Source organism: Ictalurus furcatus, chromosome 23 (genome assembly GCF_023375685.1).
Source record: "Ictalurus furcatus strain D&B chromosome 23, Billie_1.0, whole genome shotgun sequence".
In the NCBI taxonomy this organism is placed as follows: domain Eukaryota; kingdom Metazoa; phylum Chordata; class Actinopteri; order Siluriformes; family Ictaluridae; genus Ictalurus; species Ictalurus furcatus.
The window spans coordinates 17893465-17965553 of record NC_071277.1 but is presented as its reverse complement, the minus strand read 5'-3'; the positions used below and the strand labels follow the sequence as shown (position 1 = coordinate 17965553).

General features: G+C 39.9%; 4 protein-coding genes across 8 annotated transcripts in view; 1 reads left to right on the top strand and 3 right to left on the bottom strand.

Moving 5' to 3' along the window:
• LOC128599463 (DNA-binding protein SATB1) overlaps positions 1–3706 on the bottom strand; it is a 56345-nt gene extending 52639 nt beyond the window's left edge. For 2 of the 4 annotated variants that reach the window (XM_053611032.1, XM_053611028.1), the window contains exon 1: positions 3169–3706. The gene's annotated coding sequence lies outside the window, so the exon portion shown is untranslated. The remainder of the gene's footprint in view (positions 1–3168) is intronic. The other 2 variants (XM_053611031.1, XM_053611033.1) reach the window with 1 other exon arrangement.
• A 30203-nt stretch (positions 3707–33909) lies between these two features.
• Positions 33910–44322, bottom strand: efhb (EF-hand domain family, member B). Its single transcript, XM_053612109.1, has 13 exons — positions 44180–44322; positions 43972–44034; positions 42788–42931; positions 42436–42616; positions 41199–41309; positions 40953–41082; positions 40307–40390; positions 40159–40226; positions 39701–39855; positions 38445–38652; positions 37332–37565; positions 36133–36314; positions 33910–34892 (listed from the first exon to the last, which is right to left on the bottom strand). Exons 1-13 carry the CDS (start codon positions 44243–44245, stop codon positions 34746–34748), a joined length of 1773 nt encoding a protein of 590 aa, XP_053468084.1. The 5' UTR covers positions 44246–44322; the 3' UTR covers positions 33910–34745.
• A 1210-nt stretch (positions 44323–45532) lies between these two features.
• On the top strand, positions 45533–55807 carry rab5ab (RAB5A, member RAS oncogene family, b). 2 transcript variants are annotated; one of them, XM_053612236.1, is made up of 6 exons: positions 45533–45692; positions 49478–49696; positions 52440–52591; positions 52779–52901; positions 53942–54035; positions 54760–55807. In XM_053612236.1, exons 2-6 carry the CDS (start codon positions 49528–49530, stop codon positions 54873–54875), a joined length of 654 nt encoding a protein of 217 aa, XP_053468211.1. In that variant the 5' UTR covers positions 45533–45692; positions 49478–49527; the 3' UTR covers positions 54876–55807. The 2 variants fall into 2 exon arrangements, with proteins under 2 accessions (XP_053468211.1, XP_053468213.1); XM_053612238.1 differs by having other exon boundaries at positions 45554–45704.
• Positions 55808–65447: 9640 nt separating this feature from the next.
• Positions 65448–72089, bottom strand: part of znf385d (zinc finger protein 385D) — a 63502-nt gene continuing 56860 nt past the window's right edge. Inside the window, exons 5-8 of the mRNA XM_053612235.1 lie at positions 70935–71186; positions 70068–70249; positions 68844–68957; positions 65448–66386 (exon numbers count right to left, since the gene is read on the bottom strand). Coding sequence (XP_053468210.1) covers positions 66165–66386; positions 68844–68957; positions 70068–70249; positions 70935–71186 — 770 coding nt within the window. The 3' untranslated portion in view covers positions 65448–66164. The remainder of the gene's footprint in view (positions 66387–68843; positions 68958–70067; positions 70250–70934; positions 71187–72089) is intronic.

The following is a 72089-nucleotide window of genomic DNA, read 5'->3' as shown; positions in this document are numbered from 1 at the left end:
CAAGGAGTCGAAGGTTCTCGCCGAGCCGAGCCGAGCCGAGCCGAGCGCGTGCTCTAAATTCTATTAGGGACGCCGCTGTGTGCCGTGATAACGTCGCTGTTCTGATTTCACACGCGCTCCGTCGAGTCGGACCATGGCGAAATCGACATGACGCTGTTTTTTTATTTATTTATTTATGTGATTTTATTTATTTATTTTTACCGTCCCGGACCGGGCCATTCTGCGTATGAAAAGGGATGCGGGTTTGAATACAGGCCTTCGCTTTGAAAATATTTTTTAAAAAACCCAAGCTGGAGACAAGTTCTGGCAAGGCAGAAAGTTGGGAACCGCACGCCTGAAAAGAACCGCACATGACAACACGCCTGTGACTGTAATTGGCAGTTTTTGTCGGTTTAAATTTTTTTTTGTTTTTACATTTTTGACTGTGAGCCCAGGAATGCGCAAACAATCCCTATTAAGACACCATTCATTATTATCTCCCCCCCCCCCTTTTTTTTTTTCCTTCTTCTTCTTCCCAACCTGTCATCATAAAGTCTGAACCGTTATTAACTCTCATCTATATTAGGAAATGTATGAGTGCAGTTTTGAGGAGAGGGAAAAAAAAAGAAAAAAAGAAGTGAAATCTGTAAACAGCCACAACAGTCGAAAAAAAGAAAGAGACAGGCACCTTACTGGCGACAGTCTAATAAACACATGCGCTGGCAGCTAAACAGGTATTTACCGAGCTCAGACCGCAAGTATAATTTCACTCTTTGCTGAGCTGTTATTTCACTGCAGCGTTCATTATGTTGGGCGATGAATGGTTTTACCGCACATATCTTTGGAGCCTTCGCGAGCTCCGAACACACAGACCGACCGGGACGGTCGCAGGGGTGCGCTTTTTTTTTTCTTCCCCCCGCTCCTGACTCTGAAAGCGTGCACTGCTCGACGCTCGTCGTTTATATAAAGAAAAAAAATGACAAAGCAGGTGTGACGGGAACAGAAATGATTCACCGGCGATGGGCTGCTTTGATTATGCTCCGAGGTGCTTTTGCAAGCCGCTGAAGCGACGTGCGGGTTAATTGGTCTCAGAGGGTCGGAGGGTAAATGTTGTTCCTCTCTATCGCTCTCTCTCTCTCTCTCTCACACACGCTCTTCTTCTCTCTCTCTCTCTCTCTGTGCTACTTTTTACAAGTCAAGTTGATCCGACTCGAGCGCTGAGGCTTCGGTTTGGCTCTTGTTCTTGGTCTTGCCCTCCGACAAACTGGAAACCAATTAAGACGGAATGTGATACGGACTCAACGCGAGCTCGTTTCTGAAGTGCCTCTATACCCACTCGACTTCCTGCAAACCGTAGCGAGGCTTTGACGTGCACTACTTTCACTTCACTTCATACTGACCTATATGTGCCCTAAGCATGCACGCACCTCCTGAAGGCCAAGGGTTGAAGATACTACACCACTACAGCCATGCACTCGAATGAAATACTTCCCAAGACAAACAATCGCCGAGTCACATCATTAACCCGCTTAAAAAAAACAAAAAAAACGTTTACATTATGTTTCGGACCGTGAGCGCTAGGAACAGTTCCTTTGGACTTCAGGGTGAAGAGTGAATGAATCTTCAACACACCACACACTCTATTCGAGCCTAAATATCCTCCTTTGTGAGAACCCAAGTTAAATTCAGGCTCTTTTTTTTTTCATAAGTGAATCGACGAGATGGCTATCTCTCTCGGCTGTCACTGTAACGATTACGTCGCGAGTGTGAAAACAGGGTTAAGTCGTACCGATAAAAAAGCCTTAACCTTGTGACCGAGCCGAGCCAGCCAGTTTCACATGAACAAATGGAATAGAGAAGGGCTTGTAAGAGCAGTTGAGGGGAATTAACGTTCAGAATAAGAGTCTTTGATCTTAAACCTGCGTTTACAAGAACTGCCAGTGAGAGTGACAGGAAAAGCTCTGTGGCTCTGTTCTGCGAAATAGTGACCAGATAAGCCACAATCATTACAAAAGAGCTCTGCAAAGGAGAGCAAAATACTCTTCAGAGCAACTGCCTCTGAAACAAAAAATAAGATGTGAAAGGGTAAACCGAAATGACTCGGTGGAGTCGTGAGATGATTACGCATTTACAGTGCATAGAAATCGATCTAAGAATAAGCCACGTTTAGACGTCTATTCTAAAAAAAAAAAAAATACGAGTGTGGGAGCACATCGGTGACACGATTATTAAAGCTCTGCGGTCGAAAAAGTTCAGCGAGGTCAACGGACGCGCTGTTAAGACGTGCGAGGACTGTGAGAAGCTCAGCAAGGAATGAGCTCGAGTCCTTCCAGTCTTGCCCAGTCCAACATCATGAGATTCTCTTTTCACACATTTCGCAATCCACAATCAGGTGAAAATGTGCTTTCTTTCTTATGTGTGTGTGTGTGTGTGTTTTTTTTTTTTACTTTATTTTATTGAATTTCATTCTTTCTTTTTAAACCGGAGTGTATTTTGGAACAAAATCACATGCTTTTGATGGCTGAGGAGCATTAGATCTAATTTAGAGTGAATAAAGATCTTGTTAACAAGCAGGACTGTGCATCTGGATGCTGACAGTCCCAAAAGTGATTCAGGTTTGTGAGACAAAAATAGCCTGCTGTCTCTGTGCTAGGCTCACACAAGATCTTCACCTTAAGGAAAGAAATGTTGACACTACAGTACATACACAGAATCTCAGACGCAGGAAAAATCCCACCTGTGTCACCAGTGTATACACACAAGTTACATTAATGATCAATTATTATTATTATTATTAGTGATGGATGTTAATTATGTTGGATAGGATAAAGTGTGAACTATTAAATGCCCTAAACTTTTAGCACCAGGTTTACATAACTGTAGAGCAATTTGTTTGCATTATTCATAACTGGGATTTATTATTAGTATTAGTATTATGGTTATTATTATTAATAATAATAATAATAATAATAATACTATCGCTCTGCGTAATCTTCTGCGCATTATTAATATTATTATTATTATTATTATTATTATTATTATTATTATTATTATTTTAGAGATCAGTGATGAAACTGGAGAGCAAACTGGTTTTGATAGAGTCCTCAATAATGTAATAAAGCATGTTATCTGAGCAGGTGGTGTTGCCATGTTGAGAAAAACGAGAGGAAAAGGGAAAGGAACCGGTACCTTAGTCAGCGATCCCCGTTGAGCCGCGCGTTTCCCATCCAAAGTTGAGGAAAAAGCTCAAGCACTTGGTGAGACCTGAAGAGATCCGGAGTCGCAGACGTGCTAGGACTGTCAAACACACTCACACGCTTTCTGTCTCTCTCTCTCTCACACACACACACACTCACACACACACTCGCACTCTAAAGACTAAAGCACGGAAGCGTTGTTGAAGTCGGGAGCGCACGGCGCGACGCAGAGAGAACGCACGGCGCGGAGAGAGCGCACGCACGGGCCGGGATGGAGCTTGTGAGGAGGAGGAGGAGGACGGGCCGTATGAGAGAGACAGAGTGAGAGAAAGAGGAGGAGGAGGAGGAGGTGGTGCTGCTGGTGGATGAGGGAGGCAGGTAAACGGATCCGCCCCTCTTTGCCTCTCTGATGATTCGCCAGTCGAGTTTGGGGCTCGCACCCTCTCCCGGGCCGCTTGTGATTCTCTCCTCTCCTCTCCTCTCCTCTCCTCCTCCGTGTTCTCTCCAGGGAAAAACAGCATTCACACCCCTTCCTCCCCTCCCTCCCTTCTCTCTCTCTCTCTCTCTCTCTCTCTCTCTTTTTTCATCTTTTACACACGCCACGTTTAAATGTCAGGAAAAATAAAGCCGCGAGAATTTTTTTTTTTTTTTTTTTTAAAGCCTGCGATCAACAACTTTAACAGTTGCAACTGTCCCATATGAACATGAGAAAGAAAAAAAAGAGGTTTTTCCCCCCTCTTTCATTTTCACACAGCATCACACGAATCACACGATGTGATATACGAGTTGCAACTTTACTTTCCAAAGCAGGTAAATGTGACATATGAATATAACACATGGACACATGGTCTCAGGGGGGTATGAGTTAGTAAGACCTGCAATATGATATATTATATATAGGCTAGAATTCATATATATATATATATATATATATATATATATATATATATATATATATATATATATGTGTGTGTGTGTGTGTGTGTGTGTGTGTATAATTTTTTTATTTTTTAAGAATGCGCATTTTATTATTAAAAGTTTTATTAGCACTTCTTATTTTTATTTATTTATTTATTTTAAATGAATTGCATTTCCTAAAATGGGATTTGAATCACTTGCAGAATGCACATTCCTCACTGCCAATCTTTCCATCAATATGATGTGAATCAGCGTTGATTTAAAGGCTTCTTCTTAAAGACGCAAATTTAAATAAATAAATAAATAAATAAGTAAGTAAGTAAGTAAATAAATAAATAAATAAACAAACCCGTGCAGGAATTTCTTGGCTCTGGTGATGGTTAAGCTCACTCATTGTTCATATTTTGTGCAGGAAATATGGATCAAACTTTCACGCTGAGCTCTAATTTATAAAGTGGTTCGAGTCCAGTTTTAGGAGAAATGATGCAGCAGGGTTTGGTTCAAGCTCCAGCACCCCTAACCGACTTGTTTTTGCGCGCGTCGGCGCTGCAGCAGGACTTTAAACCACAAGGTATTATGACTCTTAGGCAAATAAACTATAGAGAAATGCTTTTGAGTCTTTGAGTCTGAGGACCGAGATGCTGGAGCCAGATATTCTGAATGCGCAATGCGCAAAAAGAGAAAACCGTTATAACAACAATAATTAAAAAAAAAAAAAAAAGAACTAAAAAACTAAATATAATTTAACGCACGTGGAAAATATCATCTTTACTGCACGTGACATGATTTCCTTCATGTTTTTGCGTTTTTATACCTTTGCTTTTTTCCCCCCCACCCCCTCAGGATTTTTATATCATCCAGTGCATGAGGTGTTTTTGTTGTTTTTTTTTAAACAAATAATTCTTTATTTTAGATGTTCTTGTTTTCCCCCTTGCATAGCATGTGCATTGCACAGGGAGCACTGGTATTTTCCTTTAAGTCTGTAAAGCGGAATAACACACTAGTTGTGTCTGTATCATCTCTGAGAAATTCTCCCATGCACAAACATTTCCTCGATGTTAAATCTTCTCCTTTTTCCATAATTGTGTGTCACGCTTCACTCTTTTCTTCATACCCTCCTCCCAAATAGTTGAGCTTTGAATATTTTGGTTCAAAACAGATGACTGGAATAGAGTGCTATAGAGATTACACTCCAGATAAGCACAGAAGTATTATATTGTATTATAAGTATTTATACTTTATTATCAACTTTCCTTTTTTTTTTTTTTTATTAAATTGTACTTCAGTGTTATTAATGATGTCAGAGGTTGTATAGTGACGCAAGAGATCCAGACTTAATCTAAATCAGATCAACGATATTGCACTTGTTGCTGTTGATCCGTTAATTAAAAACAACAACAACAACAACAACAATAATAATAATAATAATAATAATAATAATAATAATAATAATAATAATAAATGCTATGCAACATAGTAAAATAGTCAAATGTCCTTAAGTGGTAAGTGCTGTTAGGTGGAGTGTTTTGAGGCACTGTTTAGTACAGTAGTATGCGGTGTAAGATGGAGGGTCTGTGCAGAGGTGTTTTTTTTTTTTTTAACCATTTCCGGTTACTGTAACTAAAAAACGGGTTTTTGGAACCCATGCTTGGGTTCATCCTGCGGAAACAAAGTGTAATGAAGGTGTGAAACATGCCCACTAATTGTGTTCGGCTATCTAGGTCACTAAAAAAAAAAATGTTTTGTTTTTAATAACACGTGAAACCTTTCCTCTGTGGAAATATGGAACGCTGTTTAATATCTAAACGTGATAAAGATCAGGGGGTTTTTTGTTTTGTTTTGTTTTTTTTGTTTTTTTTGTTTTATTTTATTTTTTTAAATTTTTTTTTAACACTCTCTGTGTGAAAAGGTGCTAATGATGCTCATTAATACATATCTGATGGTGTGTCGTTAGTTGTTCTCGTCAGGTCGCAGTCATTTCTCAGAAAAAGTCGTGGTTTTGGGGCTCCACAAAAGCCAGAAACTGTTTCATTTGGTGTGGGTGTGTTTTCGATTTGCATGAATCACTGCGTCGTGTTAATTTCAGTTCATGTGCTCCAGGTGTGAGCAGTAGTAATAAGGAAGAAGAAAGGTGAGATAGTTAAAAAGCTCAGCACGCATGCAGATCCATGTTGACTTTGGCTGGAGAGCTTTTGCTGGGTTTGGATCATTATGATGTTGTGTTGTAGCTGCGATTCCGATCGTGGCCACAAGAGGGCGGCGTACGAGCATTTAGACCAGGGGATCTCAAAATGAGGGGCTGTGAGGTACTGAAGGGGCTGAGGGCTATGGGAGGGACGACGACGACTTGTTTTTATTTTTTCCCCTCCAGTTAAATTTGTTAAACCAGTTGTATAAACCACAAACTACCAGATTCAAAGCTGTATTAATCATTAATAAGTTCTTACACTCTTGCAGAAATAAAACTGTTATCACTACAGTCATGCATTGTTTTTGTTTTTTGTAGTTTTACTATATCTTTTTAAAAATAATGTAAGTTCCACCTTTACCCTAAAAGTTAATTAAAACACTTTGCTGCACCTTACTAGGTACAAAATACATACTAAATGTACAAAACCATATTTGACTGATCAAACAGGGTTTAAAATAATAATAATAATAATAATAATAATAATAATAATAATAATAATAATAATAATAATTAAGCCTATAAGTGTCAATTTGGACCATGTTTCAAGAGCTGCAATAAATAACCAGAATATCCTTCATATATAAATATTAAATATAAATAATCAGCCGCATAGTTCATTTAAACCAAATCTGTAGTGAGGGGTCTGGATTTTTCTTTCTTCTTCTCTAAAGGTGTAAAAAGCTGTGGCTGCAGAAAGACTGCAGAAGAACCTGCAGAAAGTTTCATAACCCCTGATTTGGACCGGAAGTTCAAGGTTTCTGTCTCAGATGTCTTAACATTTTGCTTGTCCTGCTCATGTGCACGTAAAGCTTGATCTTAATTTTGATCCCTAGTCCCATTCTAGAAAACAGTCAGTTTAGAAACCCATGATTTTAGAGCTTCACACCTCCAGTAGCATCGTGGAGCTTCATCAAAAAAAAAAAAAAAAGAGAGAGAAAAAAGAAAGAATTGATCTTGTATAGCAGGACTTACATTTATGTCAGTTTGCTCCAAAACAATTGAATAATGCATGGAATAATGTGGATGAGAAAGGTAATAAACAGTGTATTTTTACAATTATATAGATTTCACAAAGCGATTAAATAGTAAAATTGTTCCTTGTCTTCATGTTGCTCTCTCTCTCTCTCTCTCTCTCTCTCAGTAAATGTGTTAGAATCTAGGTAAAAATTACACCAACTAAAAAAAAAAAAAATTTAATAAAAGATCACTAACAATTAAATTAAAGGTGGCTTCGGCATCAGAACCTTTTTTTTCAGTAATTTTCATATATATATATATATATATATATATATATATATATAAGTTCATCTCAAAGTTCAATAAAAAATATATATATATAAATATATAAATATATGGTGTGAAACCTGGAATTTTGTAACAATTCACGCTACTCAACATGTTAATGTCATGGTTAGGGCTGTGGTTAACTTTCCTACTGCTTTATTTACGTGGAATCAAACAAAATCCTACCTCTTTGTTTATTCTAATTCGCAGAAAGCTCGGAGGGGAAACTCGGGTTTCTGCTTCATCCCCAGCCTCTGTAAACAAGATTTAAAAAAAAAAAAATAATAATCACGATTAGGTCACTCAGTTCTCGCTTAGGCAGCATTTCTGGGGTGGAGGCGTGGCTTTCGAGAAGGTTTGTATTTGTTTAAAGTTTCATAACAGCTACCTTCAGCTAACTTCCGGTACCTTCCATCGAATTTCCTGACTTTAGCACTTTAACACTAATCTGTTTACCTTGTTATACAACAACAATGATTGTAATAATATTCTAATAATGATATAGTAATACTTCCCCTTCTCCTAGCAATAATTTCAATAACAATAACAACAATAATAATAGTTGAATTGCTATATTTTTGCTGTAGTAAACCCTACTGAACAATAACACAGTACAAAGATGAGCAGGCAGTAAGTAAGGAGGCATTAGTTACATCAGTGACGCACCATGTCGTCGTTGTTGTTGTTGTAGTAGTCGAGTAGGCCGTTGTGGGTGTCAAAGTGCTCGTGTGGGTGTCTGAGACAGGAAGTATACTTAATCACGTCGACAGCGTTGCACTTTCCCCGATGCAGCTCACATGTGTAACCTTGAGGGAAACAGCTACGTCCAAATCGATAGCGGCGAAGAACGGAGGCCAAAACCAGATCTATGGCACCGTGGCACAACTTTCATCCCAGACGGGTTTTTTTTTTTTTTTTTTTAGATCTCCTGGCAAACGAGAGCAGATTAAAAAGAGTACAGCGCCCTGAAATTAATGTTTACAACGAACAGCAATGAGACACAGCTCACCTTGTTCTCATCATGCTGGGCCCGTTTTAATTACAGGCCTTATTTACAATATTGGGCAATTTGTCTAAAAAAAAGGAAGCCTCTGGCGACGAGTCGGGCATCGCGTGTATTAATGGAATGTGTTTTACGATTTGGTTATGAATTCATGCGTGAGTTATTGCACATGTGCCTACACACTCCCAGCATACTCATAAAGAGTACAACCAAAGTTTGTCAGTGGCCACAGGTTGTGTGTGAATCATTTGAAGCAAGGTTTCCTTTCTTTCTCTCTCTCTCTCTGTCTCGCTCTCTTATCTTCACTCTCACCTCTCTCCTACTCAACACCCCCTCCCCCACCACCCTTCCAACCCCTACCCCTTCCACAGGTATATTTGTGCTAACAGAGAGGCCTTTGAGTCCGTTCCGTCGTATTAAACGCGCTCGCCGTCCAGCCGAGGCACCATTAATCCTCATTCATCATCTCCCCGAGGAACCGGCACTTTGTTCAAGAGCGAATAAAGTGACCCTGAGAGCGTTTCGCAAAAAGAGACGACCGTCACCGTGCGCGCCGAGGACGCCTGAAAAATGTATTTATCAAGTCTGGGCCGACTGTGAGCTTGACAATTACACACTTTGGAGCCCTCAGGCTTCAGAGCGCAAGCACTTTGGCTAATTAGAGCAGAGCGGAGCGGAGAGAGATGCCACCCAAGTTCTGCCTCGAGAGGATGTTGACGGAGGAATGTGTTTTCAAATACATGAAGAATGAAGAGTAATGAAATTGTTTTTTTGGGTTTGTTTTTTTTTTTTAAAGCAGCTCGACTTTTACCACTCCGTTTAAAAAAAAAAAAAAAAGTATATATTGCTATGACGATTAGGACATTTAAAGTAGTTATACCAGTATAGAAGACGACATCCAATGCAGACTGATCCATTGACACCCAATGCAGAATGATAAATCAATCTGATTAAATGAGATGGTTCTTGATTAAACCCGGAGACAGATTTTATCCACGTAAAAAGTGAAAAGAGGAAAGATTTTCGTACCAGGTTTAATACCGCATCCGACGGCTTAAACCACATCCGACGACGGAAAGCACGCTTTCGCCACTTTATCCGTCTCTCCGAAGCTACCTTTGACGATAAACTCAACCTCGTACGCTCCGTCAGCGTTGGAGGTTGGCGCCTTTAAATAATCGCTTTGACAACTTTTAAAGACGACGCCATCTTATTCCCAAAACGAATCAAACCCCTAGAAGACGGTGTGAAGAATATGAAATGTAAAAACGCAATACAGCTATCGCATTTCGGTCCGTCCGACCGGACGGGCATCGGATAACATCTATGTGGTTAAAATACGATCGTGTACACGTGTAAACAGGGTCCAAAGACGGTCCTCTTAACCAGTCTGGTCGTTTATTAACGTGTCGAATCGTCTGTTTGACGTTAAGAAGGATGTATTAAAATGATGATAGCTGCACAGCAGACAAACCAGAGCTGAAACAAAGAGCTAAATATGACTAAAACTGAATGACGGATTTGCTGTTAAAAATCGGTAGAAAGGAACGTGCCGCTTAAGGCCTCGCTGCTCACGACTCTCTTCCAAATCACTGACACGCATCTTAACACAATGTTCGAATCGCAGCAAGACATCATATTTTCAGAAAGTCCATTACCCGTCACTTAATTACACAGATGTGATTAGACAGATCTGAAGTCAAGCAAGCGCTGCTGTGATTCCTCTACGAGAGGACTCGGTCTCGCCCGGCTGGCCGTCATTAACGGATCCTGCTAAAGAGGCCTCCAGCGCCACGGGGGGAAAAAATAAGACACGCTAAAATATAATAATAGGCATGTTTATAAATCGTGTTTTGCCACATATCGAAAGATCTTGTCGCCTTCGCGGTAAGAGTCTTAGTCGTGGAATTTGTGTGTGTGTGTTTTTTTAATCAATTAGCCGGAAAGCCAAATGTAAATAATGCACACCCCATACTCACCCTAACAAAGTTTCTTTCATTCTGTTTTCCACAGGGATTTTCCAGGGACTCTTTTTTCCCTTCTCTTTTTATAGAGCTTATTGCAGATTTATGACCTGATCCAAACAGATCCTAGCTAAAGGTTAGTCACAGATAATGAAAGCGCCTAAAACCGCACAATAATTCCTAAAATTCCAGTGCTGGGTTTCAACAAACCAGTGAGAAAATTGCCTGCCATTATAACTAGATCTGTAAGTATGGACGCATCACACAGCCACTTCTCTCTCTCTCTCTCTCTCTCTCTCTCTCTCTTTCTCTATCTCTCTCTATCTATCTATCTATCTATCTCTCTTTCTCATGAGAAATTAGAAATACTTTGGTGAGGATAGATGTGTACACAGTATATTTACCCTTTTGTTGAGGAACCAAGTTCAGCTGTTCAGGATAATTACACAGGGAGGTAACCATGGCAACATCTGTAGGCATCAGGGCACACCTGTGTTGGTCGAGTTTGGAGGAAGAAGACAAGGAGGATGGAGAGGAAAGAGCTTCATTAAGTCCATCAAAATACTTGAGCGCAGTGTTTAAGGCCTGACTCGGTAATTAACAATTGTGAAAGAAAAGCGCTTTTCTTTTTTTACTTTTTTTTTTTTTTTGTCAGAACAAATGAGACGTCTCTGTCTGGGTTGACAGCGGAGTCTCCGGAACGTTCGGTGTGTACATTTCTCTGTAAATTTGCATCCTCGAGCATCTTAGAGATCAGGGGTTTTTCATGTTGCTCAGGGCAAGAAAAAAGAAGCACGTGACCTGGCGTGGTCAGATTTCTGTAGTGCCCACTCATGACTGAAGATTGAAGCAGCAATCTTTTTCTTGTTTGTTTGTTTGGGTTTTTTTTTTTAAGTGTAAAAAAGCAAGAATGAGAGAAATGAAAGGAGTTTTTTTTTTTTTTTTAATTCTCATTGTGGTTAATTACGCTTCTCTTCAAATTCATTTAGGTGAACTTTCTCCGTGCAAACGAGTGAACCTCGGGAGCGTACGGAAACCGAAAACCAGATCTGTTCTTTCTGAAAAACGGAAAAACGAGGACGTGCTCACATCTTGCCTCGGTCGGAGTTGTGACGAATCAAATTACCTAGCCAACTAATGGTGCTTATTCACCGAGTCGGTTTACTAGTCGTGGATTGCGTCGGTATTCCAGTTTCACGAAGACGAACGAAATGGCTCTTAGGTTTTTGCAGATATTTTGTGTCGTGTATAAGAATCGCATGCGTTACAATTATTCCTCAGTATTGCCTGGAACCTTTTAAAATCATTTTGTTCTCCTTAAATGAAACAAAATTGGTATTACTCAGGGGGTTGCGGGTTTGAATCCCAACTCCGCCCTGTGTGTGTGTGTGTGTGTGTGTGTATGTGTGTGTATGTGGAGTTTGCATGTTCTCCCCGTGCGTCAGGGGTTTCCTCCGGGTCCTTCAGTTTCCTCCCCCAGTCCAAAGACGTGCGCTGGCATTTCCAAATTGTCCTTAGTGTGCTATTGTGCCCTGCGATGGGTTGGCATCCTGTCCAGGGTGTGCCCTGCCTTGTGTTCTGAGTTTCTGGGATAGGCTCCAGGTTCCTCCTGCGACCCTGTGTAGGATAAGCAGTATGGAAAATGGATAGATGGATAGAAGGATGGATGGATGATTGGATGGTATTACCCAGTAGAGGTCAGGTTGGATGAGACTGGATGCGGACACTCTTAAAAATTAAAAAAAAAAAAAAAAAGGATTCCTCAAGAGCGGTTAACAGTTCCAGCTTTCTAAAAGGGTTCTACTTGAAAGCTGGTCAGAAATGGAAAGCTTTTTTATAGTGCTATATGGACCATAATTTCAAAAGATTTTTCCATCAAACCTCAAATGATAGAGAACTTAACCACACTAGTCTGTTGTAAAAAAAAAAACAAAAAAAAAGAAAGAAAGAAAAAGAAACGCGTCTAATAAGTAGGCGTACATCTGAGTACAGAAAGAATTCCATGGGTTTCAATTATGTTGTCAAGAGACTAAGTTAAAGACTTTATCCCACCTCCCTCACTCCAAACCATTAATCCTCTCATATTCCATGTTGCTTTTGACAAGCACACGACTGAAAGCGACGGGGTATCTCTTATTTCCGATGGAAAGAGAGAACCCCTGTTCTGTTTCGCTTTCCCCATGAGACCCTGACAGAAGTTTGCAATCGGTACCACTTCGGAACACCTTCGTGATGATCGGTATTAGTGCCGTGAGCACCTTTAAAGCCCTTTCCCTGCGTTTGACGGGTGGGTACTGCGCTACGAGGCCCAGCAGTCTCAAGGACTCGCCAGATCATCCGTCATCTCGCTGTCGTTAGCTGGTAATGATTTGATTATTTTGCAGATGCACCAGGGTATAAATCTCTTTCAGAAGCATTTCCTTCACATATTAATCAAAAGCGATAGAGCAGAGCAGCCAGAGATTCGGAGAGAAACGAGCCTTTCTCGTTCAGAAAATGGTTCTTAACAATGTTTGGAATGGAAAAGTGGCAACTTTTTTATCACAAGACACGATACGAAATCCTGAGTTTGTGTGGAGAAAAAAAAAAAAAAAAGTTTTGTCTCTCATATCCACACTATGAGCAATCCTAGTGTGTATTGGTTAATACTGTTCAGCAAGGACGGCGCATGAACAGGCAACCTCAGGAACAGGTCTAATTTATGTAAGTGTATAACATAAAACATGAATATTTATGTCACCCAAGACCTTGCGAGAATTATAGAAGAGAATAGAATAAAAGTTATAGAATAAATATGCTAAAAGTGGCCATTGGGACCATTTTGGAGCCTACTGATTAGTCATTAGTCAAATATTAAACATACCAGTCTCAGATTCATTAAGTAAGGTTAGCTTCAGAAGCAAAATGGCCTCCAATCTGTGACTTTACACTTATTAAAGTCAATAAAGGAGAGAAATATGACGAGCCTTGGCCCTGGTTTAGGAAAATGAAGCTTTCATTTTGAAACAGTGAAGCTGAATTCACTGAGCCCTTGTGTTTGCTCTTTATATATCCGCACGGTGTGAAACATGAATGCTGCAGATCTGGCCTCAACCTCCTGAAAACATTCCTTTCATGTATCCCAGAATGCACCGTGACACAAAATAGCCCTTCAGTGAATGTGTATCGAACCCGGCCACCACTCCGGGAGCCATCAGGCCGATGCCAGGCGCTCTGGATTGGCCGAGGTTCCCGTGAGGATATAGGGAGGAGGGGGAGTTTTCCGTCTCGACAGGCCAGTAAGCCTCGAGGCTCCTGAGCTCCTGAGAATCGTAGCGAATTGTGGGCACCTTGGCAGCAGCTCGGTGTTCGCCTTAGGTCTGTCACAGCTCAAAGAGACAGTCGGCGCTTGCCCAGATACTCAACGGGCAGAGCCCAGGAATGCCGGGAAAAGCGTTTCTTTCGGGTTCGTCTGGACTGGTGTCGATAAGCAGTGGTGGGCATCTCCTCTGCGTATCGCTGCCGCGCACCCTGTGACGGCTCGAGTGCCATGGGCTAGGACATCGGAGGCGGAGTTCCTGGATACCGACACTGGACACTGCCATACCAACACAGGATGCCATTCTTCCACTGCTATTCCTCACCACGCTCATTGCCCTCGGCTCCCGGCGGCTCTGGTTGCCAAACGATGACTTGAACTGCGCTATCTGTTAAAACACAAGGTCTGAATTTGGTGTGCTTTAGTGTTTTTGCAGCCCTTTAGAACGCTATGCATTCTGTTTATTGTAAACATCATACGAGAAATAATGGCCTTGTTATTTAGTGCAATGCATTCTACTATTTTTTTAAAAAATTTTTTTTTAAACACATTTGAAATCAATTTGTGTTTTTGTACTGAGAGACCACCAATCACATATCCTTAAGCTCACGGTGGCAAATGATGAAGTTCCATAAACATATGAGGACCTAAATATCACGTATGTACACTACGTCAATTGTTTCAAGTTCTATGTTCAATCTTATCCACCTTTTAAGTAAAAGTTAAGTAGGAAATACCCAGAAACCTATGAGGGGAGGGGCACTGGAACCACAGAAAGAAGTGTGGCAAAACTACAGATAAGGTCAAATACTTCCTGTCAGTACATGATTCTTATAAATGAGTGATTTAAGGTAAAGGTTAGGGACAGTTATTTTGTCACATGAAAGCAGGATTCCCAGAATTTAACATTTCCATCATTAGTATTGAGTCATATCTAACACAACAACAATAATCTATTGAAGTAATGAAACGACTTTATATATATACACACATGCTAATATCATTTAACATCATAATAAGATGTCTGCACATAAATGTCCTGGGAAAACCTATGACAAAGTTTAGTTTTGGAACATTTACTGAGTCTTGAGGAAGAATTTACCTAATGTTGTTTTTTAAAAAAAACAAAAAAAACAAGAGAAAACAAAACCTTGGTTAGCTTGACATATTCGAGATTCAAGATTCTTAACACCGCAGACTTAGTGGTAATTGATATATCTTTATATAACGGATATATATATATATATATGTGTGTGTGTGTGTGTGTGTATATATATCAGATTGGACCCTACTGTCCTTTCCACCAAAAAATTCAGATATTTTGTCATTATTCTCAAGAATTACTCTGTTGTTTAGTCCTCCTTATGCCAGCAGAAATGAAGAGTTGTACCAACTTAAGGTTCTTTTTAATAAATAAAATGGCAAATAAATAAATAAATAAATAAATCAACCTATCTTAAGGCTATGGTTGTATTGATATTTGATAAGCATCTCTTTAAAGCTGCCAAGGCTTGCCAAAAAAGAGTCTTGTGTACAATGTAATCGTGCTTCTGTCGGGTTAAAGGACCACTCGGGTAAGTATTAGGACTTAAAGAGAGACTTTTCTCAAGACAACTGCTATGTCAAAACATTTCCATGATCATGTAAATTTGGCTACTGAAAATGAAAGTCTCACTTCTGCTGAGGTTTTTCAGGAAGGCACTGCAGCACTAACATCCTCTAGCAGTGTTGTGTCTTAATCGTAGTGGAAAAAAAAAAAACAGGCGTGACTGACTTCAGGTAAGCTGTAGGAGGATAGAAACGCGGCCCGCCACATCAGAGGGTAAAAACAGCAGACATGTTTCAATACAGTGAGGCCGGTGAGTAATATTTACACTGCAGGACTCATTGTAGTGGTATGAAAATTTGACATGACACCCAGAGGATTCCCCTAATTACAGTAAATTAATTGTCGCTGTACGTTCTCACGTTTTCAGCCTACTGTGGGAATCGAGCGCGACGTCAAGGTCTAGTCAAAGAATCAGTTTCAGGAACTGTGATTCAGTGTTTTGCTGCTATGTTTTGGACACTGGATTGTTGTCCAGCAACTATCTCTGCGTTTCGCTATGGAAACTGTGAGGAGTCTCGATATAGTCGGGTATCCGTGACGTCGGCTGTGTTTACGTGCGGGCAAATATTCCGAACTCGGACGGAATACTGACATACACCGTGTCACGTATAACCTAGCACATGCAAATTCCTAATACTGAAAAAGTCAATCCCATCTTATGCTTTTTTTCCGATCTTTCATAAACAACACAAGCGTGTAAACACCATGTTGCTTTTTTTAGCCCACAGAAACACATTTGCAAGGCGTCATAAAAGAATCAGTCGAGTGTTCCTGAAAATGACAGCTACAGCTACATCATTTTGATGACATCACGTATCACTGGAATTTGTACATCACAGAAAAATATATTTAGCACGTACGTTCACTGTAAAGAGTGTAAAGAGGTGAATAACGTTAAATGTACGACGTCTTGAACCTTGAATTCACTCAGTTTGGTAAACAAGCTGTTAATGGTATTTAAGCATGAATATTCAAGCTAACCGCACAGACATGAATAGGAAGTGTTTATTCATTTCAGTGGAATGTCAACAGTCTGTTCAGAACCTCGCCGTGACTAAAACAAAAATCATGACACAGATGTACGGTGAAAAATAAGCTGATATGATCGTTTAAAGGGCGGCATTTCCGTCTGGGCAAACGTTATATCTGACAGTGATTTTCCACATTTTAGATCATATTATAGACAAAGTGTTCGACATTTTAATGACGTGCTATTATAGGAAAGCAATCAACAACACTGTGGTGTGACGCGGCCTCGTGCGAGGTTTAATATTTTCCTAAAACAGTACATCCAGAGGTGTTTTATTCCTCTTACAGCACAACAATTCAAAGAACATAAAGGTATAAATAGTTAACGTGAGGTTCCTGTTATGACTTGCGCCGATTATTATGTTACAGCTATAAACGTTCGTTCGTCCCTTCACTCACCAGACTTTTTTGTTTTTGCTCTCGGAGTTATTAATAAGACAAAACGCAGCTTGTCATGTTACCGAGAAATCCGCCGTCGTGAAGATTTTCCACGGTCGGGAAACTGTCGCAAAGCACTGACACTTCCGAAAATAAACACTTCAGGAGAAAATCGATCGTATCAGTGATTGCGTATGTTTTTAAAAAAACCCGTAATGTTTCAGACCAAGTGCTTTAACCCTGTACTGTGTAAATTATTACATTTACATTTAAAAAAAAATTTTTTTTATGGATTTTTATTACGTGAATTAGTTCAATTTGGGGGTGGCGGGGGCGGAGTGGGGGGGGGGTTGGGTGGTAAATTGTAAATGGAGGAAAATATCATATAGTCAAAAATAACACAAAATGTATGAGATTACAATTCTAATTCCTATCATTTTTTTTTTTTTTTTTTGCCACATAGTAAGCATTTAAAGGTCATATTGTATCTTCTAGAAAGGAATTACAGATGTAAAAAAAAGCATGTGGGTGGATTTACTCTCTCAGAATAGAAATTTAGACCCGAACATGGTTGTGTGAAGTAACTTGTACATTTTTTTTCTCTTAAATTCTTAATTCTTTCTCTTACAACAAAAATAAGGTGCAAAATGTCTGAAATTACAGCAGCTCTTCTTACTTTGAATGTAAAACAAAAAGTAAATACACTGTCCTAGTGTGTTTTTTTTTTTTTTTTGCTGATTCATGAACGCACACACTACAGTTCCTTTATCGCATGCTGTTGCCGTATGGAAACAATGACATTTCACCATTTGACAGAATACTCAAAATATATAAACGTGTTTAAATGACAAAAAATAACTGTCAACTCATTTCAGACAGTGTTTCATTTTTTTTTTCCTTTAAGTAGTTTTGCCTAAATATTGAAAAATGAATAACATTTTGAGCGCCCTCCGATGAGGACTTCCACCGTGCCGTGCGATTGCGGAAATTTTTTTGTTACGTCAAAAATCCTTTTCCCAGTTACATAGGAAAATAGTAGTTTTGTGTTATTGCCTATCAAAAAATTTGAGATAAATGAATTGTTGCCATAGGGTTAATATAAACTTGTGATTTGTGTTGTAGCCAGACTTACACTCACTCAGAGATTGCTGTTATAGGAAATTCAACAACACCAATCAGATTCAAGAATTCAACGGTGTATAAATGGTTTTATATGGTATGAAATCAAACAAAAGTGGTCTAGTAGTGGTTCAAATCCAAAACTGTGTCACAAGAGTGTGTGTCTCTCTCTCTCTCGCTCTCTCTCTCTCACACACACACACACACACACACACACAAAGAAAAAGGATATAAAGGGGAGCTTAACTTTTGCTTGATTTGCTGAATTTGGTCCTCACAATTCAACGTATCACCACGTTGTTGCTAAACAAATATAACCTTGGTCTTTGGCAGTCCCGGATAGGTGTGGTTTGGTATTGGTTATATGTTGGTCGGTGAGTCTGATGGAGGCTAGATGAGTTGTGCAAACTTGAAACTCCAGTCTTGGTAATATTTTGGTGCAGATAAACAAGTCATCGTCTGCACCTACTCATCGTCTGCCTTGTTCAAAGTCAACCTGTAGATTCAGAGTGATAGTCTGTAGAATTTCCATTCACATAATTCATCATAGTTCATCAAAGTTCATCACACTGTAATACACCCATGTTAAAGACTACAGTATATTCAGAAGTACATTCATCTCTTGCATTATTAATATTTTAAGTACACAAGGCTTGAAAGCAATCAAAAGCTGGAGGAACCGAAAAAAAAGAAAAGAAAAAAAGGTCTCGAATAAGACCTTAATATAGAGTATAAAATGGCTTCAAGCTCTCCTTTTTACTCTATTTAAATGTATTCACAATGTCTCAGACATTTTCTCTCTAGGGTACGATTTCTTTAAAAAGCAAAACCTTTTTTTTTCTTTTTTTTTGGAATCAACTTTTTTTTTTCTTTTTAGTAGCCTCCATGCCTCATGAAAGTGAAAGTGACCAATTATTCATTCTCTCCTTCTTCACAAGCAGCCACCAGGGAGGAGCAATTACACGTTCCCACTGCAAACATGGCAGGTCTAATAAGGCACGCGAGTAGAGAAAGAATCAATTAAAGCGTCTCTGACCCTCAGTGGACACGGCCCTGCTTGTACAACACGCCGAGTTCAATGCCTGCCTGCGGGCCATTTTCAATTTTACCAAACGAGAAAAGGAACACGTGCAATTTGTCATGTATAATGCAGCCTAATACAGTCTACCTTTCTTTCTTTTTTTTTTTCTATCTCTCCAAACGTGCAGTCTTAATTCGGTCTCGGCGCACGTCAATCTCTCGCATTAATAAGAAAGCTGCACTCGATTTTTAGAAAAGTCTTCATTTCTTGGTTCAAAGATGAGTAAGAGCAGCTCAGAGGGTTTCCGCAAATGAGAAAGACGGAGGAGGAAGAATGCAGGTTGCTCTGCAAAACCTGAAAGTAACATGAATCAGCGGTGAAATAACATTACACGGGTCCAATTTCACTCTCAGAAGCAGTTCAGGTTGAAATGTTATGAAGGAATTCACTAACGTATGTTCAATGAGGATCGAGGCATCCTGCAAAGGAAAACTCTTCTCTCGGCTGAGGGAGTGTAGAGCCTAATTGGATGGGTAGACGGACTTGTTTTTGCCATCTTAGCTTAGGCGTGCACAGAGAGCGTATCCGAGTGACAAAACTTACAGCCGGAGAATTCCACATGGAGTGATGCGTTACGCTGTGAAACCTCCCCTGCTTTCATGTAAAATGGTGTAGCGCCGTCGAACATGTGACTAAGAACGGGGAGGAAATGCACATGCGGCATGAAAGCAGAGCAAGCTAATGAAAAGTTTTATCGCCTCAGTAGTGCAGCGTTTAGGAAAACAATTCGTACGTGGAAGGAAACTGTGCATATCGTCCGTTTAATTCGACTTTTAATTAGAACTCTCAATGCTACTTTCAGTGACACAGCGAAACGCCGAGTCCTCCCGAGAGACTAAAGCCTAAATAAAGTTAGTCCCAGGAGAGGATGTGAGGCTCTTATTCTGCTAAATGACAGCTGATGGCTTGTGGAATACAATTAACTTTTCAATTAGTACATCTGATTTTGCACTTGTGCTAACCTGCACTGAAAACAATGCCGTTTCGAGTCGTTTTTCGTTCCCGTAGCATCTGGATTTGAAATTTGTCAATTTCTTACCTACCTGTATCTGTTTTGCTTTTCTTTCCTTTTTTTTTCTCTGCAATTATTGACCTGAGAAGAAAATAATCTGCAATCCAAAAGCTGACGTTAATTACTATAGGCCTAAATCCTAATGTGCTGCATTTTAATCATTCTGTTGTTCACCACTGAGGAAAAAAAAAAAAAAAAGAAAGATAAAAAAAAAAAGCTACCGCTCAAGAACCAGTTCTAATAAACCACTGAGAGGATGGACAGAGGCATCTAAATAAAAGCTTTTGCACCATTTCATCAAACATGCCTTTGTTTAGAAGGCATACCACCGTCTGAATACGATACATTCAATTAGCGAGCGACTATTAATTTGCTGCTAATATCACAGTGCGCCCTGTTTTTTAATTGAGCAGCCTGTGGAACCATGTGCTTCGGAGAGGAGGTGGCGCAAGAGAGCGTGCGCGCTCATTTAGGCAGCCGAGCTCTCCACCTGGGTTTCTTCCACGTCCGGGGTCAAAGGCCGTGCAAATCTGTACCATAATTATTGACAGGCAGATGGTATAGAATCGTTTATGATAATGCAATCACAACAAACGCCTCTGTGTTTCTTGGAAAAGGCGGCGCGTTTAGTTTACGCATTTCAATCCGAACGAAAGTCGTTCATTAGAATGCATGTTTGCAGGGTGAATTCGGGATGATGAAAGATGCAACCTCGACGCCAACCTCTCCGTGGCTTGTGTTCACTGCCGAGCATTTTTCATTGCTTGGGATTGGAAAATATCGCCGTCTCTGTCACAGCTGAGCCGGAACACTCTACCGCATGAATGATTACATTTTTATTACATCAAAAAAATGGATGTAAATATGGATTTTTATATATGGACTTTAATTAGTTCAAGTAATAAAAGTATATTTAAAAAAAAATGTGAAAAAAATTCGGTAGTTGGTCAATTGTTGCCGTATGGCAACAATGTGCAATGGTGGAAAGAATCTTATAGCCGAAAACAACACAATGTATGAGATTACAATTCCAATGAATGCGTTTTCCTGACTACAAGTTGCGGAGTTTTTCTTGCCACCTAGTAAGAGTTTAAAAGTTATATCTTCGAGAAAGGAATTACAGTCGTAAAAAAATTATGTGAATGGATTTACTCACCGAAAATACTTAGGAAAGACGTGACACGTTTTGGGTGAAGTATCTTTTTAATTCTTTCTCTTGAAACATTCCTCTTGAACCGAAAATAAATAAGGTGCAGTTGCAAAATGTCTGAAATGACAGCAGCTTTTGTGTAAATATACCGTTAGAGAAGAAGTAAATGTACATATGCTGTATATAAACAGTACATTTACTGTAAATGTAAATATACCGCTAGAGACGCCTAGTGTCTTTTTTGCTGTGCAGGACTGCTTCAATTCATGAACGCACACACTACAGTTCCATTATCGCATCTTGTTGCCGTATGGCAACAATGACATTTTACTGTTTAACAGAATACACAAACTATATAGACGTGTTTGAATGACAAAAATTCGATCTTAACTTATCTCAGATAGTGTTCACAGTGTTTCATTTAAGTAGTTTTAAATCCTAAATATTGAAAAACTATCAAATTTTGGGATCCGCCGATGACGACTTTCACCATGCCGTGTGATTACAGACAAGTGTACTGCCTTTTTTGTTTTTTGTTATGTCAAAATTAAAGTCTCCTTTTTTTAGCTACATAGGAAAGTAGTTGTTTTGTATTATTGCCTATCAAAAATTTGAGATGAATTAATTGTTGCCATATGGCAACACCATGCAGTAAAGGGTTAACGTGCCTAATATCAGATGCTATAATAGGTGTGATCCATTTATAGTTATTGTCTGCAGCTGTAAGACTCCATATCTGTCTCTTGAAATGCATCAGGAATTACAGCACATTCCAAAAACATGCATTAACTCCCTCCTTTGGTACTGCTGCTCTTTTTTTTTCTTCTTTTTTTCCCTTTATTTATTTATTTGTTGTTGTTGGGTTTTTTTTGGTTTTTTTTTTGCTTGAGCGCTAAAATATCGCAGTGGAACACGGCTGTTCAGAACGCATCAACCTGGCAGCCGGACGAGAACGGCGCCGGGAAGAAAGCGTGCGTGTTATCAAGCGCGCACATGCGGCCCGTGTAAAGATTAAGCCGTATTCATCCCTGGCTGCCTCCACTCCCTGCCTTAGTCCATCATGAGATATGGCACCGATTCATCCAAGCGCACAGGAGAGGTGCCACCGATTTCACACGCTCCCCCCCAAATTGAGATCCTGACGCGTAGTCTCCCTCTTATTAACCATCAACCCCCCCCCAAAAAAAAATTACCCAGAAAGCCCTTCGTACACCCTGAAATGTCAAATCAAAACAAAACCTTCCAGGCTGTGTTGACAACTTTCGAGGTTCTCACGAATGATAACGTATGTCTTCCAGGACAGCTTGGAGAGATTGCGTTTCTTTCGTCTTGCTCACTTAAATTAGCGCCTGCTAGAAGGTGACACGTTCACGTGTCCTCGAACGCGTCCGACTCGGAGAAGAGGCACTTTTGGTGCCCTGGGTTTTTAAGCCTCTAATGATTCCTATAGCTCGCTTACACAAAGAGAGCACAAAGTGATGAATGTCGTGTGAGCGCGGTAATAGCCAGCGTGTGCAGACAATGGACGTTGCGGCGTCACAAAGACACTTCACCGGTGGGAGACGCTATTAGGCCTCAGCCGTCTTCTGGGAACCAAGCTGGTATATGAAGCCAAGCTTGACAGGAATGATACGACATCTTTGTACACGGTGCTGATCTGAAGAAGAAAAAAAAAAGAAAAGAAAAAAAAAGGGGTCGTGGGCTGTAGATGAATGCTTTGCACCATTTGACAAATGTCCCGATTTTTCCTTCTTCATTTGCACCTCGAGTTCATAAATATTAAAAAATACACGTTGCTGAAACATGGTGTTACTGGAGGGGCTTTTGCACCAGCTTTGACACACGGTTCAGGGCATTTCAATTTGAACGCTCTTAAGAAAAGTGACAAAAACACGCCAGCAAAACTGGCATAAAGCAGTTAGGTAGAGTATTGATTAGTCTCTAAGGCTTACGTAGGTATGAAACACTTATGATTGACTCGCCGCAGGTGTTTCGAACATTAAGCCTTACAAACGAGTCCATGCCTGTTTTACGTGCACATGTAGCATCAGCAAGGGCTTCAAAAAAAAAAAAAAAGTGTGCACGTTTGTGAATCTCCGAGGCTTAAAAAAGGGCACGCATTTGTAAATGTAGAGTGTCGTCATGTACCTAAGAACCGGCTCCTTCAATGAGGACAGACTTTTCCCCTTTTGTGTCAGCCATTTTGAATCAATCAATACGGTAACTCAATCAAAGCTGTCCAATCACTGGTTGCTTAAGGAAGCTCTATATCAAGGATTATTTACTTCCTGTTTCAATAACAGGGGTCGACTGCACTTTGAATAATGCTGCAATATCCAATGGGCTGGGGGGTTTTTTGGGGTGGGGGTGGGGGTGTTTAAACAGTGCTGTGCGCCGTTGCTAGTTATAACGAAAGTGGCTTAAAGATAAAATGTACGTTTCAGAACAGAAACCAGATATCATCTCCAGGGAGGTTTTTTTTTTTTATCATCGTAAGGTTTGTTATATTTGATCCGGTTGATTTATCATATCATCTTAAAGTAATCGCTGCATGTTCTTTCTGACGTGCGTCATATTAAGAAGTTAACGACCGCACGCTGGTTGGGTAAACACAAAGGTGAAGTCATGTGACTCCTAATAATGTGCACGAACTGCCCAAGTTTCTTTGTGCACATGTGAAAAAGAGAGTTAATACACATATACTAAACAAATATTGTTTTTTTTTTTGTTTGTTTGTTTTCGTTGTTTTTTTTGTAGCTGGCTTCAGCGCTGAAGGCCTGTGAAAAGCGGCTTCTGCTTCTGCCTTCCTGAAAGTGTGTGAAGGTGGACTAAATTTAATTACAGCCTCAGAAATGCGTTTGGCATACATTTCAAGGTGCAGCACAAGCCCAGAAATGGCAAACAGGACTGGCAGAGACACACAGCGGCGGCTGGTGCTGCTCAGTAATCCGCAGAGAGAGAGGAACCAAATTACTGTGACGCATGCTCTCTCGGCCCGCATCTGTTTGTTCTGACATATTTACAAAAAGAGAAGGAAAAAAACAACGACGCACATCTGTTCGACAAATATTTCAAATAATGTCTTTTCTTCATTTTTGTCTGGTTTTTTCTTTTCTTCTTCTTTTCTTCTGTAAACCGGAGAGCTCTTGCCAAAACGCATATGTTCAGACGTGTCTGTTTATAGGATTTAATGAAGTCGATTTCTAATAAAATGAACACTTTTTTTTTTTTTTTTTTGCTGTGATGCGGCACATTAGAATAATTTCACCCGGTAATTTCCGTGCAACTTGTGACAAATTATTCCGCCGTGTTGTTATTAAAATGAATTAGATCCTGCTGCTGAGACAGATATAGATACAGATCAGGTTCTGTTGAAGCAAAACTGTTTTTATAACACATTCAGTGTAAAGAAGAAAAAAGAAAAAAAAAAATCACACACGCTGTCATGTTCCTGTGCTTAAAGAACACCTGAGCCAGATGTGCACCTCCTTTTCATACGAACTGTGATATCGGATCACAAAGCACCTTGCGAACGGGGTAAGGGCACAGCGCATGCCTCCTTGTACCCCTTCGCACACATCAGAGCGTGGCCTAGATTCAGGACGCCGCATTGCATCTACCTAGCAGATGTAATCTTGACGCGGAGGCTGCCGTTCCTCAGCGTTGCAGCAGGACCACACAGAAGAGCGTTGTGAGATTACATCTCCTCACCCACGCATCCCCGGTGCCAACCCTGCTGAGCCGAAACCCCTAAAAAGAAACTCGGGAACCAAGCTAAAGGGGCTTTGGCTCGGGCTCAGCTAGGAGTATTGTGCTGCACGTCAGAAGCTGAAGTGCTATTATTAAACTGCGACACGTACAGGAAACGCACTACATGCATGCAGATCTCTTGACCTATATCACACAGTACATGTGCGGATGCCACAAAACAGATGCTTCTGTTACTCGTCTTCGCTTTTACCTGCTCCTTGTTTGCTTTCTTTCTCTCGAACGATCACGTTCTTCGTGATCGTCCGGCCCGAATGTGAGTCATGGTCGAACGCCAGCTAGACTGAAAAGGAAGGAAATCCAGTTCATTTCCAAACCGGAGGAATATTCGACAAATACGTGAAGGCGAAACGTTAGAATACACGATAAAGCTCATCCAAAAGCCTGGATACATTTCTGTCAAGTCAGAGTAAATATTAAAACGCTTGAGATGAGGTACAAGGGGACAAATAGACGCTTAATACTAGGCTACTATTATATGCTTTAGTTGTTGTTGGGTTTTTTCCGGGCATTAGGGGGTCTAGATGGGCGCTGGTGGGAGGGCGTATTGTTTTGCCGTGGCTGTGTGTTATGGGATTGAGCTCAAGTTTCCTTTGTGTAGCGATTTTTGTTCAGGGATTATGTTCTTTGAGAGAGTTGTGCACAAGGTGGAGGCGGCGATGGGCGAGAGCGATGTCTTTGTTCAGAGCAGAGCGAGAGGAAGAGATGGACTAGAGGAGGAAAAGCAGAGAGGAAGAATTTCGAAGAACTTCACGGACCAATTAGGCAGTGAAGAGTAGAGTAGTAGCAGTAGCATTGAGCGTGAGGGCAAACGAGATGAAAGAGAGACAAAGAGAGAAGAGAGAGAGAGAGAGAGTCATAGCAGGGCTGGGTGATATGCTAATGAAATATTAATACTAGTTATAACTTTTAGCAATGCACTTTTCTTGGAATACCGTTTCTACTTTCATAGCACTGTCCATCTAGACTTTATATAAAAGGGTTAATGATACTAACCCTAAGCAATTCAGGATAGATTTGTCATCTAAGTCAAAAAAAAAAAAAAGAAAGCTGAAGAAAGAAACAAGTGAGGAAGATAATAACAGAGGGCAAACGAATAGAGAGTGGGAGAGTGGGATGAAAAGAGAGAAAGAAAGGTGTACGGAGCTTTTGTTTGCACACACATGAGAGAGAATGGAAACAAAACACATTAGTGAGAGCAACAGAGAAAGGCAGAATGGCAGAAAATCAGAGGCTAAAAAAAGCGAGAAGTAAGAATGAAGAAGCGAAAACGAGAGTGTAGAAAATAGAGAAATAAAGTGAGGGCGTCGAAAAGAAAGAAAGAAAGCATGGCTGAAAAGAGACGAACGGAGCGTGGGAAAGTAGAGAGCAGGACAAGAACACCTCGACATGGAGAAACAAAGTGTAGAGAGAAAGAGAACGTGTGAGGAAACACAGCAAAGAAGGTGGAGCTCAGAGGTCACACCTCCCATGTCGGTGTCAATGAGCTCGGCGTCAGGTCTTGTAACCAGCCGTGTAACAATTTGAAATCAATTTACTCTCCCAAGAAGCAGCTGATCTCCAAACACTCGTAGACAGCTCATGACAGCTCTCTCACTGCCTAAATCATCCCTAATCAAGCCTGCGTGTCAATTCAGAGGCTTCGAATAGTCACAGAGAAAAAGGCCTTCCGTATAAACTTTCTCGAAAAGTTGGCGTTTTGTACACATCCTATAGTCGTACACACATAAACGGTGCTAATCCGGGACTCTATACATCCATCAAAGCCTGGCGTTCTGCTGTTAGGTGATTCCAAGTAGTGGAAGCAGCACATGGTACATTTGCATAGGATAAGCGACATATAGTGCATCATTTGCATGCTGGGAAGTACACTTGAGTAACCGTAATTACACGTGACACCAATTACTCTGTTACTTTGTATTAAATTATAATGGAAAATTCCACTGGAGAATTGGAGCCTAATTGCATCTTAATTTGCATAATTTTGCATATTAATCACATCTCTGATGAATAATAAATTTCAGCAGATTTTTTAATTTATGCATGGATAGAAGGGGGGGGGGGGAAACAAGTTGGAAAAAAAAAAAAAAGAGAAATATTTTCCTGGGGGAAAAAAATTTAAAACTATTACTTCAAGCATTTGCAGTAATTTTTCTCATTAACTACTGTTAAAAAAAAGTTAGAGCTGAGATATCTGCATTTGTACAAGTGTGTGTGTGTGTGTGTGTGTGTGTGTGTTAAAATCTTAAAAAGTCTATTTTAAGAAAGTACACATTATGCGACCGGACCAAAGACGTAAGTGACAGGATTATGATTTCATTTCTTTTTGCCCGTGCAATTCATTTGCTTTATTTCGTGCTGATAACAGGCCTGTTACAACATACATTTTTTTTTTACAATTAGCAAAAAAGAACGTAAAAAAAAGAAGCTTGCCAAATTCGAGAAAGAGGATACCGAATGCAAAATACAGCCTACAAAAGTAATTAATTGGAGAATGAAATTTGTGCAGCACTAGATTCTATTATTCTGCTCCGTTCAACCCACAGCTGTAAAGGCATTTCAGACCGATGGAGATAATTACTGTAATATATCTTAGACGGTTTCTATATCAGTGCTCTGTTTCAATAACCAAGAGCTATGCTGCTGATTATTTATCCAATCTTAGGCCAAATTTGTGAGTGTGATGGGGAAAAAAAGAAAAAGAAAAGAAGCTACAACCACTAAACCAACTAAATCAGTGTCTTCCTTCTAACCTCAACCAATCATTACATAAGTTGTAGCTCTGCGACTTATTACAGTTTGTCTGGCACTGTTTGAATTAAACTTCACGGCTGGTGTGGACTTTGTAACTTTGTAACCATGGTTTCTAAACTGTATTCTCGTACTGTCCGTTCTGATATAGTGATATAAAATCCATCATGCTGGGTAAAATGTGTATAGAAATTAGTGTCAAGATGATTTCAAATATCAAACGACGTTTTGGTCTGGGAGTGTTTGTTTCATTCATTTTTTTAATGAAGCAGAGCTCAGAAGCAGCCATTTTGAATTTGGTGCCATCAGCAAATCAAGATTATTTCGAGTATAATATTTGTTACTTAGGTCGGTGTTTCAAGGAATATCTTCATGGACGGTGCACCAGTGAGAAATTGAAATGGAAAGCAGCTAATGCTAACGATTCCTTCACGTCTTAAAAGTGAAAAATCGATTACGTAAAAAGTCAATCGGTTGAGCAGTAATTGTGGAATTGCATGCGTGTCCACGAGAAGACAATATGCTCAATGCTAAAACACCCATAGTGATGTACTTTCAATGTACTTTGAAGTGATATATAATTTAGCATGCTGCTAACTGTGTACAAAGATGAACACCTAATTAGAATTTTCTGTAGCTATATTGTTAATTAACTTAATTAACTTACTTCAAACGTGTACATCAGTTATTGAATCGAAATACATTAACACTATTTGTCCCTGAATAAAATTGAAGCCTGCAAGAGCTGAGGATCGAGCCCAGATCACTAGTATTGTGAGACAGCGACATTTCCCCTCATAGCACATTCATAACATAACTGGATCACATTACTACTACGTGAATTGATCACATTCACCCTACATAACTGAAACACGTCATTATAAACCTGTTTCAATGCAATTTAGTAAAAGTTACTGAATCACGTTTTGATGAGAAACAATATTTTTGTTAAATATTGTCATGAATAAAATGCTGAGTCAGTAATACAGTGGAATTAGCACTTTGTTAACATCTAGCTAGCAAACAGGCAGCTAGAGTAAACTAGCTAATACATGTCTCTCTTTTAATAAACTGTGAACAACTTATGCCACCTAGTGCAAATATGCAACAATGTTAAAAATAAATAAGCAATAAATACATTTGAAAGTTAATTCTGTGATTTGTTATTAGTTTCATTAGTATCATGTTAACATCTAGTTAGCGCCAGGAAGCTAAAGTAAACTAGCTAATCCATATGTCTCATTGAACAATAATAATAAACTATGCTACGAAGTACAATCAAGCTAATTTTTCAAAAATGAAATAAATAATACATAGTTTTGATAATTAGTTCTATCAAAATTCTGATATTTGTTCGTCAACCGACAGCTAGCGTACTTTATCTGCTTGTTGCTAGATATTTTTTAAAAAATAATAATAAAGAAATAGTTAATTCTGTCATTTGTTGTTAGTATTCTTTATTTGTTCTTAGTATCATTAGTATCATGTTGACATCTAGCTCGCTATAGGAAGCTAAAATAAACTAGCTAATGTGTAAATCTCTTTGAAGAAAGAATTAAATAAATGCTAGGGAGTACAAATTTTTTTTTTTAAATTCAATAAATAATGCATAATTTTGAAAGTTATTTGTTTGTTTTTTTTTTGTTTCATTAGTCCCATGCTAACATCTAGCTAGCAACAGACCTCTATTAAAAACATACTCTATTAAATAAATACTTCTGAATGCTAACATTGTTCCTGAGACTGCTATCATTAGCATCATGCTAACAGGCAGCTAAAATACACTTGTTTCTTCATGTCTCTCTGAAGAAGGAAATACAACTTTGCTACTGAGTGCACATAAATAATAAATATTTATTGTCTATTAAATAATACATCTTTTAGAATGTTAATTTCATTCGTATAATTATTAGCAGTTAGTTATCTTTACGTGCTAATCATGCTAAGTTCAAAGTTCAAAAATCCTTTTGAATAAAAGTTACCGTTATTGTCAGAGCGCCGAGGGGCGGGGCTTGCCGCACGTGCGAGACAGTGATAGGTTAAACGATATTGAATAATTAATGATAACCTTTGGTGGCGATTTAAAAAAAAAAAAAAAAAAAAAGAACGAAAGAAATAGAGCACACGTGCACCAGGCATCAGAAGCACGTGACCTGTAATCACCAGGATCAGTGCGAAGGGGGTGTTTATGTTTTATTCTGATGATCAAATGTAAGACAGTGACGGTTTTTGCACCTGCGTGGTGAAAGAAATTGGTCTGTCATTTCCCTTTTCATTCCCAGATGCTTATTTTTCATGCATATATATATATATATATATATATATATATATATATATATATATATATATATATATTTTTTTTTTTTTTTAAAACATTATCATTAATATATCAGCAAAAAAAAGCACTAAAGATGTGTCAAATTTGATGATTTTAATATTAGGCTGTTACACAACATCTTAAATTATCCTAATTAAATATTACATCAAATAAGTAATCAATAAAATATAGACTAAAATATTTGTAGGAGTGCTGTTATAGGAAAATAATCAACTATGGGGTGGGGTGTTATTGATAATTGATATATTTTAGCAGCACTTTGTTCTTGAAGACATTCAAGACAATTTTTACTGGATTGTACAGTATGAACTTTAAGTGACCAAGCAGATGAGATTTGGTAATATTGTAAGATTAAGATTTCATTAAAATCTGTATTGAATTTATTCATATCTTTGAAGTTTACTAATCAACTGTTTATTTGAAAGTCTGGCAAAGAACTGATTAAAAACAACTCGTTTAAGTCGTGAAACGACCTTTTGCAGAAGCTCTACTGAAATATAATGCTGTAAATCCTGAGAAATACAGGCTTTTGGCTCCATCTACTGGAGCAAAGAAACTATATCAAACATCCAGGCATTGTGGGTAAAACTCTTGTGAGCCTCTGTCAAGTTTCCGGGAAGTGACGTAATTGCAAAACAAACATGATCTACACTGTGATCATTAATCAGGTGTACGCATCAGAACATAATGCTAAAGTATACAACTGTGGTTAGAATTATACAGAATTATTTAAAGAGTGGTGACAATCTTTCTTTCTTTCTTTCTTTCTTTGCCTTGGCATTCATGTGGATGTTACATACATGTACCACCTACCTAAACATTGTTGCAGACCAAGTATTCCCTAATGTCAGTGGGCTCTTTCAGAAGGATAATGCACCCTGTCACACTACAAAAATTGCTCAGGAACGGTTTGAGGAACATGACAAGGTGTTGACAGGGCCTCCAAATTCCCCAGATCTCAATCCGAACGATCGAGCGTCTCTGGGATGTGCTGGACAAACAAGTCTGATCCATTGAGGCCCCAGGACATAAAGGATCTGCTGCTAACATCTTACAGTACATATGATACTACAGCACACCTTCAGAGGTCTTGTGGAGTCCAGGTCAGGGGGACCTACACAATATTAGTCAGGTGGTTTTAATCTTATGGCTGGTGGTATTTGTTTGTTATTAGATAATTGTTTTTGAGAGAGAGAGAGAGAGAGAGAGGTGGACGTTTCAGGGTTTTCTATTTGGAGACCATAAGCTGGGCCTGAAACATATGGATTCTCTGAAAAATTAAACGAGGGAATATTGAACACTAGGTTCTGCAGGCATGTGCATTCCCAATACAAATAAAAAAGATCTGATCCACGATCCAAGTCTGACTCGTGTAGTTAACCAGAACTTCTGAATCTTTAGTGATAATGTAATAATCATTTGCTTCCTGTGTATGACCATGGTGTAAGAACAAAACAACAACAAAAAAACCCATCACAGTAACAATTTCAACAAGTTCTAATGAACATTACAACACAACTGAAGCACACAACAACTGCTCAAAAACATCATTATATCATTTACGTGTATATATACGTGTGAGAGCTTGGAGTTGAAGTGTTGCTGATTTGATTGCGAGAGACTTGATGATGCTTTCTCTTTTTTTTTGCCATGTTTCTGCACATTCTGCGTGGACATTTTGACAGTAATGTTCAAAAAAAAAATGTTACGAGCTTGCTTTTGCATCTAATCTGTCAAACACTAAATACGAATTAACAGTCATGATGGTGGCTCGATTGCATACAAAGAACATGCACGAGAACGTGCGAGAGGTGCATCGGAGCACGACTGAAAGGCTTAACAGTACATAATCGGTTGCGGTTTATCACGTGACGTGATGCTTTAGATGACTTTCCTCAGAACTGATTGCATTTAAATCAGCGCGCAAACTTTTTGACTTTTTTCTCGCGCTTTTTTAATGAAGTGTGCATGCAAACCAGTTGACACCACACGACTGACTGATGATGGTCGGCGAGCTGTAGATGAGTTTAAATGTAGTTAATGGGTTTCTCCTCTTCTGACAGACATTTGTTTTCTGTGCTGCTCTGACAGATATACAGTTGCTAATAGGTTTGCTCTCAGCTATTTGCACACTTCAGGCTCATGTCTGCAAAATCGCACCATCTGCCACATTAACACTCCGACTTTCTGCACTTTGCGCACATGCAAACTGTCACTTGGAGTAAACTTTAAGGAAATTCTTCCTGAATTTGCATTTGTGTGATTTTTATTTCCTTTTGGCTTGAATACTCAATGGTCACCAGGCCATTTTTCACATACAGTTGAGGTCATACGTTTACATTCGCCTTGCAGAATCTGCTAAATGTTAATCATTTGGTTTTTTTTGTTTTTTTTAAAAAAAAAATAATAATAATAATAATAATAATAAGAGGGAAATTATTTTTTTTTGACTGTTTTCATGTTTTGTGTTTGTGATAGTTGTTCATGAGTCCCTTGTTTAACTGTAAAACCGCCCACTGTTCCTCCAGGTCCTACACATTCTTTGCTTTTCCAGCATCTTCTGCATATCTGACCCCTTTCCACCAGTGACTATATGATGCCGAGATCCATCTTTTCACACCGAGGACGACTGAAGGACTCGTACACGACTATTACATAAGGTGCAAACGTTCACTGACGCTCAAGAAGGCGACACGATACATTAAGAGCCAGGGGGGTGTAAACTTTTGAACAGGATGATAACACTTGCCAAGATGCCAATTTTTGCGGTGCATAATAAAAAATATTTAAATATACTGATAGTAGATACTGTACATAGAGGAGCAGAAGAATGAAAGAAAAAAATGGAGGAAAAAAAAAATCTGTCCTGAAGACTTTCCCATGGTGGAAAACATATAGTTTTAAAGCACTAACACTGGAGACTCTTCCAGAAATGTTCAACAAAACATACATGTAATATTAAACCTGTGATTTGCAGCTGCACTACTGTCAGAGCAAATGCCATAACAGCACCTTCTGACCAATCAGATTTGAGAATTCAACAGCTCTGTGGTAATATGCGCAAATGATCGTTTTGCTCTCTAATGCATAAGATAAAGATGTTTAGATATCCAGTAGATGCGTGTACGTGAGGATTAATAACCTTCAAACAAAACGAGAAAGAAACGAGAACACAATTTGTCAGTGGGTGCTTCTTTTTTTTTTTCTTTTCCATGCATATTTATTCCATTAATCCGCTTCTCAGTTCGACTGTCTTAAATCCGGGCCTGTGTGAAATTAATGCTTAACAGCACATTCACACACACACACACACACACACTCACACACACACTGGAGGATTTCTGAAACAGTGTCCAATAGCGTTCTTATTACACGTATGCACCAATTAATGTGCTTTTTTAAAATTATTATTATAAGCAGATTAATAAAATAAAAATGAGCCCTAATCCAAAAGGGTGTAAAATGGCGTATTAATGTACATCGGCAGCAGCGTGCCCGTCATTTTCTTGCGGATTGTTCTCTTCTTCGATGCTTGCACGATTAATTGGCTAATATGGTATTAGCATGTTCATTTAAACTGAAAATGATATCCACTCCGGTAATCATATTAAGACCTGTTTGCACACACATGACGAAAATCCCCACACAAACTATATTACTGCTGAGGAGAAGGAAAAGAAAAAAAAATCATAATCCTACTAACATATTTAAAACAAGTTAATGAATTCTGCTCAATCTTATAATTCTGTCGCTCCAAGACTGGATAAAGAATAACATCTTATAAAGGGGAATGGGATGACATGCATGCGTCGGTTTTACAATGGATGGATTTTTATTTTTTAATTTTTTTAAAAACCTCTTCATTCGGCAGGAATTATTCATGTATTTATTTGTTTGTTTGTTTACCTATTAGGGGGCCAAGCACCGAAGGTTATTTTGCTTCTACAAGGGAGTCTATGGACGCCCATAGAACGTTTTATATGCTTCTTATGGATTTTGGCACAGTGATAGAGGACAGTCCCAGCTACACTCACAGTCATTTTGGTGCATACAATGCCGTAGAAACGATTCCACTATCATCGGTTTTCCGCCATATTGGATTTTCTGCCATTTTGAATATATTTTCAATTCATTTTCCCTTCTGCTCTGACATATTTTGTCCAATCATTACCAAGTGTGAAAGGCGCATTGTGAGACCAATCTGAACAAAACTAGTTTCTCTAAATGTTTGACATGCAGGACATTTTTTTGATTCATTTATTTTTAGTTAAATATGTGATTATGTATATATGCGTACCTGAGCACAAGACGCTACAGGTGAACGCGGTTATTTTTTTTTAAAACAATAGATAACTCAAGGAATCTTTAGGCTTCTGAGTACAGAAAGGCCCGCTAAGCATGCAACGAAAGCTGGGAAATAACTACATCTTAGATATCTGAGATACTGTAAATGACCATTTCAACAGCTCACAAGCTAAGAAGCTATGTATGTATGTCTAGTATGTAGCATACTGTAGCACAGTGGCAGAGAGGTGGGTCAAGAAGTCATTTGTAATATCATTAATATTATTCTAATAATGCCTTATTGATACTAGTGTTCATTGGATATAGCATTTCAAATTCATCCTTGCGATGCTAAGAGAAACGATACAATATTGAACAATACGCATCCTTTTCTAATTTGCCTGGAGCTCACTGAGAAGCTTTCGAAAACTCTCCACACACACTTCTCCGGTGGGGTGACTCCTGGAAGCCAAGCTCCAGGCCTCCTCAAATGTCTGATCGGGAATACGCAGGCCGGCGTTCCGGAAAATATGCTCCATCTGAAACAGTAAAAATCAACTGTGTTAAAATGTAAATGTAAATGTAAATTTGATCATATTAGCGATTTTGTTTTTTTTCAAATATATATTAGAAATATTTTTAAAAGCTCTGTCTACTACTTTTTAATTGCTGTCCCTTTAACCCCGGCCATCTTGTTATATTTTTTATTATCTTCTACCTTTTCTTCTTCTTATTATTATTATTATTTTCTTATCCTCAGTATACAGTATGTAATATTGACAGAAACAGAACCCCAAACCCGTTCTGAAGCTCATGGATCCTCTTGATGCCAGGTACATGTTAAGTATGAGATGGTATGATCCATCTTTTGCTTTTAAATTTACAAACAGCATTTTCAACTCTTTTATTTCAACGTGAAGCCAAAGTAAGATTAGCATAAATGTACAAATTCATGTTCATTAGAGAAATCAAGCTACAACAGGTATAGCTATGGTGGGGGGAGGGGGAGGGGGGCGTTTAAATGGGACATTTTGACTGAACAAGACTTAATCCATTCAAAAACAACAATATTAGTATAATAATAAATTGTTTATTGTTTTATCAGTGTATTTATTGGCCCTAATAGCATCACACAGCTTTGCCATCATTAGAAAAGATAGCCAGGATCTGTGAATTTGCAACCCTAATTCCAAAAAATTTGGGACGCTGTGTAAAATGTAAATAAAAGCAGAATGTAATGATTTGCAAATCTCATAAACCCGTATGTTATTCACGATAGAACCTAGAAAACATATCAAATGTTTAAACTGAGGAAATGTACCATTTTAAGGAAAAATTTAGAATTTGATGGCCTCAACACATCTCAAAAAAGTTAGGACAGGGGCAACAAAAGGCTGGGAAAGGAAGTGTTATGTTTTCTGTGTTCTACTGTGAATAACATATGGGTTTATGGGATTTGCAAAATCATTGTATTCTGTTTTTATTTACATTTCACACAGCGTCCCAACTTTTTTGGAACTGGCGTTGTACACAAGTGTGCAATTAAGGGGGCCATATCGTCGTTTTCTCCAATTTGCCTATCGAACACGATCGGTTCAATTCCGTGGAGCTGATTTGTGACATCACAAACTGCTCATACATAATGCTTATGCTTCTCGAGTCATTATTTTGCAGACTTTGGCACTTTCTCCCAAACATCAACCTATACTGTATATCTGTAGCCTAGAAAAATGAACCATTTAAGTATTTTGAGTTTACTGACGACTCATGTTGGCCCACCTCGTCCTTGGTGCGAGGGCAGAAGAAATGTCTCTCATCCACCCCAAACAGCGAGTACAGTGTGGGAAAGAGCAGTTCATACGCCGTTCCCTCTTCACCGTAGTTTGTTCGGTCGCCGATGCGTTTGATACGTGGGGCGGCCAAATCCGTACGCACTGACGGAACACCGTATGTCCGATAATCTGTAGAACACAAAACAATGTTAATGACGCAAGCTGCTCTGGTATAACATTATAACGGAGATGGTGTATCGCTCATACTGTCTTTTTTCATTAATATTGTTATATTCATTCAATGTATGATCCCTTTATTAATAAAAACCATTAACAGTTTAAGGTATTTCTGCCTTACAATAACTTGAAACTGTTTTATGATGAAAAATACTTAGCGAGAAGCTTTTTGCAAGCTATGTTTTGGACTGAAGATTTATTTTAATGAAATTTATTTTCTTGAGAGGACATACAACACTTTCTTATGGACAGGTACAGTATGCGCTTATGTTTTTCTCTTATGTTTGAAAAGATCGGAACATACAGTATCTTCATATCGATAAAATTCTGATGTGTATCTCCATCATATACTGACTGTCCACTTTAATAGGAACACCAGAAAATTGCTGTAGCCCACGATTACACTACGGTTGTAAGGAGTGGTTTATATAGGTCTGGCCATTCTCCTCTGATCTCGCTCATCAACAAAACTGCTGCTCACGGGATATTTTTTCCCCCAGTGCCATTTGGGCATAACTCTAGAGACTGTTGTTGTGTTTGTTAAATCCCAGGAGATTTATACAATACTCAATACCGGCTCATTGGCCATCAACAACCATGCCATGGTGAAAGTCGCTGAGATCACATTTTTCTCCATTCTGATGTTTGATGTCATGTGATTGTCTGACTGAGCAAGTGTACCGGTGTTCCTAATAAAGAGGCCAGTGAGGTTATATATATATATATATATATATATATATATATATATATAGCGATAATATGTTTACTTTATTAACTCATAATGAAGGGGCATCTATATCTAACACACAAAATGTATGTTATGTATGTTCTTGTAGCATTATGAGGCTGTTAATTACTACTGTTGTCGGTATACACCGCGCTTGTCAATTGTGACTGCTGTAAAATGTGTCCCCCACGACTCGGAGCATTCGACCCACAGTCGAATGCTCTGATCGTAATGTGACTGACCGTTAGCAGCCAGCTTCCCCATGATGGCACAGATGGCAGAGGATGAGGTGATGAAGCGCTCTGGCTCTGCTAGAGTTCTGCGCAGTGTTTTGGGGGTTTTCAGAACACTCCCCACCTTCACAGGTTCCAGGTCTTCACACTTGGCCAGACTTTCAGTTCCAGCCTGTTTCTCTGCGTCTGCTTCCTGCACCTCAGCTCTCGTGCTGACAACCGGGGTTGTGGTGGGCTTCCGCTCTGTAAGGTTGGACAGAAGCTTTAACCCTTATGTTCTTCTCAGGTCAAAAGAACCTCTATGGGCTTTCTTTAACAAACCTGTATTTAACAATGTGTTTCTTTTACAGATTTTACTGATAGCTGGTCGTGATATTATATATTGTACATATATCTAGAAAGGCGACCAAATCGATGGAACATCGGCTTATTGCTGATGAGTTAGCGTTGAAGCCCTTCTAAAATCTCATCTACTACATCCTCGCTGTGTTTATACTCGTGCTCTTACAAACTATTCCAACTCAAACTCTACAACTTGTACATTTATCGAATTGATAGTGTTTTCCAATTGTAGTGGGGTTTTTTTTTTTTCTCAAAGTGCTATAAATTCTATCGGACCGTCATGTGACCGTGGTGCATTTTGTTTATAGCCTCATTTTAGCTTTTTACTTCTGCCAATTTTATTTAGGCTTCAAAATTCATAAAAGCCAATGGAAAAATCCTATTGGCTTTTTTTTGTCGAGGAAACCATGGTGATGCTAACTTCCGGGTTGGCCTAAAAAAACAACAAAAAAAACATTTTTGCAGCACTTTATATCTGCAAAGTAGCACCATTTGTTAAAACTCTTGGTTATTTAAAAGAGTTCATTAGTATTAGTATGCACTGCGTGTTATAACTGTACTGATGTCAATTCAAAAGTGTCAAGTTAAAACCTTCCTTACTGTAGTATATTTCTGTGTATTAATAAAAATTCCAATGATCCGTGGTGATTATTTACACTAGATACTGTATCTAAAGTCTCAAATGGACAGACATCAACACGCCAATACGCAGAGTGCTTCTAGTTATGTATATCTACGAGTAATAAACTGTATTAGCTCTAAAACAGCTATTGATTTCACCTCTTGCCAAAATCCTTTGCTCCGCTCGACTGATTGGCATTTTGTCCTTCCAATTAAGGAAATTCGCAAATTCCAGGAAGTTAATTAGCCCATCTTTATCGACATCACAGTAGTCCATAAGGTCGTCCAGGATGTCTGCGCTGAGGTCCAGGTTAAACTCACGGCACACGTCCCGCAGGTCCTCTTTATTGATCCCTCCCTGGCCTTTCTACACCAGAACAAAATTGACTTGATTATCAAAAATAAAATTAAATAAAGCATGTGCAATATTATACTAAACACTAATAAATATTACTGATTAATGCAGCAGAATTGTGCTTAGCTTAAAATTGCAGCATGAAGAGAATGCTAACACACACACACACACACACACACACACACACACACACAAAACTGAGGATTTCTACAATAATGTTAATAACAATACTGATAATAAAATAAAGTGTTTTAGTTAGAAAACGCTAGTAATCATGCTAATAATGAAATAAAGCCAACTGGAGATGATTAGCAATGCTAGTAACAATGCTAATAATGAAATAAAGCCAACTGGAGATGATTAGCAATGCTAACAACAATGCTAATAATGAAATAAAGCCAACTGGAGATGATTAGCAATGCTAACAACAATGCTAATAATGAAATAAAGCCAACTGGAGATGATTAGCAATGCTAGTAACAATGCTAATAATGAAATAAAGCCAACTGGAGATAATTAGCAATGCTAGTAACAATGCTAATAATGAAATAAAGCCAACTGGAGATGATTAGCAATGCTAGTAACAATGCTAACATTGAATTAAAGCCAACTGGAGATGATTAGCAATGCTAGTAACAATACTAAGAATAAAAACAAAGCTATTTATGAATGGTTACAAAATGCTAATAGCAATGTTAAGAATAAAAAATAAACCTATTTGGTGGTGGTTAGAAAATACTAATAATAATGGTAGTAATTTGATAAAGTTGAGGATGGTTAGAAATGCTAACATTAAAACTAATAATGAATAAAAGCTAGTTGAGAATGGTTAGAAAATACGAATAGCAATGATAATGACTGAAAGCTAGTTGTAGCTAGTTCTTCCATTCTTTCTGTGATACATAATCATTGGTGTAGGAATAATTCCTATTCATGTAGTTTAAATTCTACCATGATATACACTGGATTGCCAGTTTATTAGGCACGCTTATGTAGGACTTAATAAACTAAGAAGCTCTGTGTATCCAGTGAAGATTTACTACAGTAATTAACATTTGACCTTATCGTAGTGTCTGAATGCTTGCAGCAAAGAGGAGAAGTTGTGGAAGTTGGCCTTCTTCAGGTGCTGGCGTACAACGCTGACCAGCGTGCGACGTCTGTCCTGTCCTTTCCTGTGCTCTGAAGGTGGCGTTGCATGCAGGACGTCTGCTGCACCTAGGTGAAGTCAGGAATCCATAATTCAATATGGATGGTGCTCTGCAAATGCCTAGTTCGCCTCTCTTTTAAAATTTTTAGCCCAGATGCCTCAACCCGAGGAGTAACCGGGTCCACTATCCACCCCTCATAAAAGCGACGCTAATTAGCTATTAGAAATTATCATGGATATTTTAGCCTTATGGTAGTGAGTCAACATGACTGGACTTGTTTCATAATAATGAAGTTATTATTTCCTACGACAGCACACCCTCAAGGGTTGCCAAGACAAAACTCACTAAATACAAGTCCTGTTCAAATTACCAAACTCGTCAGGACGCAGCAACGCTCCGAATGTGTGATCAGCCGGAACCTTCATGGTGTCTGCGATTCTAAAACAGATCGATACAGATTAATGTTTGCGCTCCACCTGATAATAATGTATGCAGCAGCTGCAGTAATTAGGACTTACGGGTCATGCACTTTGCCGATCTGCGACTGTGTCCTCTCTCTGAAGTCGTCACATCTCTTCGAGACAAATTTTGCACTGTGGTTCCTTTGGTATGAAGACAGTAGTTTTTATTTTCTGATCATTTTTAACAAGAGCAGATGCTCTTCACTCTTGTGCATAATGGCATCTTAAAAGCTAACGAATAATCATTTTCCACATCTCCTGCTAGAAAGAAATCTGAAAATGTCTGCCGTAGTCATATCAGTATACATACTGCTCATTACCTGTTATTATAGTGTAACTGTAGTTACACTATATATGTTATATGTGTATATATGTTGTAGTTTTTAATACAGCAATATTCTGCATATTCTGAAAGTCAAGTTTAATGTGGAAATAATATTTTCATATGCATAGCTTTCTTCGATAATTCTGCTTTTAGACACAGAGCCAAGGAAAATGCGAAAAACGTGCTAAGGGTGTAAAAAAAAAAAAAAAAAAAAAAAAAAGATGGCCGCCCCACAGTATTACAGCATTCAGCTACAGTTTACTTCATGCTTATAGTTTATTTACCAAAGAATATTTTTAGGTCAAATAGACTTCCAGTACTTGTTAGCTAGCAGTGCTACAAGGCTCTATATCTGTATAAAATGTAAATCAGGCTTACGTCTGTGTATCACCGAGCCATTGGAGAGACTTTCTGGCATTGTGTCCATCATTGCGATGTGGCGTGGCCACACCGAACCTGCTGTCCTTCCTGTAACTACTCAAATCATACTTCCTGTTCAAACGCTCACCTGGGACAGCAAACAAGAAATTAGATCCAAAGTCAATCCAGTCACCTGTTGCGTTTGTCGTTTATCGTCGCATGTATGTTGACATGGATATACAGGATATTTTCTAGCTTACTTACCAACAAAGTAGGAATTGTGTGAGTGGATGTATTGCTCATGTCTGTCCTGCGCTTCTTGTTCTACCTGCACTGCTGTTTTTGGTGGATTGATGATCTCACCAGCGTTAATGGCTGCCCAAATAAAAAAACAAAAAAATGATCATTTAATTTCTTCTGTAATGAAGTTAGTGCTCTTGTTCATAAATGAAACCCCAAAAGCTTAGTGGTTAGCACTGCTGCCTCACACGTCCCGGATTGGGTGTTCGAATCCCGCCTCTGCCCTGTGTGCACAGAGTTTGCATGTTCTCCCCGTGTTTCAGGGGTTTCCTGCGGGTACTCCGTTTTCCTCCCCTAGTCCAAAGACGTGTGCTGTAGACTGATTGGTATTTCCAAAATTGTCTGTACTGTGTGAATGTGTGTGTGAATGGGTGCGTGAATGTGTGTGCGATTGTGCCCTGCGATGGGTTGGCACCCGATCCAGGGTGTCCCCCGCCTTGTGCCCTGAGTTCCCTTGGATAGGCTCTAGGCTCCCCTGCAACCCTGTGTAGGATAAGCAGTCCGGAAAATAGCTGGATTGAAACCCCAAAAGCACTTCTAATGTTATTGGAGAGTAAATATGATTTACATTTAGAATTCAATATACTTCCGTTTTCCTTATACTTTTATTTCGCTCACTCAAAATTAGCATCCCTCCCACCTAGACAGCACGGCCAATTTTGCTCCCTTGGTTCCCAGCCACTGATGCTTTACTATAATTAACCTTAGAAGAATGAAACAGCTTTCTTTCCTGTCTATCAGAGTGGCACGAGCCAATTGTGATTACATTGTTGTACACTTTTCAAGCCACAGGCTTCAGAATCTTGAAGGTTGCTATCAGCGCCATGTATGTACACTTCTGTGCTGCACAATTAGCTTTTTTGAGGAAGATGTAGTCATTGGATTGAAAGAATTGGAAACTACACTATAAATGGCTACATTTATACAATATTTGATCATCTGGATGATGCTTTTATCCAAAGCAACTTAAAACTGAGACTGATTATAACTGGGTTAAGGGTTTGTTGAAGGATCTGACCATTGAAGCTTGGGGATTTTTGGGTTTGAACTCACAGCCTTCCAATCAGTAGCACAACATCTTTATCACTGAGCCACCACTGCCCTATACCAAAAGTAGCCAAAGTGGCCAAAATGGGAGAAAATTTGCTAAAATTCCAAAGAATAACAATAAAAGATTACATGATTCTCTTGTGGATCTTACAATAAAGTAATTTAACACCAAAAGTTGTTTTTTCAGGATCAAGACCATTTGGAAGCCCAGGACCATTAACTTGGGACCGTCCAAATGGAGCTTTCTGTCTGCTGCCATAAATGGCCTCCTGAAGCTCTCGCAGCCTCTCTTGGTAATGGGTCTTGGGTGACGGGTTGATCACAGATCCAGCCTATTAATAAAAACCCCCACAAAAAACACATTCAGTAATCGAAAGATTCTCAGAGGTATTAAATTAATCTGACAAAATACAATATACAATATGGTTGAAAGACGTAAAGGCTTATATTGTCATTATCATTAACTGACTATTGACATGATTAGGGCATATGGTAATATTTACATTGATAGACGACCTCGTACTTATTCCATGCACCAGAGTGCTGGCGATATCAGGGTCATTTGCTTTCCCAAAGAAGACGCGGACTGTCCCAGGCTCTGGGTGTGAACTGCTGAGGAACTTCCTAACCACCAGGGGCGTCTCAGGCTACAGACAAGAAGCTGTTTAGGACTCCAATTGATCACAAGGATCTTAGACTACAAACCTGTTCTGTGTCACCTTAAAGACAAACTTTTTAGAGCATCCACACAACGATCTCCCTTGAGGTTTCCCCGGAGGCAGAGAACATTTAGAAACATTACATAAGTATATGTGTTGCGGCCTGGAAAACGTTTAGCCTCTCAGCTGAAGGATTTCACAGTTCTACTAAATGGTGGGAAATTCCCCAGAATTTATACACTGTGTGTATTCACACTGAAGATGCTGTGAGATTGGCTGGACTCTGAGGTCTGGAGGTGTGAATTGCCGTGAAACCACTAAGCATAACTATGCCCAGAAAATACTGCAATAGGTGCACAGAGACGGAAGGACTGTTGTCACCAATACCAACATCACAATATTGTCTGATGCACCATATCGCTAAATATTTACCATATCTTTGTACACTTTGAGTCATTTATGATTGACTCATTTGTCATTTATGATAATGACAAATAGAGCTCTGAGAAATTTGCGACCGAATTCTGGTAATTCAAGCTTAATATAGACATTATTTACCACCAAACAGTAAAGCAAATGAGTGGTGAAACATCTTCACACCGCACTTTGACACATTCAATATGACAAAACAGTACTGCAATGATGTAATGTTCTCCAACAATTCATGAACAATCCCCCAACAGATGTGTGACCCTATGAAAAAACCTACAGGATATGTTTTGCCATATTTTATTAAAAAGTATGTTACAAAGTATGATTTGTAAAAATCTGTTCATTTATTTCTTTTTTATCCCACACTATTTCTTTCATTAGTAATTCAGTGAAGTACTCAGTTTCATATGGAAAATTAATAAAGCCAAATTTATGTTTATATTATTCATTAAATAGATATGTTTTTGTCTTCCTCATAATCTCTTATCATATCAGACTTTAGCACTTGTGGTTTATTTGCTGATCTAACACCATCAGTATGACATGTAGGCCATAAAGCCACAAAGCAAACATTTTGAAGCTACAGTATTACTCACCCTTGGTGTTATTTCCTGCAGACATGCCTGTGCCCTGTCTCCTTGTGGTATAACTTTCCCTGCCTTTTCCAAGGAAGAAATCCTGTATGTTAGTCACATGGAAATTTAATTCCTTAATAGTCTTAATTGATCACAGAGAAAATTTCTACCAGGTAACGTTGGACATTAACAAACTGAAATCAGCTGGATTAATTAAATATACTATTACCGCTTTAATATTTGGAAAAGTGTCCCTGCGTCTCCAGCAGCTTGTTGTCCTTTCAAAAACAGTCATCGTAAACGTGTATATATATTCTGGATAACACTAACTTTATTATTTTGGACCCTGAATGTTTACCTGCTGTCTCTTAGGAACGGATTTTGGCAGCGCTGTGTATAGCAACAACCACATTGCATAGAACTCGTCCAAGATCATGAATATTAATAACACAGCATGAATATTAATTAGGATGTTCATTAAAGTGTAATGTGATAGGCTGAGGGGAAACATTGCTAAGGCAACCGGGCTCAGGCTATTCAATTATGAAAACAATCCGGTCCGACATAGTGAGGATTATTTCTCTCAACCTTTATATATATATATATATATATATATATATATATATATATATATATATATATATATATATATATATATAAGTTTCATATATTGCACATATATTGTGTTTTCATATTATTATCCAATACATAATATACAATATATAATAGACTGGGCACATGATGGCTTAGTGGTTAGAACGTTCTCCCCACACCTCCAGGGTTGGGGATTCGATTCCCACCGTTGCCCTGTGTGTGCGGAGTTTGTATGTGCTTCCTGTGCTGTGAGGGTTTCCTCCGGATACTCCGGTTTCCTCCCCCAGTCCAAAGACATGCATAGTAAGCTGCTTGGCGTGTCCAAAGTGTCCGTGGTGTGTGAATGTGTATGTGATTGTGCTCTGTGATGGATTGGCATCCCATCCACGGTGTACCCCGCCTTGCGCCCAATGCGCCGTGGGATAGGCTCCAGGTTCAAGCGTGTGTAAACTTTTGAACCGGTTCATTTGTGTATTATTGTGTCTTGTGGACTATATGTAAACATCTTTTGTGTGAAATAGTGAATTCGGGGCATAACTTCATCAACTGTTGTTCATTCAGCCACATTAGTGAGGTCAGGCACGGAGTCAGGTGTTCAGTTGGGTCGAGATCCGGCCCCTGTGCAGGACACTTGAGATCTTCCACTCCAACTTTGGAACACCATGTCTTCATGGAGCTCGCTTTGTGCACAATGCCATGCCGAAACATGTTTGGGCCTCTTAAATATCCAGTGAAGGGAAATGATAAAGCTACAACACACAAAGACATTCTATACAATTGTGCGCTTCTGACAGCGTGGGTGTGATGCTCGGGTGTCCACAAACTTTTGGCCATACAGTCTGTTGTGTTATCTATTAATAATAATGGGCGGTTCGAAGAAAAAGTTATTAACCAATTAAAAAATATAGTAGCCGAGGCTCTGTGTTGTGATTGGTTCACGGGCGCTACTACGTCACCGCGTGTCAGTTCCAGTCACCCGATCTGTCAGGCAGATCTGCGGGGGAAGTTGCGCAAAAAAAAAGGAAAAGAAGAAAAAAAAAAAACAAGGAAGGAATTTAACTCTTGTTTTCTGCTTCTCGGGTTTCTCCTTAACTTCATCGCGAAGCGCCGCCGGAGCACGCTCTTTTTCTTTTAAAATCGGAAACCAGGTACTTCATGCGGTGAGCTCTTCTGTGTCTGTGGTGTCAGTTTGTTTGGTTTTTTAGCTTCATCATGGTTCAGCTCGCAGCTTTCGCTCTTTTTTTTTTTACCTAGCCGGTGGCTGGTTAGCATTGTTAGCATTATTAGCATGTCGTCGCCTAATAAACTCGAGGCCTGTCGCGTATTTTCTCTCATTATGTTCAGTTTAACGCGCAATAACTCTGTGGACGCGAGGGAATACGTTTCTTATGTATAAATATATATATATTTTTTAAGCTAAATCCATAACGCGTATGTCGGCCATATTTGTCGTCAGGAAGCTTACGCAGATAGCAATGATGCTAACTCGGTTTTGCTAGCTAGCAAAGGTTACACAATGGATGTTCTTGCGACATTCTGATTTGTTTGAAATGTAAACCCGTGTGTATACATATATATACATATAAGCATAATACACTGGGGTTTTTTTTTTTAATTTGTCGTCAAGTCGGTCAGAGCTAGCTAGCTAGCTAGTATGCTAGCCAGCCTCTGTGATGAGTCAAAACAAATGTTGGCCTGATGAAAACAAGGGCGAGCTAACACCATTATAATCGCCAGGTTGGGAATAAACTGACACATATCAGCTATTTAGTTATTATATAACGTTAATTACGTTGTACATTTTTTTAAATCTACTTAATTATGTCACTGGCATATTTTGTAAGATAGCGCGCGCGTGCGTTTTATTTGTTAATCATATGCCAGTGTTTGATCGTAAATCTGCTAGGAGCTGAAGTTGATTAGCCGAAGTTCATGTGCTTTACAGCTTATTAAAAAAACCCAGGAAAGCGTTATTTATAGCTATATACACGCATCCCAGTTTACTTTCAGTAGCTATTTCGTCACAACGGAAACGTCATGCGTTGTATAATGTATAATGGAGCTACAGTTAGGTAACTTAAGCAGTGTGGTCAACTCTCAGGTAGCTAAAGCTCGAGACGCAGCTGGAAGTCGCCCAACGGCGTCACGAGCTGATTTGCATATTAACTGCGACATAAAGAATAATTGCATATCAAAATGTAGTCTGTGAGAGAGGAAGAAGTTCTAAAGGTGCTAAGAATAGAACCTTAGAACAGAAAGAATACAGGAATAGTATCGATGTATAGAGAGATCATTTATAGTTATATGGTTATACAGACTGCGGACATGTTCACAAATTAGTCAAATCGATTATTTGTTTATTTACTAAATATGAAGAACTGTTTGCGAGCAAGCAGGAAATGGACATAAAGAACATGGTTATGGATGGAATGTCACGATGAGAATTTTAAGATGAAGAATAAAGAAGTGTGCAGGTTGGACAAACAGTTGTGATCGGGGATCGATCGTTTGGGAACGGCGGTGGTCGGGGATCGGTCGTTTGGGAACGGCGGTGATGGGGGATCGGTCGTTGGAAACGGTGTTGATCGGGGATCGGTCGTTTGGGAACAGGGCGACTCGGAGTTCGGCTGTTTGGGAACGGCGGCGGTCGGGGATCGGCCGTTTGGTAACGTCAGGGGTCGGGGATCGGTCGTTTGGGAACAGCGGGGGTCGGCCGTTTGGTCACGTCGGGGATCGGCCGTTTGGGAACGGCGGCGGTCGGCCTTTTGGGAATGGCTGCGGTCGGGGATCGGCTGTTTGGTAACGTCGGGGCTCAGCCGTTTGGGGGGGTCGGGGATCGGCCATTTGGGAACGGCGGGGATCGGCCGTTTGGGAACGGCGGCGGTCGGGGATCGGCTGTTTGGGAATGGTGGCGATCGGAGATCGGGAACAAATCAAGTACAGAAAGGTCAATCAAAAAGGCACTGGTCTTTTTTTATAAAAAATAGTGTCACTAAAAAGGTTTAAAATGTTACTAAATCTAGGGACAAAGTTGCTGAAGCAACCTTCACATACACCAGTAACTTTATTTAGGCGTAGTGTTGGCAACTTATTGATTTGTCACTAGATTTATTGCTAGCACAAATGTAAAAAATAAATAAAGTTGCTAAAGGCATCTTTAAAGTCAACAGATCTAGCGACAAAATCCCTAAGCTGCCAGCACTGACCCCAAGTGAAGTAGCTGGTGTATGGAACATTTGCAAACATTATATAATATCATATTTTGGCGAATCTGTGTTTTTTATTTTTCTTTTCCAAGGGTCATTTTCATGCTATTATTAATCAGTAATTGAGGCTCTGACACATTGCTCAAACAGTTTGATATACAGTGGATATATATACCACTTTCTCTAGAACTGATTATTAGCAGGTACGTAATAATGCAGTTCATTGGATTATTGCAACACAGTTTTCCAGTAATACAGTTTATTAGGTGATGGACAGCTTGTACCTGATAGCCAGGTATGCACCATTTTCATTTTCACTAGGCTCTGAGTATTGACTAATACCTGATACTGACCCATTAAGTACTGGTCAAACTGTCCTCTTAGTACCGTGCAAGCTTGAGCATCCTGCAGTCACGTCGGTCAACTTTACATGGTTTTTATGGCATAAAATGTCAGAAAACATGTTACACTTTAACAAAATATCATCAAGATACATGTCAGTATATTTAGTCGTACTAAAAGTGGCTATAAAAGGGTAATTTCGTGTTAAAAATGCACAAAACGTGTAATATTTCTACAGTAATCTAATATTTTGCTGGCATTTAAGAGGAAAGGAGAGAAAATAAGACGTTCAGAGCAGATACAGGTTTGAACAGTTATTCTGTGAGTAACAATGACTACGTTTACATGGACAGCAGTAATCTAATTATTGACCTTACTCTGAATAAGACAATATTGTGATTAAGGCGTTTACATGAGTCGCTTTTAGAATACTCCTTTCATGTACCCTTTTACATGTTATAGAACATAGTTCGATTAACGGCACACGTCATTACGTCACTGCGCCACGCCGTCCGACGTCCCTCCAGAATTTCACGTATCGACATACAGTTGGTCTTCGTTATGGTACCGTATAAAGTTTTGGGTGTTTTTATTTAAATTTTTTACGAACGCTTCAAGTGCAGTTAATTATTTGTCATACTGTACGTGCAAATAGACGACTGCTTGAAGCCGTGGGCTGTGTCCCAAACTGCATACTTACCTACTCTATAGTAGCCGTGATACATGTATTTCACCTACTACAGGCCTATAGTAGGCAAGTACGCGGTTTGGGACGCAGCCGTGCTCTCTTGTTTGCTGTAAAACGGTTGAGCACTGCCGTGTGTGTACGTGTCCTGTCGCAAACTGCAGTGAAAACTCTCACACGACGTTAATAGTGTGATTAAGCTGTGTACGTGTCTATAACGCACGTCGATAATGCGACTAAAACAGGAATACTCCACACATCTTCATTCGATTTGTGTTTACTTAATAGGATTAAGGTAATTAAAAATTGCTGTTTACATGGTAGTTTCTTAATCAGAGTATTGTCTTAATCGGGTTAATATTGGATTATTGTTGTCCATGTAAACGCACTGAGTGAGTTATATACCTGCAAGAAGAAAAAAAAAATTGATTAAAGTGTCACAAAATGATTAATGTATCTCATCACGATTATAAATTAAATTCTGGAGGGACAGAGAAGGATGAAGGAAGGCAGCATTATGTGAGACAAAATATATAAAAGTATGCAAACGCAATACAGGATTCATGTCGATTAAATAAAGCACGGCTAGCGATCCTGTAGACACGTTGCAGAAAGTCATTGATCCTACATGCGTTAGAGCTGTGACACCATCATTATGATCACCTGTGCTCCCCCCCCCCCCCCCCTTTTTTTTCTTCAGCGTTAAACAGATCCAACTCAAGTCCATAACAGGCGACTGGTGACTGGGTCATGGCAGGAAGAGGCGGTGCTACAAGACCTAACGGGCCGAACGCAGCCAGCAATAAAATCTGTCAGTTTAAACTAGTGCTGCTGGGCGAGTCTGCAGTGGGAAAGTCCAGCCTGGTGCTGCGCTTCGTCAAGGGCCAGTTCCATGAGTTTCAGGAGAGCACGATAGGAGGTAAGATCACTCCCGCATGAGAAATGAGGAAGTAATGCGTCGGTTTCGAGTCAGTTTCACAGAGGTAAACCTTTCTGCTCAGTTTCTCTCCCACGACAGACGTTCGGACAGAAAAAAAAAAAACACGTACGCACCAATAGACGTGTTGTAAACATGCCTGCTCACCTCTCAAACTGGCGAATACGCAGAGATGCGCCCAAGACCGCGAATCCTTACGATACGCCAGAGAAAGAGACGGCATGGAATGTTATTACTCTGAACAAACGGAGATGTTGGAGGTGTAACTGCTATATAATAAATACCAGTTCTTCCTTTTATTTGTTTGTTTGTTTGTTTATTTTCCAGAAAAGACCACAGATTACCCTCTTGTTAACACCGGCTCACGTTGACACGATGTGAAAATCACTGCTTCTTGTTTTCCTTTCCCATTTCCCGTCGAAGCGTATTCACCAGACGACGAGGCGTATTCACGCTCGCGACATTACGCGCTGAAAAGACCGATCTCTTCACACTATTTAAGATAACTTATTGGGCATTATACAGAGTGTTTTTAAAAAGTCAGGAACCAACGAGAGTAAAAACGAGATGTGTTTAATTTTGCTTTGCATGTTCGCGCTTCACGGCGGCTTAGTGGATAAAACGTTTGCCTCGCACCTCCAGGATTGAGAGTTCGATCACTGTGTTTGTGCCTCAGGGGGGTGTCCTCTGGGTACTCCGGTTTTCTCCCTTAAAGACATGCATTGTAGTGTGTGAGTGTGTGTGCCCTGTGTTGGGTTGGCACTCCATCCAGGGTGTCCCCTGCCTTGTCCCCCGAGTCCCCTGGGATAGGCTCCAGGCTTCCTGTGACCCTGTGTAGGCTGAGCGGTACAAAAAATGGGATGGATGTATAGATGTGCGGCCTTACGCTCTCTCTACACATTTACTGCGCTCAGTCACTCTATCATGTTTCTGTGGCTTTTGCTCAACATATTCAGATCGACATATTCGCTCAACATTTTCCCCTGATTTTTTTCAACACCCTGTATAAGGTATAAATTGGGCCAAATGAGTGTTTTAAAAAAATATATATATTGCAGGGTGTTTTCCCATATGCAGCATGTAGTCCTTTTGAACCCTGCTGCTTTTTTTCACCTCGGTCGACGTCGTTTAAGCAGGTGATAAAACGGCAATCCCACTCGGGTATGGATCGAGACAACCGGTCCATGATCATACGAGCGAGATCATATGCAGCCTCCATCCAGATCCAGGAGAACTCTGGGGCTGTTTGATTGCAGCGAGCAACACTTTGACTCTGAATTGACACGACTGCAGGAAGTGATGCAAACATTGTGTGTTTTGCGCTGCAGCGTTTTTATTCGTACGTGCAAGCTGCTAAACCGAGCCAACATACACAGCAGCAGTTGTGTGGGAATGAAAGGTGCTCTGGATATTTGTTCTAACAAACAATAAGAGAAAATAAGAGCTCTGGCTGTTTGTTCTCCATGCTCGGGTGCTTTATATGCGCACTTTTCCCGTCGTTGTATTTCTGAATAACGAGGATGTTTTCAGCTCTGCACATCCGCTAGCCAATTTTTTTTTTTGTTTGTTTGTTTGTTTTTTTGCTTTGTGGTTTGTGTAATTATGTACACTGTGAAACTATACCAAGCCAAGTAACAAAGAATCTCTGCAAACGGACTAATAGTTGTAAATGTGTCCCTGGATAATATCGTAAGGGGGTATAAATGTAAATATAAACTGTGGGAATCCAAATCCTATTTCCTGTGCTACAGTTTGGGTAATTCATTAGAGGTACACTACCGGTCAAAACGTTACACACTCATTCTTTATTTTTTGTATTTTTTTTCCCCTCCACATTTTAGAATAATAATAAAGTCATCAAAACTCTGGAGTAACACAAATGGAACTATGGGAAATTATGTTGTGATTCAAAAAAAAAAAAAAAAATCTAAAATATATCAAAATAATTTAGTATTTTAGCATCTTCAAAGTAGACATCCTTTATGCCTAGAATTTCCAGAAATGTATCCTTGGTGTTTTCTCAACCGGTTTCTTGAGGAATTTCCCTGAGATGATTTTTTTAAACAGTATTAAAGGAGTTCCCATCGACGCTGGACTCTTATCGGCTGCTTTTCGGAATATTTCGCTCCAAGTTGCTCGTTTAAAAAATAAATAAATAAGTTCATTTCTAATAGTTTTCTAATGAAAGAAATGAATACGTCGGCTCGATTATATTTTTGTCTACAACACCGATTTCACACATTTAATCACACACACACACACCTTCTCATGATCTTAAAAATCTTTTGATCTGAAACATTTCAGTCGCCTGTCCACAAACTTTTGGTAGACTGGTAGTGTTTGATCGTGATTGTTGCAAAGCGATGCGATATTGTGCTTAAGAATACTATAAAACACGAGAAGTAACCACGAACAGAAGTTTAATGCTGAAATTCCCCTGTAATCTGTGACACGCAGTTGTTCTTCCAGTCAGGAAATGCATGTTGGATGTTTTTTAAAAGTTTTTCACACGTGAAACCCACGTTCTGTGTAATTATGGATTACTGGGATTACGTATAAGTACCTGTTGTACTGCGTGTGAAGCCGTAGACCATCGAGTAAATATTTATAAGAAAGCTGAGAATGCTGTGTGTGGCCTCTCGGGTGCTCGTGTACTGGGACAACAAGCCGCAGGAATCTGACTCCACCTCTGTGTTGTTTTTGTTTTGGTTTTTTTTTCCTCCAGCGGCCTTCCTGACTCAGACGGTATGTCTGGATGACACGACGGTGAAGTTTGAGATCTGGGACACAGCCGGTCAGGAGCGCTACCACAGTTTGGCTCCGATGTATTACAGAGGAGCGCAGGCAGCCATCGTGGTGTACGACATCACAAACGAAGTGAGTCGGCGCTTGAAACGACCCAGAGGTTGCATTTTACATCACGCTAGCATGTTTGTCGTGTAATCGACTGGCTCGGCGCCAGGGGCACGAAGCACACTCAAGAACGCATAAGTAATGCAGTACGATCGATCAGGAAATGCTCTCTCATGTCTTCCTGTTTTATTTTTCCTCCTTCTTCTTCAAGGAATCATTTGCACGTGCGAAGAATTGGGTTAAAGAGCTTCAGAGGCAAGCCAGCCCTAATATCGTAATAGCTCTGGCTGGAAACAAAGCAGATCTTGCCAGCAAGAGAGCACTGGACTTTCAGGTTTGAGGTTTTTTTTTTTTTGTTTTTTTTCTCCCCCCCCTTTAACGTATGCACATTCACCATGATTATTTTCTTTTTCACTTCCTCAGTTAAGTACAAATCAAATCATGATCCTCATTCTTTAAAGTTGATCCTATCTTGTTTAGTGCCTTACATTCCAGCATTTTAAAAAGACCCGTTGTATATGGTTTGCTTCCACATCATCACATGACTCATCTCATAATTAACACGCTATCGGTACACGACCGTGCTTGCTGTGGTTCGTCTGTTCTAATAAAATATATATATATATATATATATATATATATATTCGTTTAATTGCGATAGGGATCATCTGCTTCTAGCTCTGTTCAGATCTGCCAAGTCGCAAATATTTTTCTAATGCCGCCAGCCCCCATCCGTACAGATAGCGAATGCAGACGGGTGTTTTGTTTTTTTGTTCAGTTTGACTTCTGAGTACTTAAAGTCTGATATTTTTATATTCTGTTATCTGATTGCGACTTGAAGTAGAAACCGAACGTTTCTTTTTGTTCGACTGTGCTCAAGCGTGAAAGTGTCAGACTTTTGAAAAGTGCACCTTTGCGTTGTTTACATTTTACTACTGCAGTTTTTTTTCCTAGTTGAGTTCTGAGTACTTGCGTTATTTATCGGTTGTGTTATCTATTGACTGCTGATCACAACTTTTAATATTTAAAATAAAGTTTAACTCGGGTTTTACCGACCATTTTGACAATGCACTATTGTGTTTCAAATTGAGCAGTTAGATTCCAGAGGCTTGTTAAAAATAAATAAATAAATAAAATTTGGGAAGAAGATGGCGAGTCAGATCGTCTATCGTGATTGGTGTTTAAAAAAAAAAAAAAAAAAAATTTCACATCACTATCTTTTTTTATTATTATTATTTCTTTTGGGAAGATCGCCCACCCCTGGTATTAAGGGTAGGTTTGTAATCAAGAGCATTGCTTTGTTTCATTATTTTCTAGTATGACGGGTTGTTTTTTTTTTTTTTTTTTTCTTTGTTTCCTTTTTTCTGCTTGCAGGATGCACAGTCTTATGCAGATGACAACAGTTTGCTTTTCATGGAAACGTCAGCGAAGACGTCGATGAACGTGAACGAGATCTTTATGGCTATCGGTATGTATTTGCAGGAATTTATCCGGATGCGTGCAGTCGAATAAGGACCAAAACACTCGGGTGTGTGCTGTTGTAGGAAATGAATCAAGGATGCGGCGATGTGACTCGGCTTATAGTGACAGACCCGAGTTATAGTTGCCGACCCCAAAATGTTTGTATAACAGCATCCCGAAGTGTTTTTTTTTATTTTTTATTCCTCTTACACCACGGCGGTTTGCCAACGATTACAATTTTTTAACGTTTATTATAGAATGCCCTCATACTTTTTAATTCATGCATAGTTAATGTTTACGATTAATGCTGCGGAGCGTCTGCAAAACAAGTTAGTTCCTGTTATGGGAGCTATACTGTTGTTCCCTCACCAGCCTTTTTAAAAAAAAATATTTTTTTTTTAAATAAGACAAAAGAAATCCCACAGCTCGTCATATTACAGAGGAACCAGAAAACACAAACCTTTCTTTCGTGAACGACGTTAAGCTCGTTCCCACCGAGGGTCTGGCTGTGTACTTTGTATAGTGATCTGAGGAGGTGTATTCAGGCTCTAAGCATCAAATAATTGCTAGCTCCAAGTAGCTCCAGTGCCACGTGAGACACCAAACATGTCTGATTAACTACATTAAGCTGCACATGGTAAGATTGTGTCGATTCTAGCCAAAATGGTTCCTTATGGAACTAGCATCAAAAAATATATATATATATATATAAATTTTTTTTTCCATTACAGCAAAGAAACTCCCCAAGAACGAGCCACAGGCACCCGGATCGAGTGCAGGCCGAAATCGAGGAGTGGACCTGGCAGAGACAGCACAGCCTGCCAAAGGGCCATGCTGCAGCAACTAATCACCAAACGCACACATTCTCACCTCCCAACTAACTCTGCATCACTTCTGGACATGGGGCGCATCCTTCCAAACCTCGCTCCCTGGAACTGCTAAAGACTCTGTATAGCTCTGTTTCTAATACTGTTTTTTTTTTTGGTTTCTTTTTTTATTTTTTAAGCAAATATAAGTACTTCAGTATAATGGATGCATGTATCACTACAAAGCCTAAATACACATTTTTAACTTAACACAGGGGGAAAGTTAACTAGGTCGAATGAGAGAGAGGAAAAACGAAAGCTTAATCGTGTGTGTGTGTGTGTGTGTGTGTGTGTGGGGGTGCGTGCATGTTGTATAGTGTCGTATTAAGGATGTGGAGGCACAGTAATATGTCCTGACGGGGTTTGGTGGCTGTTGAATGCTCGTATTTGCAGCTAAGTCGAGCCGTACGTGCAGATTTCAGCGTGTTCGAGTGCCATAGCGGTGAGACGATTAAATCAAAACAACCGTGGCGGTCTGACCAAGAACAAACCTGATCCTAGTCAAAGATGCTACCTAAACGATCACCGTAATATGTATAAACGATGTAGAGAGAAGCTGGCTTTTGTATGTTTTGACTGTTAATCTGGTCCAATAATTCCCACGTTTAAAACAAAAATCGCTCATTCACTAGTAAAGCGTCCAGGATCCGTAGAACCTCTTACTTTAATATTTAATATTGACCATTTTGGTGCCCAAGTGCAGTTCTTCAACGGGAAGTCACTTTCCCCCACCCATCTCGCTGACTTTCGGTTGAATCTCAGCTCGGATATCGGGTCGCTTAAAAAGAATCGGACGGATGCAAAATCGAACCTCTGTTTATCCGAGCTATTTGTTGTGTACCTATTAGAGAGCGGTTATCGTTCTGTCTAAGAATCCACTGTCTTCTTGGAAATGATTAAAGTATTGCTGGCTGATGGCCTGATTGAGTCTGTTACTGTCCTGAACAGACAGCGCTGAGCTGATCTGACCAATGGCTGTGTCTTCTGAGGGAAATGAATAAACCGAGGATGGCGATTACGTTCTATCCTGCTGTACGGACGAACTACTGTCGACAGAGTTACGTGTCGGCGTTACATACGTTAACACGAAAGAACAGTAGATAATAATAATAAAAAGTCTCCATTCCCTCAGTCTTTTGAGCTACAGTCTCCTTCATAAATGTCACATAATTCTTCATCGTGCATGGCTGATGCATTATTACGATGCAGTGTAGTACAGCTGCGAAAAACTAAAGCTTTGAAGATTATTGATTCATCTTTTGGAATATATTCTGGTCATTGAAGGCGTTAGTGCCCAGTGGTAGAACAATTTCAACGTGTCAAGGTAGAAACTCGGTATATCTCCATCTTAAATACTATTATATGAACTATTTGCCATGATGGACCGTATGTATGCACTCTTTTTTTTGTTCTTTGTTTCTTTCTTTTTTTTTTTTTTTTGTACAGTTCCCTTTAAATAAGAGTTTTCTTTACACAAATTAGCCAAATAATGTTTTGACGGTTATCGTCTTTTTTTTTTCTCTTCTTTTTTTTTTTCTTTTTTTTCCCCTTGTATGTAGTGTTATTAACAAATCAACTTGACATTTAACCCATGGTCTGTCTAGTGCTTCTTTTGAGATGCTAAATGTTTGTTTTTTTTTTCTATTGAGATACTATCAAGTTGCACAAAATATGAGTTGTATTTTTAAAATAAGTCATTATGAGATGATGATTACCTGCCTGGTGTCTCTGCAGTGTGATCAAGCTGAAATGGACCACAGTGGGCTTGATTAGCTGTGCTGCTAAATTGCCGCAGGTAGCTGAGGTAATTAATTAGCAGCCATCTGAGAGCTGAAAAGGATTGAGTGATATAACAGCATTAACACTGAGGGACTGATTGGTATTTTTTTTTTTTTTTTTTTTTTTTTTTTTTTTTTTTTTTTAAATGTCCAGGTACTAGTTAATATTTCCAATAAAGGGGGTGAATTGTATACAATTATATGTGGTGTGGATATTTCATTCAGATCACAATATCACTCGGTTTGTGTGGTTATATTAAGTAGAAATGGACAATGCTGTTGCACAGAACCGAGAACAATGTTCTCTTTGAACCAACAGCCACAGCTGCTGACGCAAGATCGTGATAGATTCCCTTTGCAAGGCTGCAGTCTTCTGGGTCCTTCTCAATAACCTGGCTCTAGCTTTTCCTTAACATTCTGCAAACCCGTGTCTTCTCTTTCTGCCAGTCTAGAGACCTTGTGAGATCTTTTAACAAGTTTCTGGTTCTTAATACCTACTGCTAATAAAGAGCTCCGCACAGGCCTCTGAAGGGAGGACTCTGGAGGGATGGTTTCTCCCTTGGAGATCTTGTTGTAGGGCACTACAATCACAGGCGACTGGAGCCCGTTCTTTGGAGGGATGGTTTCTCACTTGGACATGCCATTGTAGGGCTCTACGATCGCAGGCCATGGTCTGGAGGGATGATTTCTCCCCCCCCTGAGATTTTGTTGTAGGGCACTACGATCACAGGCGACTGGAGCCCGTTCTCTGGAGGGATGATTTCTCCCTTGGAGATCTTTTAGGGCACTACGATCACAGGACACTGAAGGCCATGCTCTGGAGGGATGATCTCTCCCTCTGAGATCTTGTAGGGCACTACCATCACAGGCCACTAGAGGCCATGGTCTGAAGGGATGGTTTCTCACATGGAGATGCTATTGTAGGGCACAGGGATCACAAGCTACTGGAGGTCGGGTTCTGATGGAATGGTTTCTCACTTGGAGATGCTATTGTAGGGCACCACGATCACAGACCCCTGAAGGCCAGGCTCTGGAGGGATCATTTCTCACTTGGAGATGCCATTGTAGGGCACGCGGAACATGCCTCAGTGTGCTCCCCAGCAAGGCATCCGTCACTTCATTCAGCCTCTCGGAAGAAGCTAAAGCTCCAGCTGACGTCTGGCATCTTCTCCAGTGTCATCTAAGTGCGGAAAACCATGTTTATTTAAGCGAGGAACTCCAGCTCAAATTGGCTCTAGGGACAGCAAAAGATCTTGCAGCTAATCCAGCTGAACAGGAAGTTCCCCGGTCACAGTTCCTGTAGCAGCCCTGCCAGGAAATATATAAACGGTTTTAAAGAAGCTGAACCCTTCTTTCCCCTTTGTGGTTCTCAGTCATGACCAAGGCATTTTCCATGAACTTTTTTCACTTCTCTGACATGCAATCAAGAACTCTTACACTTGCATGGCTGAACATCGCATTCAACATCATCTTCATGCTGGAGGGAAACGCTGAAGCATCTATGTTCTTGGGCAAGCCATGCAGAGCCACTAGCCCGGAGTTGAAGTCCAGGTGCCACTTCCAGAGAAAAGATGGCATACGTATTCCTGAAGACAGTTCCTTTCCCATTCAAGAGCATCAAGAGCTTTCTCGTTTCATTGGGAAGCAAAGGAATTGTGTCGCCACAGATCTAGACAAACCCTAGACCCTTGAACATCAGATCTTTACTATACATTTGTGGATGGCAAAAATGCATGTTATATCAAAGCAATTCAGACAATCCCCACTTTGTTTTCCATTAAGTACATTTAGAAATACTTCAGAAATCAAGTCCAAGCCAAGAACTGCTTCAGCAAAACAAAGAGCCTGCTATCATCCTTCAGCAAAGCCACCATTCATTTCAGACTTCAACAGGCCTGTGGTTAGTGCATACCATGTTTTCCTTCTGCTTTTGAAGTCCTCAAGTGCCACTTGGATGGATGTTGGCTGTTTACTCATCTCCCCTTAGCAACCGGTCTCCTTAGCAACTATGACAAATATGGGAACTGTGACAAAAGCTCTGCAGCTGGTTAAACAAAGCCGGCCAAAATCTAGCAGTGCAGACAAATCAAACCCTTTGAGTGCTTTTAGGCATGACCAAGTATGAAATGCGATATTTCTTTCTTTTTTCCTGATGATTTCGCAGTCAGGTCAGGGTGCATCCAATCACGATCGCATTTGGTTTTGGGGATGCGCAGATTGTTTTTATTTAAAAAAATTTTTTTTTTAATGTATTTGCACGTCATAATCTGTAGTAAATTGCATGTTCACAAGCAAAAATATAGGAAAATCCATCAATAATAATTCCTATGAATAGTAAAAAAAAAAAAAAGAATAACACTGTCGCATTGATGTATTTATGCTTAGCCGTGTTCCTGCTTGTTAACCGCTAGATGGCAGCACTGTACTTTATGTAGATATTTGGTACACCATTTGGTTCCACATACAGAAGAACATGCCAGATGAAAAGAGGAAATTACTAGAAGGAAATTTGCACAATTTGACAATACTGTACATGATGCCAAATCAGATCAAGACCATGGTGTACTTTTTTTTCCATTTTTTCCCCCAATATAATTATGTCCCATCAGCCAGAATCAGCACATTTGGATGCGCAAATTACTCTCAAGCTTTTGTGGGTACCTCAAATCAAAATCAGTGTCTATGCAAATCAGATCCGACCCAATTTACATCACTCCATACACCGTATTCCTGTATCAGGCCTTCCTACAGATCTTCTGATGCTAATTTTGCACCTTTTTTTTTTATGATCAAAACAAAAATGTGACCCCTTGGAATCGTGTCCTCTTATCTGTCTGGATCTGATGAGTCCCCACTCGTCCCACCTGTCGCTAAGAGTACTAAGATGACACGTCACTGACAGTCCCATTAAGATGATAAGTCAGCTGCTGCATTCATTACTGTCAGTCCTCTCGACTCTGGATGGAGAAAACCAGTGAGATGGCGGTCATGGTGGTTCTGGAGACCTAAAGTGTGTTTCTCACACCAGGGACAGACTTTCAAGCTTTCCATGAGCTTAAGGTAAAACATCCACCCTGAATGGCTTGTATATCGGTATTTATAATCAATATGTTGTCTTCAGCTTTGCGAACCGTTTGAGTTTAAACTTCTTTACCATGCCTTTTCAGTATTTTCAGTTTCCTACATTACCCACGATGCAGTTTGACTACCAGGTGATAGTAATGCAATGAGATTTAGCCCTCGGCTCTTTCGTGGTTTAGTCTGTCTACCTGTCTCACCTCCTGATCTGTACACTTCCAAAGCTTCAGATTTCATGAGAATACTACCATCAATGCCACCAGATTAATGATAACCAGATTATCCTGATCTGAGCTGTGGTGGATCCAAAGCCTTTCTTGGGTCTGAGATTGCTGTCCAATAGCTTTACAGCAGTCGTCTACCTTTCTGAAGACTTTAGCTCCAATCATAAGCGTGCCCACCTGACCATCTAATCACTGCCTTGAGAAGTTCTTCATGAAGTAAAATGGAGATGAAACCTGCAGGAAGGTAGATCTCCAGGAAGAGGGTCGGTGACCATTGCTTTTATCACGTTCATAGATTATAGTGAGTCCCACAGTGTACTAAAGCACATCGATGTAATGGAAGTCTGTGTGGACGAGAGACTTCAGTTCCGATGCAAAAGTAACGACGCAACTGTCGAGAACTTTCAACAGATGGAAAATAATTCGTTTCTTGCACTGAACTGCACCTCCAAACCCACAGCTAGATTCAATTAATTCTCACCAAGGCTCCTTTTTCAGAGGTAATTGATACGAGTGGTCTTAATAATAACGAAGCCCGACTCCAGTTTGCTGAGTGCATGCTACATTACCTCCAAGTCAACCTGAAATGAAATCCTTTCGTGCTGTTATTAATTACCTTCCACTAAGCGTACAGTCAATTCCCGCCAGACTCGATCTCTGGCTCCTCTAAGTCAACACCAGCGATCATCTCTATTTTTCTTGCTTAAAAGTAAACTTGGCCTCGTGTATTAGCTATAATAATTGTCTTTGAACACATCACATACTGTGTGTCATTTACTGAATAATGACAGTCATTAGTAGAGCAGCAATCTCTCAAATACCCATGAAGACTCCTGATAAAGTCTCAGATGGACATTTTGTGCTCTATTCATGAAACCGTGCTCATAAAAAAAAAGGTTCCTTAAGCGTTCTTATATGATTAATTGTTCTAACATCCTAAAGGAGTTCTACTTAGAAATTTTATACAAAAACGATGCCTTCTCTTGTAGCGTTCTACATGAAAGCCCAGGTGGACAAACCAAAGAACCTTCCGGATGATAGACTGAACATTACGTATAAGATTGGAACTGGGAATCCAACAATTTTCAGGTTCTTGGCAATGTGGGGAACCTTTAAAGGAACTATGTAGACCTCTATGGTAAAACCCTTTTAGGATGCTAAGAACCCTTATTTACTCAATGAACATATAAAAGGTGTAGTTATCCTAGGTTACTGAACCCTTTAGGTGCTAGAACTCGAGATAGAGATGTTTTTATAATCTTCAAAAGTCATTCTTAGAAGGTTCTAGTCTAGTCCTATCTAAACATTTATCTCCTACCAGAAAAGGTTCCAAGTAGTACCCTTTTAGATGGCTAAAGGCCTTTTATTATCCAGTGAACCCCTAAAGAAACTTTGAAGAACAATTACTGAAATATTCATCCTATAAAGGCCAAACGGGTGCCTAGCCTGTTTAAGGGTTTCACCAGTGGTGCAAAAACCAAAGGACTCTTTAGTTTCTGGAATGAAATTAGTCTTAGTCTTCCAATGTGATACAGAATAAGTCTCTTTTGGGAAAGCTTTACATCTTCTATGTAGAACCCTATGAGTTTTCTAATCAGAAAGGGTTCCATGTAGTACCTTATAATGAGGTTAAGAACCCTTAATCAGGGTTAAACCCTTAACTGCTTATGGTGCATCCCAGACTTCACATTTGATGGTTCCACTGTGCTAACCCTTCACTACATTGGAGGATGAGAAGCACTGTGTATGCTCTTGGGTTCGCAAATCATTCTAAGGATGGTTACTGGTTCTAGATATCTATAGGGATCATACAATGGTTCTTTAAGGGTTTCCACCAGACTGACAGCAGGCAAACCAAAGATTTGAAGTGGGGATCCAGGCATTTTTAGATTCCAACGTGGTATCGTTGGAATAGATTCCAGAATGTGTCCCTCTAATGGAAGTTCTATGTAGAACCCTGCAACCATGTGTTTAAGAACCCTTGTAGTTGTAATATATTGCTGAAAAGTTCATCCTGTAATGGCAGGTGCATCCCATTACATATGGATGGTTCCACTATACCAACTCGTCCCTGTATCGGAGAACGAGAAGCACTGTGTTTGCTATCGGGTTCCCAATGGTTCGATGGTGTTCATCCTTATCTATCAGTCAGCTAACTCCTATGCTATGGAAATTCTGCATGTATTCTGTTAACTTCAGATGTCAGAAGTTTTCCAAAAGTCTTCTAAACTGCGCAAGTGTTGCAGTCTACTGAGTCACCTTTATTATCAGGTCATTCACATTCCTTCCGCAGATAGTACCTCACTCCCAAGAGAACTGGAGGGGGGTGTGGGGGGGTCAAATTGAGACTGCACCCCTCTGTCAGCATGATCCATGAAATTGCTCCATTTCCTGCAGGAGATTCGTGTGATGCATTGCACGCTGCAGGCTTTTACAGCTCCGGGCTATCTAGCACAAAGAGTGCAATATGAGCAAAGAAAACCCCAGTCCTCCTCTGATGGAATGCTAATTACTAACTACATTCCTCTTGATCAGAAGCTCAAGAATGACTGAAGGTGTGAATTTGCCATCCATCCATTCACTGGGAGGAATTTCTGCCACCCTGTGTAGTTCCATTATATATATTTCCCTTTTTCCCCCGCATACTCTCGCTCTCAGGCTCTTGAAAAGAAAGGACAGAGATTCAAGCCAAGGTGTTGAATGAAATGTAGGGAGAAAACGCACCAGAATGTACTCTCCGAGACTTTGCACTGGAGTGTGTCATTTCGCAGTGCTGAGCTTGAAATGATGACTCATTGAGAAAGCTTTCCAAGTAAGTATCAGTCAGTACGTTTACATGGATGACAATAATACGATATGAACCCGATTAAGACGATACTCTGATTAAGAAACTAGCATGTAAACAGCGATTTTTAATGACCTTAATCCGACTAAAGTCATACTCGAAGTAAACACAAATGGAATGAAGACGTGTGGAGTATTCCTGTTTTAGTCGCATTATCGACGTGCGTTACGGACACGTACACACCTTAATCACACTATTAACGTCGTGTGGGAGTTTTCACCGCATTGTGCGACAGGACACGTACACACACGGCAGCGCTCGACCGTTTGACGGCAAACAAGAGAGCACGGCTGCGTCCCAAACCGCGTACTTACCTGCTATAATAGTAGGAGATATACACGTGTATATAGTAGGCAAAATACATGTATCTCTATATACTATATAGTAAGTAAGTATGCGGTTTGGGACGCAGCCCACGGCTTCAAGCAGTCGTCTATGTGCACGTACAGCATGACAAATAATTAACTGCACTTGAAGCTTTCGTAAAAATAAAAAATAAACACACCCAAAACTGTATACGGTTCCATAACGAAGACCAGCTGTATGTCGATACGTAAAATTCTGGAGAGGACGTCAGACGGCATGGCACGGTGACGTAATGACGTGTGCTGTTAATCCATCTACGTTCTATAACACGTAAAACCTGAACGTGAAAGGAATATTCTAAAAGCGACTCATGGAAACACCTTAATCAGAATATTGTCTTATTCAGAATAAGGTCAATAATTAGATTACCGCTGTCCATGTAAACGTAGTCAATATTAAAGAAGCTGGAGGAATTTTCCATTGTCCAGCTGCATTTCTACCAATTTAGCAGCTACAGGTTATAAACCCGATAAACCCGGATTAAGAGCATCCGGGTTCAAAATTTTACATAACCGGCAAATTGATCTTTACACGTTTTGGTCACGTTAATGGAAATCTCCACCCTGAAACACATTAAATATGTTTCTATTGAAATATTTGACATTTATTATCAAATCATCTGGTGCTGATTTGTTGGTGCTACATTTCCGCTAACATCACAGCTAGATATTGTTCTAGCTAGTACAGTTTTTAAACAGTGTTTCATAGTAGGGGAAAAAAAAAAAAATCAAACTCAAACATTAGGGCTAAGGGTCAGGTTTCAGGTTTCTCACTCACCATTTTCCAGCCATGTTCACCAAATAAAATGAGAACTCCGATAAGAATTAGTGGGGACATTGATGCAAGCGTTGGATTGATGCAAGCGTTCCAGAGTGTAGTACAGCTCTCGATAGCACCGAAAGACTCGGCGCAGCTATAGTTAGCGCGATGCCATCGATGGCCGTATTAGCATGAGCTTTGACGCTTTGCAAGCTGAGTGTACGGATGAGGAGATGAGAGAGCTGGACAGACTAAAGGACGAAAGCGCTGCTGCATCGTTGTCTTGAGATAGCGATGACACCAGGCCTAAATCTCGCGATCTGCAGGTGATAAAACTGTTAAGCAAGTAAACCGATAATAAAAAAAAAAAAACATCAACTCAAAATTTGATTAGAATGTTTTTTTTTTATACACAACTGAAGATCATATAAGGATTATAAATATTAATATGCAAGTCGTTCAGGGTGGATTTTTTCTTTATCGGTTGCATACGGCGGTCTAAAAGCTGCTCAAGCACTACGTATACATTTTCCACGAGTCGAAGCTGCAGAGCATTATTAAGATCACTAATAATAATTTCGGCTGGTTAGTCTGTACATGCTAGGCAGTGAAATCGTTATGGTTCAGCGTGCACATCGCGTGAGATGCCTTTTCTGTCACATCAACAAAGAAGGTGCTCTGGCTAGTACTTAGCTTAGCTGGGATATTTGGGGGAATTTGGAGAATCATGTGAGTTTGATTTGTGCAACCAATAGATAAGCTGGCCGTACCTTTAAAAAGCCGAGGTCAGAGCACTTAACGTGGTTTGGCCTACCTAAAATGTTGCTTCCTCAGCTGGCTAGGATGCTATGTGTGCATATGTGTGCGTGCACACTGACAGCTTCCTGGAACAGCAGAGCCCGTCCCACATACAGATGTTGGTGATTAGTAGTTCATAAATAAGTTATGGACGCACGACGGCGCCAGCAATCCCATTCAGCAACTCCCGCTATCTGCTCACCAGACTAACGTCTCGGCTGGGTTTGGAGCGTGCACTAGCGAGACTTTTCCCCTCGGTCTTCTTCAGGCAAGGATAAGTCATAATGGGATATTTACGCAAGACGAGGGAGAGAGTTCAAGTGTAGGTCCATAGAGGGAACAGCTGAGTTCATTCAACACCTGGAGACTTGTGGGATTTTGACAAATGAGGCTTGCACTCTCACCGAAGCACCAGGGATTGATAGCAGGTTTTTAGAGGGAATGCTTGGTTTCGGGGTGAATTATGAAATTCGTGTTTATTTGTTCTCTCGTGGTTCAAAATTAGGATTAATTGATCGGATAATAATTTGCGCCTCGTTTTCAATAACAGCATTTCGTGCGACAGAAAGATTCCGATATGGAAACAGGACACATGGGGATATTTCGTAACTATCATTCATCAAAACATAGTGTGTGTGTGTGTGTGTGTGTGTGTGTGCGCGCCTGTGTGAATTTGTAGAAGGATTTGTTTTTGGTATAAACAAGTTAGCAAAGTAAGACTTTATTTGAAATCTTTTTTTCTTCTTCACATTATTAGATGAGATAGACGAGCTTTACCATCCTTGTGTGTAGATTTTTGCTTGGGTAGTTTCAAGGGATGTACAAATGTACACACGCACACACACACACACACGCACAAACACATACACACATTGCTTAACAGGTAATAAATCAGCAGTAATTCACGTTTCCCTCCATTTTCCATTCACACGACACCAAATGCACGTAGGTACAAATCAAAACAAAATACAGGAACCAGGTTCTACTGATCTAAAGCACTGAAGACATCCACAGAAGGCAGAGCTTAAAGTGCAAACAGCTGAGCAGTAGAACTTATTTTCCCATACTTTAGCCTCTCTCTTCTCATACATAATATATATATATATATATATATATATATATATATATTTTTTTTTCAAAAGCAATGACATGACCAAGACCAAAAAAAACACCCCAACAATATATCCCTAAATCCATTTAGAGCTTAGAGTCAGTGTGTCATATGGTGATGACAATGCATAGTTACCTGGTTTGTCTTTTTAATTATTGCGGTATATTATCACACATCAGATCCATACAGGTTTCATGTGTGACGATGGATTTAAAAAAAAAAAAAAAAGGCAATAATCCACACGACTGGACCACAATTAAATTAGCGCTGAGATGGTGTGTCAGACGTAATCCGAAGTCACAGTTCGGAGGTCAGTAGGGAGCGAACAGTATCGGCGCGTGGCTGGTCCGAATAGGCCCAGGTGCAGGGCGAAGAAGTGTTGTGGAGAGAGAATGAGTCTGGAAAAGGGATGGGTTATGGCTGGCGCGAAGAGGGAATGCGGTGGCTGCTGCGGCAATTGCGGCCAAGTGAGAGGGCACTATTGAGGCGGTCAGCGGCTGGCCCATGTCCTTACTCAGAGGCAGCTTCACTGGCTGGGTAAAGACACAGAGATGGAGAGAGTGTCAGAATATATACAGTAGTTACGGTTAAGTCATCCATACTTGTTTTGGTTTCAAAATAAGGCAAGAGTGTGGGTAAAAAGATCAAACTAATAATGGTCCCAGAATTGGCCCTTGTGGCACACCATAAAGTTCCTTTACTAACCAGGTTGTCTTGACTAGAAGTCTTTTCAGCGGAAAGTACCTAATGCATGCTGAAAAAGTCGTCCTAGGAGCCGTCGTGATCATTTGCGTATCCAAACATGTACCATGAAGGAAGATTTTAGGAAGAACAAAGTTTTATCAAAAAAAAAAAAAAAAATAGATGACATTTCTAATAGAAAGAAGTTGTTTTTGGTCATGGCACCAGCAACTATTTATGTATTTACTATTTATAAAAGTAAAAGAGACATGAAGGAAACAGTTGCGGATGGAATAACTGACTTTTATTACTGTAAAAATAATACCAAGAATAGCGTTTAAAAGAAAGAACAAACGGTGAGGAGTCACTGGTCAGTGGCGATGATATTGATCAGTGATTGGTCGTTGGGAACAGTGGTGGCTAGTGACTGGTTGTCGAGATCAATGGTGATCAATGATTGGTCCTTGGGAACAACAGTAATCACTGATTGGTCGTTGGGAACAGTGGTGACTAGCGATTGGTTGTCGAGAACAATGGTGATCAATGATTGGTCGTTAGGAACAGTGGTGGCTAGTGATTGGTTGTCAAGAACAATGGTGATCAATGATTGGTCGGCGGGAACAACAGTAATAAGTGATTGGTTGTTGGGAAACAATTTTAATCAGTGATTGGGAATGTCTGTGATCAGTAGTCGGTCATTGAAAACAATGTGGATTAGTGATTGGTCCCTGGGAACAATGGTGATCAGTGATTGGTCGTTGGGAACAATGGTGATCAGTGATTGGTCGTTGGGAATATCAGTTCATGCAAGTGGGTCATCGACTGACCGTGCCCTCTCAACTCATACAGTATAACCAGCAGCTGTGACGTGAACTGGAGAGCCGTATTAAATTTAGGACAGTTTCACGTGTGCTGAAAAAGTCTAAAGGGCCACCAAATCTATCGATACTTAAATAATTACAATGTTCAAATATACGAGGCCATATTTACTAAGAAAAGCGCTAATTCCAGCCATATTTGTGCTGGACAATTTAGCAGATCGTTCTTACAACATTCAATTCAACACAGGTGCATCCCACCTAAAAAACATGTGGTCAGTGAAACATTAAACCTGTTTATTAAACTGAGTGCTGTTTTGTGCGTGTCTTCCTGTCAGAAATAAACAGGCACATCCATATTTATTATAACCACACTGTTTGTTATTGGGACTTTTTTGGCTCTCTTCTTCTGGTGGGATTAGCCGAAGTCCGAGTCCATTCGGAAACTATGCTGAAAAAAATCCATAGTTAATTTCGTTATGCGCATCCTGTTCTTTTGGGAACTGTATGTTTTCTAAAATCTGTGCAGAAATGCAGTCAGTGTGGCGGAGTATTAGCAGCTGAGAACACAGTATGCTAAGGCCAGAAAGCAACGGATGACCAAGCGCTCCTTTGGGTTCGGGGCTCCAACTCATATTTAATGTCTTTCAATAAATTAATGTTAATTGTGACTTGGCAGGTGATATGTTGGCAAAATAGTTTCATCGGTTATTAAATATAAATGATGGCTGTTTAAAAAGTCTGTCTCTGTAGCTAGCAATGTTTTAGCCATGCATTTGCCAAAAATAACACAATCTCATAACAGTCATTATCTACAATCAGAACAGTTCATTCAATCCAATAATCACCACTCCGTATTTAACAAAAGAAAACTGCTCTAGATATATACAGATGTGTAAAGAAAAAACAAAAATGAAAAAGAAAATCCAACCTGAAGTGTGTTAGTAAGGTGTTAGACCATTACAAACCACCAGAACAGCTGTGCCTTGGCTTCGATTCTACGAGTCTCGGGATATGTACAAGAGACTGAGCACTATTTTTAGCTAAAGATATTCCTTTAGTTGGTGTTTTGATGATGATGGTGGAGAACGTGTCGAACACGTCGCTCCAAAATCTCCCTTTGATGTTCATTTGAGTTGAGATCAATTGAGATAGTTGAAGGTCATAGCATATGATTGGCATCATTTTAATCCTCGGTGAGCCCTCAGGCCCTGTCGATGGGGGGTGGGGTCATCCTGACAGAGACTCCGCCCACCATTATAGAATTTCCACTATTTTTTCCACTAGAAATTCCAGCTAAAACCACCATTTTGATCTTATGATCGGCGCCAAAACCTTCGTACCTGTTAATGGTTAATAGTGACACCTTTCAAGACCAAAATATGATTTGCAGTGACACGTTAATAAATATGGCGAATTGTGAAATGAAAACATTTTCTATTTATCGTCCGTTATCTTAGCTGTATGCACGGTTCTCTGTTGCGCTCTTACTGTATTTCCTGTTTGCTGTTTGGTCTGTCCTTTTGGGGTCTTGGTGTAGGGGCTGTACTTGGGCTTGGCCGGTTTTCCTGCTGCTCTGTCTTTATGGCGCCGACTGCTGATATGCTGAAAGGAGAGATATACATAGTTGCTGGCTTAGACGTTTCAACCGGAACAGAAATAACACAATTTCGGTCAATCAGTCATGGTTGTAGTGATAGATTTGCATTGGAGCTGCCATATTCGCTAATGTAGCAACGTATCTAAGTAATAGAAGTCTGTTTCATCGTAAATCTATTCTGTAAACATGCTATATGCAAAAAAACCCCCCCAAAAAACGCATCCAGTTCCTCAGAAATGTCAATATGGTTTGGGTCACAGTGATTTATTATATAAAGGGTGGGGCAAATTAGTATCGCAGGCATATGGGACTAGCAGAATTCAGACAAGTACAGGATGTGCTGTTTAGGATGGTAACTGATTACAGAATTATCTGCTTCACACCACCCTATTGTTGTTGTCTCCCCCCCATAACAGCATGGCCTCGAGTTTTTAATTCTTTACTTATCTTTCCATGCGGGACGGTATTAGACTTGAAATTTTGTAAATACGGATTATCCCTGCTGTCTCACTGAATCGTGAGATCGTGTATCTTACTAAAGGCGTCTGAAGCGATTAGTTAGCTACAATGGACTTGTGGCTCCAGTGCAAGACTTGCTTTGGGTTGCTGATCAGAAGGTTAAGGGTTCAAGCATCTCCTTTGCCAAGCTGTCACTGTTGGACCCTTGAGTAAGACCCTTAACCCCATCTGCTCCCAGAGTGATGTATCGTATCGATATAGTAGGTTATCTCATTTCATAAATACATCAGTTCTTTTGGCTTCTCTAATTTATTTCCATCCATCAATTTTCCATACTGACTCTCCTAAACAGGGTAGCAGGGGAGCCTGGAGCCTATCCCAGGGAACTCGAGGCACAGGGTGGGGGACACCCTGGACAGGCTACCAACCCATCACAGGGCACAATCGCACACACGTTCACATACTACGGATACTTTGGAAATGCCAATCAGCCTACAGCGCATGTCTTTAGACTGGGGGGAGGAAGCCGGAGTACCCGGAGGAAACCCCCGAAGCATGGGGAGAACCTGCAAGCTCGAGGCAAACGTTCTAACACCTAAGCCACTGTGCCCCCCCCAACATCCCCCAATTTATTTCCATTACACTCATCTTCTGACCTGTTTGAGCTGCGTCTCTGAGTTGACATGCACGTCACATGTTTCACAGTGGAATATCTTGTTCTGCAAGCCCGTCGATGCAGCACTAGGTGACACAAGCTTGCTTTTCACCCCTGGCCTGGGGAAGGACTTGATGGAGCCATTACCGTTCCGCGCTTCCAGCATGGTTTTGTGCTTGGTGCCTGAGGAACAAATCCCAAAACAGCAGCGTTCTGTTACATCGTAAAGAAGTCATCTCTCAGTTTTGTGGAAAGATATTTCATACATATCGGGACTCCGACTATGTATTTTGCTGCACTGTGGTTCTATCAGTAGTGCTGTTGTGCTCAGATGCTACTGTTAGGTGGTGAAATCTCATTGGTGATTTAATACTATAAAGCTGTGCAAAGACAGCTGCTGAGTGTTCATTTTATGGTCAAATATTTCTAGTAGATGACGGCATTCTAGCACAGATCGTAGCTGTTTATCTTTAGAGTATGCTGCTTATCGCCTTAGCAATAGTCTGCAGAGTATTGAGATGGAATATGTTTTGTGCTTTGCTTTTTACATTACTGTCTTCATGCACTGAGGAAATCTCATAATCACCATCCTTTCACCGCTTTTAATCCTAAATAATCAGAAACCCTTCAGATAAAAATGCTTTGTGAGAGAAACTATGAATGTAAACCACACATTTATTTAAAAAAAAAAAAAAAAACAAAAACAAAAAAAACACTCTTTTAGTCCAGGATATCTTACATCACCTGCACACCGCTTTCTGTTTACATCCAAGATTTCTTTTCACGCCAACTCGATTTGCTATGAATCAGACAGACACTTTACAGCACGACCTTTGTGATGGAAAGTGGAGAAAGCACTCTCTCTCACCGCTATTGTGCGCTTCGAGTTGGGATGCTGAGTTGACGGCGACTTTGCAAAGTGAGCAGTAAAGGAGACGCAAAGCTTTCGCCTCCTCCGTCTCCTTCTCGGCTTCGGGGTCCTGGGCTGCCCCAGGAGAGACGTCCGGACTCTGTCCTTCTGCTGAGGTAAACTCGGCCTCGGCCTCGGTGGAGGCCACACTGGAGCCGCACTTGGCTGGAGATGGTGGAACTACCGGGTGTAATGGATCAGGAATTTCTTCTGAAAATGGAATGGAGAGAAAGTTCTAGGTTATCCTTTTGAACATCAAGGAACCATGGATGGTTCCAGATTTCCACAATATAAAGTAATATAATCATTTTACAGACATTTTCTAAATGGTACTGGAAGACTTAGGTAATAGGAAACTAAATAAGGGATAAAACACTAGAGGAAAATAATCAACGATGGGTTGGTGCACTCTTGATCCACTGATGCTGTGTCATTTCCACTGCTATATTAACGACCCATTGGTGTAGTGGTGTAAGTATCTGTTTCAGTGTACGTGAGCTGGCCTGAACTGTTCTCATTATTGTTTACAACGCTGTAACCGTTTGGGATGTTAACACATGGTCACAGCGTGAACACAGCTGTGCATAGCTGGGCGTGCAAGCAGCACCACAGCCGAGGTTCCTACCACTTCCCACGAGAGTGGGTGAAACCCATTTGTTATTTTAGCCTATTTCCAAGTCACATTGCATCCAACTCATGAAATATGACCAGAGACATTCGGGTTCATTTAGCAAAGCTCACAAATGATTACACAGTAGTGAGTCAAACGCGAGCCCTCATCTGCTTACTCTTCCATACGACCTGCTATAAATTCACTCGTTTTGTTATGACTATAAGGATTCAGATTGGTCAAGGTATATAAAAATTGTTTATGAGGTGTTTAATAACGGACGTACGTATCCAACGTTCTGCATCCTTGCGCAGTTCGGATTTTATTTTTATTATCCTGATATTTTTAGGTTTCATTAACGTACAATTCTTGGTAAATAATACATTTGGTCAGTGAATTGAGCTTATGTCATGAATTCCCCTCTCTTAGCACGTAGCACAGTTCAGAGTTTAAAGATAAGTTTAGAGATAAGCAGCGCTTTCCTGTTGTTTTGTTTAGGTTCA

Coding starts and splice junctions, on each gene's coding strand:
- efhb (XM_053612109.1), bottom strand. CDS start 44,245: ATGACTGTTTTTGAAAGGACAACAAGCTGCTGGAGACGCAGGGACACT. Junction 39,856..40,158: donor GCTGCGTCCTGACGAGTTTG/GTAATTTGAACA, acceptor GACTTCACCTAG/GTGCAGCAGACGTCCTGCAT. Junction 38,653..39,700: donor CATTCAGACACTACGATAAG/GTCAAATGTTAA, acceptor GTTCTGGTGTAG/AAAGGCCAGGGAGGGATCAA.
- rab5ab (XM_053612236.1), top strand. CDS start 49,528: ATGGCAGGAAGAGGCGGTGCTACAAGACCTAACGGGCCGAACGCAGCC. Junction 52,902..53,941: donor AGAGAGCACTGGACTTTCAG/GTTTGAGGTTTT, acceptor TTCTGCTTGCAG/GATGCACAGTCTTATGCAGA. Junction 54,036..54,759: donor CGAGATCTTTATGGCTATCG/GTATGTATTTGC, acceptor TTTCCATTACAG/CAAAGAAACTCCCCAAGAAC.